Below are 72089 nucleotides of genomic sequence, written 5' to 3' on the forward strand. Positions count from 1 at the left end.
GCTACTATACAAGGATGGCCAACACAGCCATCGCTTCTTGAATTTGAAGATTTACTTGCAGGTCAAGAAGCTATGGCTAAGCAAATGGGAGGACTCTCACTAAAAGATGAAGAAGAAGCGCTCTACACTAACAAAAATAAAGGCTACTTCAAACGGCACACTGGTGGATCTAAAAAGGATGGCGACAAAGGAAAAAGGCTATCATGGGAATGGAGGCTCTCATCCAGGGGGAGCCTCGAAGAATTATGGTGTTCGTAAAAAATTTTCTGGCGAGTGCTACAATTGTGGGAAGGTGGGTCACATGGCAAAAGATTGTAGGTCCAAGAAAAGGTTCGTTCAAAGCAACACTGCTACTTCCAATTCTAAAGAGAATAGCGAAGATGATTGGGATGCTAAAGCTTTGATGGCTACGGAGGAAAAAGACTTGGCTCTCACAATAACGCCAGAACAGATTGACTACAAAAATGATTGGATCGTGGATTCAGGCTGCTCAAATCATATGACGAGTGATAAAGAAAAATTACAAAACTTATCTCAATACAAAGGAGCTCGTATGGTGGTTACAGCCGACAACTCAAGGTTACCAATAGCACATGTTGGTAAGACGGTAATTACGCCTCGATATAATTCTAACCAAGTTCCTCTTCAAGATGTCTATCATGTCCCAGGAATGAAGAAGAATTTACTGTCTGTGGCACAATTAACATCTTCAGGTCATTATGTTCTATTTGGTCCTGAAAATGTAAAGGTATATCGAAACCTCAAAATTTCAGAAACACCAACAATGGAGGGTCAACGATTAGAGTCGCTCTACGTGATGTCAGCAGAGTCTGCATATATAGACAAGACAAGAAAAAGTGAGACAGCAGTTATATGGCACATGCGGCTAGGTCATGTTAGCTATTCCAAATTAAACATGATGATGCAGAAGTCGATGCTCAAGGGACTTCCTCAACTAGACATACGAACAGACACAATATGTGCAGGATGTCAGTATGGTAAAGCACACCAATTACCATATCAGGAGTCAAACTTCAAAGCAAAGGAACTATTGGAGTTAGTTCACTCTGATGTATTCGGGCCTATTAAGCAGCCGTCAATTGGTGGTATGCGGTATATGGTGACATTCATTGATGATTTCTCAAGGTATGTGTGGATTTTATTTATGAAAGAAAAATCTGATACCTTCTCAATGTTCAAAGAGTTCAAGCAGTCAGTCGAAGGAGAATTGGGAAAAAAGATATGTTGCTTGCGCACAGATAATGGAGGAGAATATAGCTCAAGAGAGTTCTCTCAATACTTGAGAGAAAGTCGAGTATATCATCAATACACTTGTGCCAACACACCACAGCAGAATGGTGTAACAGAAAGAAAGAACCGACATCTTGCTGAAATTTGTCGAAGTATGCTGCATGAGAAGAATGTACCTGGACGTTTTTGGGCTAAAGCAATGAGGACTGCAGCTTTTATCATCAATAAACTTCCTCAACCAATGTTAGAATTTATTTCACCCTTTGAGAAGTTATGGAACAAAAAACCTACAGTTAGCTACTTTCGAGTATTTTGATGTGTATGTTATGTATTTGTTCCTAATCACTTACGAAGCAAGTTTGACAAGAAAGCTATTAGATGCATCTTTGTGGGATACGATAGCCAGAGAAAGGGGTGGAAATGCTGCGATCCAACAAGCGAAAGATGTTACACTTCACAAAATGTAGTGTTCGATGAAGCATCTTCTTGGTGGACCACAGAGAAGGAGGTCTTGCCAGAATCTAAAGACCTTGAAGATAAAGTACAACAAAAGATGAGGGAGCATATAGTTCAACTTCAATCAGGTTCAGATGAATCAGGAGGTCCAAATGATAATGATGCAGAGCAAAGAGTGGCTCAGAGTCCTTAGCAAATCGGCATATATCAACATCCAAATGAAGAAGAAAGGCCTAATGAAGTGAAAGAATTAACTCCACAATCTCAACTCCGAAGGTCAACAAGAACACGAAGGCCAAATCCAAAATATGCAAATGCAGCCATAGTTGAAGAAGCAGTAGAGCCTGAGACGTTTGAAAAAGCATCACAAAGTTCTGAGTGGATGACAGCCATGAAACAAGAGATTGACCGCACACAAAAAGGAATATTCCTTTGTCAACAAAAGTACTCCAAAGACTTGTTGAAAAGGTTCGAAATGCTCGACTGCAAACCAATCTCAACACCTATGGAATCAAATAGCAGAATGTGTGCACATGAAGGAAAAAGCTTAGAAGATACAACTATGTATCAAAAATTGGTAGGCAGTCTCATCTACTTAACCTTAACTCGACCTGATATTTCTTATGCAGTTAGTGTAATAAGTCGGTACATGCAAAATCCAATGAAGCCTCATTTGGAAGCAGTTCGACGAATACTAAGATATGTGAAGAGCACAATTGATTATGGTCTTGTGTATAAAAGAATTGGAGACTGCAAGTTAGTTGGTTACTGTGATGCTGACTATGCAGGAGATCATGACACCAGAAGGTCAACAACTGGTTACTTATTTAAGCTTGGTTCTGGAGCAATTTCTTGGTGCAGCAAGAGACAACCAACTGTATCATTATCAAGCACTGAAGCTGAGTATCGAGGAGCAGCAATGGTAGCTCAAGAAAGCACATGGTTGATTCAACTATTAAATAACCTACATCAACCAGTTGATTATGCAGTTCCAATATATTGTGACAATCAATCGGCAATTCGTTTGGCGGAAAATCCGATCTTTCATGCAAAAACTAAACATGTTGAAGTGCACTATCATTTTATCAGAGAAAAAGTTCTCCAAGAAGAAATTGAGATGAGACAAATCAGTACAGATGATCAAGTTGCAGATTTGTTCACAAAAGGCTTGAGCGCCAGCAAATTCAAAAGGTTTCGTGATCAACTCGGCATAGTACAAAGGGTTGGTGTTGAGGGGGAGTGTTAAATATCAACTCCAACCCAAATAAAGGATAAAACTTATCCAATAAAAGATAAGAGTTATAGATAAGATTTGCTATTTAATTATTTATTTTTCTAATAGATAAAGATGACGACTTGGTAAAAGATAAAATTAAATATGTGGTCAAGAGTATTTTTCTCATTTCATGGATAAGAATTAGAATTTCAATGGCTAGGATTTAATTTAATTGAACGGTCCAGATTGAATGAAGAGTACTATAAATACTCTACCTTGTATTTAGTTTGATTGATCAATCAAGTATCAATTTGTGAGTCAAAGTTTTTTGTTTTTCTTCTTTGTCTTAGAATTGTGAGTGATCCACAAAAAGGGTGTTGTAGTGTTGTTATTGTTAGTGTAAGACAAGTAATTTATTTACTTGTTTGTTGGTCCAATTTTCAACACCCCTCCCCCTGCTTTTCTTCAGTTGCTTGATCGCAGTCATGGTTGTGAACAGTGGGACGAAAGCGCTGGAGCTATTGGGAATGGTGAGTCAATATATTTCCATGTCCTTTTCCCTTGGATTCATCGATCGATAGATGGGATTCTGATTGGAAAAATTGAGAATTTTCTCTCTTCCATTATTCTAGCAGGAACCAAACGTGAACATGATCATTACTGATAACTGGATGCCAAAAATGACAGGATATGAACTACTCAAGAGAATCAAGGTGAGAACAAACCTTTTCTTGCAATTTCGAATGTCAAACCCTAAAAAAGCTTAATATTGTGATAGGAATCCTCCAAGACGAGGGAAATCCCTGTGATCATAATGTCAATTGAAAATGTTCCTAATCAAATAAATAGATATCTAAAAAAATCTATTATTTCAATAAAAACGATCATCTTTTTCCTGATTCGATGATGTTTTAGTAGATGTTTGGAAAAAGTGTTAGGATCGACGGTCGCGACTAGAGAGGGGGGTGTGAATAGCCGACCCCAAATCTTCGTTTCTTTCTACAAATCAAGGTTAGCGCAGCGGAAATAAAAATAATAGAAACGAAAGCGGAGAAATCAAACCTCAATACGCGTCGATGTAACGAGGTTCGGAGATATACTCCTACTCCTCGGCGTGTCCGTAAGGTGGACGAAGCCTATCAATCCGTCGGTGGATGAGTCCCCGGAGAACCGGCTAATATATATACTCCTTCTGGGTGGAGAAACCTCGCCACAATGTCTTGCAACAGCAAGATAAACAGGAGTACAAGAATACAGCAGGAAACTAAGTACAATACAAAAATGTAATAACCCTAGCTTGCCTTCTTGTCGACTGGATGAAGCAGCAACTTCACGGGAATCCAACCACAGCACCAACTGTCCAGTTGAAGTCCCAGCAGAGGGAAGCTCACGCGAAGCTTCAGCGAAGAAGAGCTCAACAAAGCTCAAGCAGAAATACTTCAGCAGTCAGTAGTAAGAAGAGGAAGAAGAAGAAAACAACATGTTCTGTAGTGCCTCTCGATCCTTTTATAACCTCTGATATCCTGAGCCAACCTGCGAACCTGCAAGGCAAAAAGGCCAGAACACAGAAGACCGAAATAGCCTAGCCGTTGAGTCACAACGGCTAGGCCTGGACCGATCAAGCTCCACCCTGATCGGTCCAGGGTGCTGTTGATCGGTCATGGGGACCGATCAGGCTCTATGCTGATCGGTCCCTAGACCGATCAGAATGCTTTACAGAGAGTTGCCCAACTCTCTGTGCGTACCCTGATCGGTCCCGGCGACCGATCAAGCTTCATGCTGATCGGTCCCCAGACCGATCAGTAAGCTCACAGAGGCACACTGATCGCTTTCTGATCGGTCTCCAGATCGATCAGGAAACCACAGTATCACTGGATCGGTCTGCCGACCGATCCAATGGCTAGGTTAGAGCTTCCCAGCTCTAAACCCTAACGCCTGGTCTAGAGAACGAGCTACCGAGCCCTCTCTGACCTAGTCCGGAGAACGAGCTACCGAGCCCTCTCCGACTTCCACGTCCGGTCCAGAGAACGAGCTACCGAGCCCTCTCTGACCTAGTCCGGAGAACGAGCTACCGAGCCCTCTCCGACTTCGTCCGGTCCAGAGAACGAGCTACCGAGCCCTCTCCGACTCCATCCGATCCAGAGAACGAGCTACCGATCCCTCTCTGATCACAGTCCGGAGAACGAGCTACCGAGCTCTCTCCGACTTCCCATGCCAAGTTTCCATACTTGGACTTCTCCGTGCCAAGTCTCCATACTTGGACTTTTCCCGTGCCAAGCTCTCTGCTTGGACTTTTCACCAGATGTCTGGTCAACCTTAACCCATCTGGATTTCCCTTGCCTGGTTTCACTCACCAGGACTTTCCAACTGCCTGGCTTCACTCACCAGGACTTTCACAACTGCCTGGCTTCACTCACCAGGACTTTCCCATTGCCTGGCTTCACTCACCAGGACTTTCACCAACTGCCTGGCTTCACTCACTAGGACTTTCCCACTGCCTGGCTTCACTCACCAGGACTTTCACCTGGCTTCACTCACCAGGACTTTCACCTGGCTTCACTCACCAGGATTTTCACCTGGCTTCACTCACCAGGATTTTCCATCTGCCTTCCTGATCTAGAGAACGAGCTACCGAGCCCTCTCTGACCTAGTCCGGAGAACGAGCTACCGAACCCTCTCCGTCTTTCACTTCCAGTCCAGAGAACGAGCTACCGAGCCCTCTCTGACCTAGTCCGGAGAACGAGCTACTGAGCCCTCTCCGACTTCCACTTGCCAAGTTCCCATACTTGGACTTCTCCGTGCCAAGTCTCCATACTTAGACTTTCTCCCGTGCCAAGCTCCCTGCTTGGACTTTTCCGTGCCAAGTCTCCATACTTGGACTTTACTCGTGCCAAGCTCCCTGCTTGGACTTTTCACCAGATGTCTGGTCAACTCGAGTCAGGTCAACCAGGTCAACCTTGACATAATGTTGCACCAACAATCTCCCATCAAAATACAACTCTTCTGTTCTCGTCAAACATCAAAATACATACAACTCGAGTCAGGTCAACTCGAGTCGGGTCAACTAGGTCAACCTTGACCTAAGGTTGCACCAACAATCTCCCCCTTTTTGATGTTTGACAATACCTTTAAGTTAGGCTAATCCAATAGCCTCAACTTTCTTCATGCCACTAGGTAATGAAACATAAGTTACAACCTTACATTCTCCTTCTAAGAAGGCAACCTCCTTCTTAGATAATGAAGACATAACTTAAACTCTTCATTCTCCCCCTATTGGCACACATCAACAAACTCTCCCCCTGAAGAGTAAGTTATCGTTGTTCACAACTTCACTCGTTGTGATCAACAAACTCTCCCACTAACTCCAATGTTCTTCCTTGAACATTCTCTAGACATTCTCCATTCTCCCCCTTTTTGACACACATCAAAAAGAGTGAATCAAGGTCAAGAGTTTCTTCCTAATGAAAGTCCCATACCTTTCATTGAAACCCTTAATTTCCCCCTTAATACTAATGTCAATAGTCAATTTAGTGATAATCCCATATCACTCATGACAACTCCCCCTAAAGGTCAACTCCCCTTGACCAATAGGTAAAACTCCCCCTAAAAGTCAACTCCCCCTTGACCATTGCACCAATAATATCTTGGAGAGTTTCAAACCTTTAGAAATCTAAACCACCAACTTCCATAGCTAAAATTTCAGTCAACAGTCGAAAAATCAGCATTTGGCACGCTCTGATCGGTCACCAGACCGATCAGCCTTCACTGGATCGGTCACCAGACCGATCCACACTCTCCTGGATCGGTCCTAGTGACCGATCCACACTTTCCTGGACCGATCAGAATCCTCTCTGATCGGTCCACAAGTTTGATATCAGAATTTCTGATTTTCCTCCCGAAATTCAGAAACTCCTAGAAAATTCCAAAAATTGTAAAACTTTGAGGATACATTCCTCATAACATATACTATCAAGAAAAAATAGTTTTCTATGAAAATAACTTCCATTTTCAAATCTTGATACAAAGTTCGAAAAGTTTTGAAATAGCTCAAAGTTTCAAAACTTTGTATCAACTTGCTCAATGATGAATGCTATCACTAGAAAAGCTTCATCAAGGTTTTTCAAATCACTTTTGAAATGATTTTAAACCATTTAATTTAGGACCACAATCTTAGGGCTAAATGTACATGACTTGTACACAAGCTTTCCCTATGATCCTCAATTTCGAATTAGGCTCATCTAGGTACAAGAACTATGCACCTTGATCCTAACTCATAATCCTAATATCTCACACACATTTAAGGTGTATCAAACACATCCAAGTCAATTTTGATGTGAGATATGGGTTTAGGTCATCTTAAGCTAAGTTCTCATGCATTTTCTAAACAACAATTTGATTTCCATATCAAATTGAGTTTTTTATCCTTAAATCAAATTAATTGATTTTAAATGCAAAAGATGATGACATGGCATATAATGATATCATAAGTAAAAACATGTGCCAATGTCATGATGTCATGTAATAAAGTATGAAACTTAAATAGAGCATGACATTTAACTAACCTAAGCATTATCATGACATTTCAAATAATAATAAATTAAGTATGATGTCATGACATGGCATATGGCAAACAATATATGGCAAATAACATGTAAAGGTATAGAAAATACCTAACTCTAGCCTTAGTTGCCATTTTTGATCATTTTGCCATAAAATCCATATTCCTAAGTGTATTAGACCTAAAATCATATACTAAGGATTTTTATATCACTATGTGCCAATTAGATTGACCCTAGAAAACTCTTCAATTGTGATTGGCACATCCTAAACACCTTAGGAATAATTTTTCATTTCATTTCCAAGGCTTGATTACACCTTGAAAATTCCTAAAGTGCCACCTTTTGCCATGATTAGGTTAACTACCTATTCAAGTAAGGTTGGCACACCCTAACTCATCTAGCGTGATGAAATCACGCTCCTAGGAACCCAATACCTATTGGAGCTCATTGGGTTCACTAAATATTCACTAGGGATGTCTTCCCTAGCAACCCTCCTAATGACCCTCCTAGGCTTTAAAGCCTTGGTCATTTGGGACTCATCAAGATCCACTCTAGAGGTGACTCCCCTTGTGACCTTGGTGATGGTCTTCCTAGCCCTAGATTTTGTTCCATAATCGAATGGAACATTATGATAAGTGGGCTTGACCACTTGGGACTTAGGTTTGTGACCCAAACCTTTCTTGTCCTTGGACATTGGTTTTTGACCCTTAAACCCTAGAGATGACTTCTCCAAGTTCTTAAGAGCCTTTTCCAAAGTATCAAGTCTTGACCTCAAGACTTGATTTTCCTTCTCTAATACCTCAATTTTTAATTTTTCATTTTTCTTTGAGATATTCCTAGGCATATGTCTAGATGATTTGGGATTTCTACCTAGATTTTCCTTAGCCTTAGATGGATTAATCCTAGGGTTGGTATTTCTAGTGTTGTCCTTACCTAGACTAACATGCTTGGTACCTAAGCACATGTATTGGTTTCTAGGGTTATCATGCTTGTTATTATCGACAAGTACAATAAAGCTACTAGCATGTTTCTTACTATAATTGCAAGAATGAGCTTTAAATGTTACCTTAGGGTTTGCCTTAGCTCCCCCTATACACGTGCTTTGTCTCTTTTCCTTGTGAGGCTGCCTCCCCCTTGGACATTGACTCCTATAGTGTCCCCTTTGATTGCATTGAAAACACACCACGTGCTCCTTGCCTTTACGTATCGGGACTCCGGCTTTCTTGACCTTTGGCGCCGATGGGGACTTTCTAATCCTCTTTGGACACTTACTCTTGTAATGCCCAAATTCCCTACACTCAAAGCACATTATGTGTAATTTATTTGAAATTAAATGGCTTGAGTTACCTAGGGTTGAGGATGGATGTGAGCTCTCTTCTTCATCCCTTCCGGATATAGAAGCTTCTTCTTCTTGCTCCGATCTTGAAGAGGAACTCTCCTCCTCTTCTTCCTTAGATGTTGAGTAGCCCTCAACCTCTAAATCCATGCCTCCATGATGTGAGCTACTTGGCTCACTTGACTCCTCTTCATGACTTGAAGTGGAGTTCTCCTCATGGAACTTTGCCAAGTTATTCCACAACTCCTTGGCATCGTTATATCCACCTATCCTACACAAAACATCATTAGGTAAAGAAAATTCAATGATTTTCGTTACCTCATCATTGATGGTTGATTGGTGGATTTGCTCCTTCGTCCACTTCTTCTTCTCCAAAAGTTCTCCTTCTTTATCCAATGGAGGAGTAAAACCTAATTGCACACACCTCCAATTTTCTAGGTTAGTCATAAGAAAGTACTTCATTCTTACCTTCCAAAACACGAAGTCATCGCGATTGTAGAAAGGTGGAATTGTGACGTCTTCTCCAAATAACTCCATTCTCTAGCTTGTGCTCCCTTGGGTGTTAATCCGTCGAAGAGCAACCTTGCTCTGATACCACTTGTTAGGATCGACGGTCGCGGCTAGAGAGGGGGGTGTGAATAGCCGACCCCAAATCTTCGTTTCTTTCTACAAATCAAGGTTAGCGCAGCGGAAATAAAAATAATAGAAACGAAAGCGGAGAAATCAAACCTCAATACGCGTCGATGTAACGAGGTTCGGAGATATACTCCTACTCCTCGGCGTGTCCGTAAGGTGGACGAAGCCTATCAATCCGTCGGTGGATGAGTCCCCGGAGAACCGGCTAATATATATACTCCTTCTGGGTGGAGAAACCTCGCCACAATGTCTTGCAACAGCAAGATAAACAGGAGTACAAGAATACAGCAGGAAACTAAGTACAATACAAAAATGTAATAACCCTAGCTTGCCTTCTTGTCGACTGGATGAAGCAGCAACTGTCCAGTTGAAGTCCCAGCCGAGGGAAGCTCACGCGAAGCTTCAGCGAAGAAGAGCTCAACAAAGCTCAAGCAGAAATACTTCAGCAGTCAGTAGTAAGAAGAGGAAGAAGAAGAAAACAACATGTTCTGTAGTGCCTCTCGATCCTTTTATAACCTCTGATATCCTGAGCCAACCTGCGAACCTGCAAGGCAAAAAGGCCAGAACACAGAAGCCCGAAATAGCCTAGCCGTTGAGTCACAACGGCTAGGCCTGGACCGATCAGGCTCCACCCTGATCGGTCCAGGGTGCTGCTGATCGGTCATGGGGACCGATCAGGCTCTATGCTGATCGGTACCTAGACCAATCAGAATGCTTTACAGAGAGTTGCCCAACTCTCTGTGCGTACCCTGATCGGTCTCGGCGACCGATCAGGCTTCATGCTGATCGGTCCCCAGACCGATCAGTAAGCTCACAGAGGCACACTGATCGGTCTCCGGACCGATCAGGAAACCACAGTATCAGTGGATCGGTCGCCGACCGATCCAATAGCGTAGCTAGGCTTCCCCTAACGCCTGGTCTAGAGAACGAGCTACCGAGCCCTCTCTGACCTAGTCCGGAGAACGAGCTACCGAGCCCTCTCTGACCTAGTCCGGAGAACGAGCTACCGAGCCCTCTCCGACTTTGTCCGGTCCAGAGAACGAGCTACCGAGCCCTCTCCGACTCCATCCGATCCAGAGAACGAGCTACCGAGCCCTCTCTGATCACAGTCCGGAGAACGAGCTACCGAGCTCTCTCCGACTTCCCATGCCAAGTTTCCATACTTGGACTTCTCCGTGCCAAGTCTCCATACTTGGACTTTTCCCGTGCCAAGCTCTCTGCTTGGATTTTTCACCAGATGTCTGGTCAACCTTGACCCATCTAGATTTCCCTTGCCTAGTTTCACTCACCAGGACTTTCCCACTGCCTGGCTTCACTCACCAGGACTTTCACAACTGCCTGGCTTCACTCACCATGAATTTCACCAACTGCCTGGCTTCACTCACCAGGATTTTCCATCTGCCTTCCTGATCTAGAGAACGAGCTACCGAGCCCTCTCTGACCTAGTCCGGAGAACGAGCTACCGAGCCCTCTCCGTCTTTCACTTCCGGTCCAGAGAACGAGCTACCGAGCCCTCTCTGACCTAGTCCGGAGAACGAGCTACTAAGCCCTCTCCGACTTCCACTTGCCAAGTTCCCATACTTGGACTTCTCCGTGCCAAGTCTCCATACTTGGACTTTCTCCCGTGCCAAGCTCCCTGCTTGGACTTTTCCGTGCCAAGTCTCCATACTTGGACTTTACTCGTGCCAAGCTCCCTGCTTGGACTTTTCACCAGATGTCTGGTCAACTCGAGTCAGGTCAACCAGGTCAACCTTGACCTAAGGTTGCACCAACAATCTCCCATCAAAATACAACTCTTCTATTCTCGTCAAACATCAAAATACAACTCGAGTCAGGTCAACTCGAGTCGGGTCAACCAGGTCAACCTTGACCTAAGGTTGCACCAACAAAAAGAAGCAGAAGATTTCTTGTTGAAGCTTGTGAGACCATCTGATGTATCTCGTTTGTCCAGCTAGATCAAATTGTAGCTGGAGAAGGCAGAGGAGGACGAAAGATGAATCTCCTATCCACACAATTTTCTTCGGCTTTGCTCTCGTCTAGAAATGAATTCATTTCATGAGCAAGGAATTGTGATCATGGAGACCTCATCATCTTCCATGGATCTCACCTTGTACTTTTTGATTTATATTCTAATTTGAGCGTGCTTCTTTACTTGCGAAAGTATAGGTTAATTTTTAGATTTTTCGGTAGGATTTTGTTTGATTATTTGTTTATTTTACTATAATCATTAATTTGATTTAGTTTTTGGATTTTGCACCTAACTGTTAGGATGTATACTATAAGCTTAGCTTTTGTATGAACATCTATTTTTGAAATATTTTGAAATGAGAACCACTTTGGTCAAATGTTTGTATTTTATATTATATATATGTTAATGCAGTTGTCCATTTAATTTATATTGTAGATAACATGGTGTGTGGTGCCGCACAGAAAATCATGTTATCGGTTCCTTATAACTTATAAATAGTAGCTCACAACCAAGATGGATTGGGACAAACCATTAGAATGGTTGTAGTGTAATTTGGTATTAATCTGTCTTGACTATAAAATTATACTAGTGCACTATGTGTGTATTGAGCAGGACCATTTGAGGTTGTTCGATTTATACTGACTACATAAAAGAATAGAACCTCTGTTATTATGAATGTGCATCCTCTTAATCCCTATATAATAACAAGCATGTATACTTCGTATTTATTTCTTTAACTTATCAATGGGTGAGATTTATTCGTTAAATCAATAGGCCCGATGAGTTGGGAGATAGTATTATTTATATGGTGTGTTGTTGATTATAGAAAGAATTTGTGCCTTAATTATTTAGGTTGATGATATCCCCTTGAAGAGCTCATAAGGATTATCATATAAACCCTGCAAGTGGACTTAGTCCGGCATGATAATAAAGTTGAGTGGTACTACTCTTGGAATCAAATGTTAATTAATTGAGTTATCAGTAACTCATTTAATTAACAGACATACTATATCTTAAACACGGAGAGATTAACGCACTCATGATAAGAAGGAGCTCATATTGTAATATGGGATTGGTACGGTAATTTAATAATAACTCTTTAGTGGTATGGGTTATTATTGATGGATTTGGGTTGGGCGTTCAAGCCCTACACAGGAAGCTCAAGCCCATCAGTAGGCCTAAACCAATTCCTCCACTAGGTTCCTATTGTAGTCTTTATATAAAGCCTCGCATCCACCCATCCATAACTTGGTTTGGTTTAATTAGGTTTGGTTTAACTTGATTTGGCTTAACTTGGTTTGGCTTAACTTAGTTTGGTTTAACTTGGTTATAGAAAGGGAGATTTTTTCTAAACAGAATTCTGTTATTTTTCTTTCTTTGTAACCGACGGTAAGCCTATAAAAAGGAGTAGGTGGTGGCTCCTAAAACCTAATTAATTTTTCTCTCTTCTCCTCCTTGTGGTCGGCGCCCCTCCCTTTCCTCCTCACCTAGGGTGAGCGCCCCTCCCTTTCCTCATCACCTAGGGTGAGCGCCCCTCCCCTTCTCCCTTCTCCCTTGCTAAGAGACGGCGGCCCCTCTCCTTGCTAGGGCCAGAGGCCCCTCTCCTTGCTAGGGCCGGCGGTCCCCTCATTGCTAAGGTCAGCGTCCCCCTCTTCTATTCCTTGGTGGGCGGCGACTTGAAGAAGAGGAAGAAGAAGAGAAAGTGCCCCATCCTAAGAGCTCCTTTTGTAACTGGCAGTTTGGAAATCGAGAAGAGAAGGAGGGTGGTGTTGTCTTGGTAGATTGTCGCTAACACGACGTCCAAGAAGAGGAGAGGAACATGGCAGAAGATCAAGAGGTCTTTAGCTACAAAGAAAAGGTACAACTAGTTCTTTAATTCCGCTGCATAATTAGTTAGTTTTCTTTGTATCATTTTTGGAATACCAACACAAGAGGCCAGCGATCTTGTACTTCGATCAAGGTGTGCTTTGATCCGTCAAGAACTTGCTTGACTGATCAAACACATGTCTGATCGAGCATGCGGGTTGCTAGGAAAAGTTCTGTACTTGTATAATTTTTATACAAGGAAATTTAAACAGAATGGAATTCCAGCGCCTTCACTAACTCCCTTGCGATGATATGTGTAGTTAAAGTGAAGCACAAGTTGTATTGCTATGGCTCTCATTGTCTGCATTCGTATTTATAAGCAATCAATTGTTTGTTTTTGATGTTCCATAGATTTTTGTCTCGTTTCTTGTTTTCACTATGTTTCTGACTGCATTTAGATTACCATTAGGTATTATTGTGAAGCAAGATTTTAGAATGTTACCATCTTATCACTTCTAATATCTTCTCCTTTTCATCCTTTCGTTTGGTTTTGTTGTAGGAATTTTTTGATTTCCTTGATGGATCAGTATGATTCTATGAATCACTCATCAGAACCTAGGCACGAACTTCTAAGAGATTGAGTTGAAGCAGAAGGATTGTAATTGTTTTGAAGTTGTTCCAATTCAAGGTTCATTATCATTTGAAAAGATCTTCTATGTTGTACTGCATGCATACCAGTTATTGGCATAAAGCAATGATGAAATTATTCTGGTTAGGGTGGTTGTGTAAAGAGAAGAATAGAGAGAGGAATAATTTTGAGAATAATTATAATAAAATTATTTGAATAATCCAAATACTAATATGATTTGATTTGATAATTTGATCCGGTCAATTTGGATAATTCTATTATATCTCTTTTAGGTTGGACCTCAACATCGTCAATATCTCTATGTTGGTGCTTGGATGCTTATGAATGGACTGCCATACAACATCAACAGTACCAATCTTGTAATCATTCATCTTCTACCAAATAATGACTTACTCGGCCCTTATTTTTATATTTCAAACTAAGCTATTGTGATTCCAAAGTCCTATTTTAAGAGAATTGTCACCTAAGGAAGTGACATCTAATATATATACAATGGTGGATGTCCTCCTTCATCAAATTTAAATCGAGCTGCAATGTGGACTTCCTTCATCAAATTTTTGCTTTTTTATTTGGACACTTGAGCTACTTCCATTGGATATTATAGTTCTTGCTCTTATTGATCAGGATGATGACCCTTATGCCCTACACATTGTGGTATGCTTTGTCGAACACTTTATTGATATTTTTCATTGTAGTATGCTTCTAATACATACTAATGAAGAAAAATCATAATAAGCTAGTTAAGTATGAGAGTGTGGCATCTTTAGTTTATCTCACATTAATAATATTCAACTCCTTAGAGTAACATGGTTCTTTATGTTTTTAATTTTGACCTTGCTCACTATTTTGTTATATTTGCATTTAATCCATGTTAGGCTTGTACAAGGCTAATTTCAACTAGCATTCATGTTCTTATTAAAACATAATGTGAAACATGATATTTAACTTTTATGTGGAAGATAGAAAAGGTAAGTATTGAATTGTCATGAGATTAACAAACAAGTTGTTCCATCTGATCTTATTTGTGTTCATAACAACTTTTTTGGCACAAAGTTCAAAATTGATCTTTACTTGAATCAAATTAATACCCAAGCTTTAGAAATAGATTGTAAAAGTAGTCAATGTTGATCATTTGTCATATGAAGAGAAAATAAAACAAATAACTTGTGCTAAAACTAAAAAAAATTCTTTGCTAAACATGCTTTATATGATTCCCCTCTCAAAAGTGGCACCAAAATATCCTATTGAGAAATTATACATTTTCAAGATAAAAGGAAATAATCATTCCGCAAAGTGATTATCCTAAAAGTAATCTTCAAAATAAATGAAGTATACTTTGAGGTGACATGAAAAAAAATCCAACCAAATACTAAAATATCATAAATTCATCAATTAGTTCAGCTAATAAATTATCAAGCATATACTCATAATTCTCATAACTTATTAGTATTGTAGGAATTAAAATTTGTCAGCATTTCTATTTGTTATATTGAACATTATCAATTGTATTTTCTTGAATTTTTTTTAATGCACGATGAATTTTTAATCACAGATAAATCTTCTCGACAAACCTAAATTCCAACAATGGATTAGAATGTACTGTATTGATCGTTCTCCTGAACATTGGGCCCACAATCAACTTTCAAAAAGAGTTGAATTGCAAAAAGACTCTTGGCAATCATCTCTCATGGAAGGATCGGTGAGGCTTATTGTAGATGATTTCTATTGTCATTCTATTTGTACATCAATGATTGATACTTCAATATACATATCAATCTTTGCCTCAAACTGTTTGTGCATATCTAAAATTTTTCATGAAGTTGTTATGCTTATCCTATCAACTGCTTCCGTGGACTAGTTCTTCTAGACTTGTAATAAAAGTAGAGAGAAATATATAACTACTAGCATGGGTGATGCAATGTATAGCTTATTCAATTAGGTTATCATAAATAGTATTTATCTCAAGGTTGCTAGCTAACTATCTGTACCTTTGTAAATAATGTGGACGTAGAGTACCTAGATATTTTATCTGATAATCTCTTCTAGAATATAATACACTAATTAAAATATTGAAATGTAGTTGGGTAGTTTGATTAGTGTAAAAGCAATGCACTTGCCCAAGTGCTTAAGCTCTGAAACAATGCTAGTTTAGCTCAATCAACTAAATCATGCACTGGAGAGCTTTAACCTAGTATCGCCTAAGCGACTCTCATATGAACCACTAGGACTCATCATGGCCCTTAGATTTTGACAAAGATGATAAAACTTACTAACATAGAACTACCTGCACAAGTGACACTAATGTCACTCGGATGACTATCAAACATGCTACAACATAGCTAAATAACTTATTATTACAATTCTCATACTAATGTTAAAAGTATATAATTAGTTCAAGAAATTATAAATGTTGGCATCATTCTATATTTTTGGGTATTGTAAAAGACAACGATTTTTGTGGTGTTATAAAACATAAAAGACAACGGTTTTATACTATCCATTATCTTTATTTCAAAACCTATATCATGTGTCACTTTCTCATAAACAGATAGTACATGCTTGACTCCAAAAGCATTTGTTTCATTGTATCTTAATGGCAGTGTTTAACATAAACACTTGCATCTTGAAATAAATTACCATGATATGAATATTATTTTTGAATAGGTTCAACCTGTGGAACTTGAGAAATTCTTGTCAAAAGGTGTATACATGCTTCTTTATGCTAGGTGAGTCAAAAAGAGTAGGTCTTATAGTGATTGATTGTATTTGTTTCCTTGATTTTTTTTTTTTTTTTGAATTTTTATGCAATATTCTTAACAGACACCTTTAGATTAGCTTAAATAGAATTTAATCTTTGAGAAGTTTAAACAAAATAAATATTTTTGGAACTGAGCATCCAATAGATGATGTCTTCTTATGAACATAAATCTTATTGCAGAGAAAAAAGTAGAATTATTTCTAAAAAAATTGATCTTGGGATGATTTAGAAAAAGAAATATTATGGTGAATATTTTTATACCTGAAGTAAAATATCCTGGAGGAAAGAAAAAAATATATTTTTCCATCACTTTGTAGTGAAAAAGAGGAGAAATAAGAATGTTCCATGCTTGAAGTGTAAGAGTACTCTGCGACAAATAATGCAGCAATACCTTTTTTAGATCCTAGAATCCCATGTAAACTCTTAAATTTTTTCCCCCACCTTATATTCTCGTTGTCAATTAGATAAGGAACACTTACTAATGCCTTTAGAAGCAACAAATAGTCTATTTTGCATATCACATTTGCTAAAAGGAATGAAGGTTGATAGACTTGTATTATTTACTATTCTCAGCTACAATGTTGACAAGCTGGCATCTACTGGTTACCTTTTGTTCTCTTCATGTTGCATTGTGGATGAAACTTGTTGAGCACAAACCTTTTGACCAAAAAGTGGTGATAGGTTTTCAGATACTGAATGGAATCTCAATTAGACTATTAAATTTAAGTCTAGGTTTCAACTATGTAGGTTTTATCAGGTACAATGGAATCTCAATTTTCCTGCCTGTATGCATATTAAAGATATTATATTATGTCTGAATGCATGCTGAAAATTAATTACTATTACTGTAATTATTTTTATTTTAATATTATTTCGACCTAATTATCTTAGTAGTCAATAAGGTATCGTAACTTTTCAGTAAATTTTATGCTTATGTTAGTAGCTCTAATTTAAGTATATGTAGTTCTAAAAGCTCTATTACTTCATTATTTAGTCATGTATTTATACGTATGAAGGAAATCTTAACTTTATTTGTAGTATCAAATATGGTTTTAGATCGGTGACCTTGTAGTCCTTATATATTTGGAAAAATAGTTGGACAAAATGAGTAAGGTGAAAAAAAATTCCATTTGCTAGAGACAAGGTATATTTTGTACTATTAACATTTTCAAATTTTTATTATACTCATCTTATGCTTAATTAAGCTTTTATATTTTGTTGTCTAACATAGCTTATCATTTATTCTCTAGGATTCTATTTGGATAGAGAAGGAAGCCATAATCTTCTTGCTGGGTTTCTTGATTCAATAATAGGGATCCAACAAAGTTAGACGAGGGCATTTCCACCTCAATTAGAAACATGGGATCAATACAATCTTAGAGATGCTCGTGCTCAATTTATAGTGAGTTCATGATATTAAAGCATAAAATGTAACATAGTTTCATAATTCAAATATTAGCCTATCTAGTTTCTAATTGACCTTAGTCCATAAAAAATTTTTGAGGCATATAGACAAATAAAATAGATGATCTGTTTTGTTACTATTGATGGGTGGCTCATATTTAGATTAAAGTCGATGCTAGAGATGTCATAAAAGAAAAATCTATTAAGATTTTTTGTAATAAAATTCTGTTACGATTTTATATAATAGAATTTTGTTACAGTTTTTCATAATAGAATTCTGTTACGATTTTTTCATAACAAAATTCTATTACGATTTTACTAGGTTCACAACAAGAAAATTATCATTTAACGACGGACTTAGAGACGGAAATATAATTCCGTCTCTAATTAGAGACGGAAGTATATTTCCGTCTCTAATTAGAGACGGAAATATACTTCCGTCTCTAATTTCGCCGTTTTAAAATTTTAAATGAGTGAATCCGTAAAAATTAGCGACAGGAATAAATTATCCGTCTCTAAATAGAGACGGATATTTTGATTCCGTCTCTAATTAGGGATGAAATATTTATTCCTTCGCTATTCAAACAGGGAATTAAGCCCCACCTAGGCGAATTAGAGACGGAACTATTAATTCCGTCTCTAACTAGAGACGGAACTATTAATTCCGTCTCTAACTAGAGACGGAACTATTAATTCCGTCGCTATGGTTGGGATTTAGGGCACGGGTTCTTCACTTCGGCCTCTCCATCTCCTGCATTTCCTCTCCTCCGGCGCTCGAATATTTGTCGGCGCTGGACTCCGACTCGAGCTCCGTCTCCTGCATTTCTCTCCGTCTCCTCCGGTGTCCTCTCCTCCAGCGTCCTCTCCTCAGACACTCGAACAGTTGTCGCTGCCAGACTCCGACTCGGCTCAACGCAGTCTTTTCGTCATCCTTGCCAACGAGCTTCTTCCTTGTAGAGTGTGCTCCGTCGCTGGTGATTTCTCTTTTCTCCTCAATCTCTGTTCCTTTCTTGACTTCCCCGTCCGGTCATCGAATCTCTGGCTGCTGTTCCAGTAGGAATAGTGGAAGCGCCACGAATCTCTGGTGATTTCTCTTTTCTCCTCAAATACATGCTTCATTTTACTGATTCTGCTGCTTGCAAACTCATGTATAGCTTCTCTTTTATAGAAAAAATCTAATTGTGAAATTCATGTTTCTTTTGAGAAGGTTGTTTGTTGCTTTGAATTTGGCTGCCCTTCTGATTGTCAACCAAAATGAAAGAAACCTGTGCATTTTAGTAGAGAAGTCCATTTGTAGGTTTATAATTAGTTCTCATCAACGATGCACAAATATCCTAAAATAGTTCCACCTTATCATCGATAGTGATTTGTCATGATTTTGACTAATGGAGAAGTTATCCCTCAATGAAAATGATTAAATACATGTAATTGTCTATTGCTTGTGCAGTCATTCATTTATAGATATTCAGTTGTTTGAAAATTAGAACATGAGTGTATTTGATTTTCATTCTTGTAAAGTTAGACTGAAATTTAAAAAAAAGATAATCAAAATACATATGAGAATATCATTGACTGAGACATAGATATAGACTTAACCTAACCAAAGATGATCAAAATGGCCTTGGTATAGGGATATGAATATAGAAAGTCAATGGAAGGATTTACATTTCATATTGTAGTAACTTCTAAAGCTTCCAGTAGCTAAAGCCAAAATAATATATTAAAGATAGATTAAAACTAGGCATACAAACAAATCTAATAATCCATGGATAAAAATCAAAAGGTAAGGACCAAGAGGAAATATGAAGAAATTTGAATAACTAAGAAAACAAGAAAGAGAAAGGATTGATGATGATTTAGAGACCAAAAAATAAAACACCATACGACTGCCACCTATTATGATATGATATTTTGATAACACTTATGAAATTGATTTAAAATTATCTAAATGTGTATTTTTTTTTTATTTTTTTTAATTTAAATGTCAACTTCTTAATTATATACTTAATATTTTGTATTCATGGTATGGTTTTTGAATATATTGAATTATATGTGTAGTACCTCTATTATATTAATTATATACTTACTAAGTAATCAATCTTATGTTTATTAGGATACAATGTACTTGAACAAAGATTGGATGTACAATCGATTAGAAAATGGATTTATCCGAGATGAATATTTTGCTGGAGTTGAAGAGTTTGTGAACTTTGCGAAGAGTCATCCAGAATGTATGGATGGTGTCACGTTACGTTGTCCGTGTAATTATTCCAAATGTAGAAATAAAGCTTTCCATGATGAGGATACTGTCAAAGTACATCTATGTAAAAAAGGATTTGTTCCAAATTACTACAACTGGTATTGTCATGGAGAGCCTTATTTGTCTCACCGTATTGGAACTTCGGTTGCTTCTTCATCAGACACAACTCATGTAGGGGAATCATCATCTAATGAGAATGCAATGCAATCAATGGTTTATGACGCTATAAACGCTGTTGATCATTCAAATATAGATGATGTACCAACACTTGAAGTTCAACAAATGTATGACATGTTAAAGGCTAGTGAAAGAGAAGTGTAGGAAGGGATTCCATCTGGTCATTCCCAATTATCAGCTACTGCAAGATTATTGAACATAAAGGCAGAGCATCATTTTTCAGAAAGATGTTACGATGACATCTGTCAATTGATGTCTGAGTTACTTCCTACTGATAACATAATGCCTGATAGCTTCTACACTACAAAAAAAATTGGTGAGAGGTTTAGGTTTGCCGGTAGAGAAGATTGATTGTTGCATTAATAACTGCATGATATTTTGGAAAGAAGACAGTGAACTGACTGAATGCAGAATATGTACTCACCCTCGTTATAAGCATAGTAGTCGAATACCAGGGAAGAAAAATAAAAAGATTGCATGGAAAGTTATGTATTATTTCCCGTTAATTGCTAGACTCCAACGCTTGTACGCATCTACTGCAACAGCAAGCTACATGAGGTGGCATCATGAGCATGTGCACGAAGAAGGTATAATGTGTCATCCTTGTGATTCGCCTGCTTGGAAACATCTTGATATAACATTTTCCTCATTTGCAATGGAACCACGTAATGTGAGACTTGGACTTTCTGCAGATGGATTTCAACCATTTGGTCAGTCTGGACAGCAATATTCATCTTGGCCAGTTATAATAACACCTTACAACTTACCGCCATGGATGTGTATGAAAGATGAATTCATGTTCCTTACTGTACTTATTCCAGGACCAACTAATCCAAAAGAAAAGATTGATATTTTCTTGCAACCTCTGATTGCCGAGTTGAATGAATTATGGAATGTAGGGTCAGTGACTTATGATGTTGCAAGCAAAACTAATTTTAGATTGCATGCTGCATTATTATGGACAATCAGTGATTTTCCAGCATACTCAATGTTGTCGGGATGGAGCACGGCTGGTAAATTAGCATGCCCATACTGCATGACAGAGTCTGATGCATTTTCATTACCCTGCAGTGGGAAGATATCTTGGTTTGATAATCATCGTAAATTTTTACCAGTTGATCACCCTTTCAGGCGGAATAAGAAAAATTTCATTAGGAATGTTGTAGTCAGAAAACTTCCTCCAACAGTCAAGTCAGGTGAAGAAATCCTTGACCAAATAGACAACTATGGTTTTCTACCAGTAGCTGAGACTAATTCTGATGAGATAAATAAATACATTGTTAGGCAGTGCAAGTGCGGTTGGAAGAAAAGGAGTATTTTTTGGGAGCTACCATATTGGAAGTATCTACTTATTCGACATAATTTAGATGTAATGCACGTTGAGAAAAATTTCTTTGATAATATTTTTAACACTGTGATGAATGTGCATGGAAAAACTAAAGACACTGCAAAATCACGTGAGGAATTAAAAGAACTAGTTAGCAGACCAGAGTTGCATCAGGATGAAACAACCAATAAATTCCCAAAGGCTTGTTATACATTGGACAAAGACAGTAAACAAGTTTTATGTAATTGGTTGAAAGAAATCAAATTCCCAGATGGGTATGCCTCGAATATGGCTCGATGCGTGGATATGAACAGGTTAAAGATGTTTGGAATGAAGAGTCATGACTGTCATGTATTCATGCAAAGACTTATTCCAATAGCTTTTCATGACTTACTTCCTCAAAATGTTTGGCAAGCACTCACAGAATTGAGTCTATATTTTAGAGATTTGACTGCGAGGTGTATTATGATCGATGATATGCTTCGTCTAGAAACAAACATTCCTCTCATACTATGTAAGCTTGAACGTATTTTTCCACCCAGTTTTTTTGATTCAATGGAACATCTACCAGTACATTTAGCGTACGAGGCATGAATAGTTGGTCCTGTCCAGTATAGATGGATGTATCCATTCGAACGGTTTTTAAGGAAATTAAAGAATAATTTTCGTAACAAAGCTAGAGTCGAGGGGTCAATCTGTAATGCTTATCTGGTTGAAGAAGCATCCTCATTTTGCTCCTATTATTTTTCTGATAATGTAAAAACCAGACATCGCAAGTGTCCTAGAAATTCAGATGATGCACAGCCTATAGACCCATCTATGCTTTCTATTTTTCAAGTTTCCTGGCAAGCCAATGGGAGCTTCTGTTTCTAGATGGTTAACTCCACAAGAATATCATGCTGCGAGGACATACATACTCTTAAACTGTGATAAAGTCAAACCCTACATAAAGTAAGTTGACTTCTTGAATCAAACATTTATCAAAAAATAAGTTGTTTCCCGATAGTGTATTTTTCTTAAAATTAACTTATTTTTCAGCTTGTATGAACAACAACTACAAGTACAAAATCCATCAATTCGTGCAAGTGAGATAGCTGAAAAGTTAGAGACGGAATTTGCATTATGGTTTCAAATCTATGTAAGTTAGAGCATAATTTTAATTTCTTACATCCATATTAAATTATCAGAGGCTTATTTTATATTCTACTATTGTTATAGGTGTCCGATCGGAGAATATCTAATGTGCAAGATTCCAGGATAATCAATCTTGCATCTGGACCTCTCCGTAAGATAATAGTGTACTCTAGCTACTATGTTAATGGTTTTAAATTTCACGTAACACAACGGGATTCACGCAGACTAACTTTCAATTCCGGTGTTTGTGTGAAAGGATCTATCAACAACAATAATTCTGAGTTTGATTATTATGGGAGACTTGAAGAAATCATAGAAGTTGAATATCTTGCTTTACCCATCAAAAGATATGTGTTATTTAAATGTTCTTGGTATGATCCGACTCCAAGAACAGGTACCAGAATGCATCCAAACTACAATTTAGTTGAGGTAAATGCAAACAAAAGCTTCAACAAGTATGAACCTTTCATTTTTGCGGTACAAGCGGGGCAGGTTTTCTATCTTGAATATCCCACGAAGAGGAGAAGAGCTAGTGAATGGTTAGCAGTTTGTCGAACAAAGCCACGCTCTACCATAGAAATGCCCAACGCTATCATGAACCAAAACCATGATGCATTTCAAGATGATACAATGGAGATATATTCAGTAGATTCTCAGATTCAATCAACATCTCAATTACTTGTAGATGTTAATGTACCTTATGAGGAGATAGATGATGGAGAAATATCCAGCAGCGAGGAACTTATTGAACTAACAGAGTCTAGTGAGGAGGATCTCCAAAATGTTAACGATTAAAATTGTTATATCTTCATGTTAAGCATTGTTAAGTTAAATTTTAGATCTAAATATTCATGGTTATATCACTTGTCTTACTCTATTAGTCATTATTATTTGTTTGATTAAACCTAGTGTGCATGCGTATGTGTTATAATGTAATTCTGCAGATATAGACATGTCTGATGCTGGTGGCCAGATTGTTCTACGGATTATCGGGGGTTGGTAAGAATTGGTGTTATTAGTCTTATTCGCTGCATCTATTTTTTTAACATATTTGGTTTATTTTATTTGTTAAATGTAGTTTTACCCCAGATGGTCATAGAGTAGCTGCATACATCACCTCGAAATTTAAAGAGCGATTTAGTCCTGCTGGTACTACATGGAAGCGGGTAGACCCGGATATGAAACAATTTTATTACGATGAGTTTTTGGTAAGCCAATTTAATTATCATGATTTTGTTATGCTTTTTATAATAATTTGTGAATGTATTATTGCAGAAAAGATATACTTGGGAGACAGAGCACGAGGTAGAATTTTATGCTACCTGGAACGCAGCTTGTGCCAAACTATACAAAGACATGCTATATAAAGTAAGACAAAAGGGAATAAAACCATCCTATGTACCTGAGAACATTTGGGATGCATGGCGAGCCATCTGGGCTACAGACAGATGGCAGGAAAATGCAATGAAAGCTCGAGCCAATAAAAAGAGTGAGCTAGCTAGCCCTAGTACCGGAGCGACAAAACATACAGCTGGATCTCAATCGATCGTCGAGCATGCCTTAGACTTGGTTAGTTTTCAATTTTAAAATTCTATAAGAGTTTTGTACCTAGACTATATCGATGGAATTATTTACATTCTTTAATATTCAGGAACATGATCTACAGTGACCCCCTACTTGTTGGGAGATATTTACCAAGGCACACAAGTCAAAAGATGGCAACTTTATAGATCGTCGATCATCGGCATTAGACGTAAGATTCTACACTTGAATATATTTAACTATTAATAATAATTATCTATCATTTTAGTAAATATCTGACAATACTTTTTTTTTAATGTAAATAGGAAGAAATTGCTGCTAGGGTTGCACAGGCGTCTCAGCCTAGTTTAGAGGGAGGTGAGGAGCAGACTCTATCCACTCACCAAATAAGTGAAATTTATTATGATGTGGTTGGTGGAAGGAAAAAGACCTCCACCCTATATGGTCTTGGGGCTCAGGCGAGAGTTGTATATGATCAGGTGATGGCTCCTAGGGCCAGGGGTCGTCCCAGCACATCATCGAGTGCATCCGAATCATCTGCTAGAGTAGACGTCTTAGAACAGGAAAACGCAGATTTGAAGACTCGACTCTCGACCTTGGAGGCTGAATTTCGAGCAAAGCGGCAATCCCGATTGGATCTTGAGAAAATTGGGCGGGATATGCAGGCCTTCTTGGATCAAATGAGTGCAACGCCGCATCGTTTTGCCTCTCAGGAGACTCAAGACCCTAATAATCCTCCTGATCCATAGATTGTGATAGGTATCTTGATGTTTAACTTTTAAAGTTTTTTTTTTCACTAATGAAACTATGTCTAACATTGTATTATATCTTTTCAGGAACGTTGATGTCTATACAACACCATCATCATATAACCAAACTAACTTTCAAGTATGTAAAATAAATTCATAATATTAAATTTTATATGTTACTCATAATTGTGAATTAGTTTATTCTTTGTTTTATTAGTAATCTATCGTATTAACATTTTTGCAGGATTGATTACTACTTGCTAGCTTAGGATTGGATTTTCTTTGCTAGATGGTGTTGTATTGTGCTTTTTAAATTTCAGATATTGTAGTACTATACAATCAGGTGTTTATGGTTGGAGATGTTTGGATATTTATCTATGTTTTTTGATTGGATATTTAGTTTAAGTTTTGTGCTTGGATTATTGTTTTGTGCTTGGATAAAGTTTTTTGTATGAATGTATTGTTATTTGGTGAGTTTTGTGTTGTTTGTATGTGATGGTTTAGATTATTATAAAATGTAAACAAGGATGACTGCAGGAACAAAAATGTGCTGCTGAAATCTCCAGGTATTAGAGACGGAATTTTAAAATTCCGTCTCTAATTTCTCCATGGAAAATACTGTTATAACGATATCTAGCGACGGAACTTTAATTTTCCGTCGCTGATTGTCCTGAAATTGTTTGAAATGTCGAAGCCTTGCGACGGAATTTAAATGTTCCGTCTCTAATTAGAGACGTAATTTTAATCAAATCAGAGAGAGGATTTTATTGTTAGCGACTGATGATTAAATTCCCGTCTCTAATATCTTAGAGACGGAATATATATTCCGTCGCTAAATTTAGAGACGGAATTTATATTCCGTCGCTAAATTTAGAGACGGAATATAAATTCCGTCTCTAATTAGCGACGGAATTTATATTCCGTCTCTAAATACAGCCAGCGACACAATTTGTATCGACGCAATGATTCCGTCGCTAATCAGTCGCTAAACTAGTTTAGCGACGGAATAGCGACGAAATTTTCCGTCTCTAATGCTGAATTTTTTTGTAGTGGTCTGGGGTTTATGCAATATTTATAGGAATTGTTGTAAACCTATTGCACAATCACAAGAATTATTGAATATAATTCAATTGTATAGAGAGAATTCTAATAAAGTTTCGATCGTTTTTGTAGAGTAGACACGCTGTCAAACCACGATAACTCTTCTCCTTCCTCGTGTTTGCTCTCCTTTTGTGTGTCTTTGTCTTGTTGCTCCGCACAATTCTTTCTCTCTTCCTCTTCTTCCACATTAGAGGTTGAGAGGTGTTGCCCCCTCTTTCCGCAACAAATAATATCAGAGTCATGGTTTAGATTAAATGTTATGTGGAGCAGCCTTAAATGAAAAAGTTGCGGGGAGGCCCAGAGCATGTCAGGGTGACTAGATGCGGATGTTCGTAGGGAGGCCTAGAGCAAGTTAGCGTGACCAGATGCTCACAGAGAGACATAAAGTAAGTCAAGGTGACCGGATGCTCGCGGGGAGACTCGGAGCAGGTCAGAGTAACTGGATGTTCACGGAGAGGCTCAGAACAGGTTAGGGTGACCGGATGCTCATGGGAAGGCCCAGAGCAAGTCAAGAGTAATCGGACACTGTACGGATGCTTACGAGGAGGCCTGGAACAGGTCAGGGTGGCCGGATACTCACAGCAAGGCCCGAAGCAAGTCAAAAGTCGTCGGATGCTCGTGGGGAGGCCCAGATCATGAGAGTAATTGTGGTCCTTCATTTGAGGGGAGGATTGTTGAGATTAAATCAAAGTCTCACATTGAAAAGATTTAGAAAATATCATGAGTTTAAAAGAATATAAGATATCTCTATTAGCATGAAACCTTTTCGGTAGAGTCAAGAGCAAAGCCATGAGGGTCTAGACCCAAAGAGACAATATCATGTCATTATGGAGATATGTATGTGGATATTCTTTTAAACCCATAATCTTTTCCAAATCTTTTCAATATAGAACTTTGATTGAATGTCAACATGTCCCAAACAATTTATCCATCATGCATGGCAACTTGAGATTATCGACTCAAGTCATCTCACATATAAATCTAAAACTTGAATTTTATACTTTAAAAATATATATCCCTCTTTAGATATCAAGCAAACAATTATCTCTAGTGTTGGCAAATCCAAATTCTCGTATCCGTCGATCAAGTTATAAGTGTCGTCCTCATGTGTCCAAAGAGTACTTTTGCATCTCTCGACTGAGATATAAGCATGGTCTCCACGCACTTAAAGACCTTCCAATCGGTAAATCAAGATTCTCGCGTCTTTCGACCGAGTTATAAGCGTGGTTCTCTCGTGCCTAAACTCAGTCATTTGCTCTCCGCCCACTCAACCGATCAGTCGGCACCCACTCAACCACTCACTCGGCACCTACTCAGCCACTTGCTTGACACTCACTTAGCCATCCACTGGGCACTCACTTAGTTGCTTGCTCAATACAAAAAAAAACTAATGTCGCTTATTCAATAATTTTCGCCCTGACTTTATAATCGGAAGCAATTCAACTCGGCGATGGGGTCCGAGAAGGAGGGAAACTAATTGCTTAGAGAAAGAGCAATTCAACCTAGAGATAGGCTCTAATAAAGAGGGAAACTAATTGTCTAGAGAAAGAGCAATTCAACCTGACTCCAGTCAAATCCTCTCAAGTATTAGACGCATGCAGTGAAGCTTGAAGAGAGAGAATTTGAAGAAATGCAAAACAGCAAAAGATGAAGAAAATAAACGAAGATGTGATTGGAGATTTTGTATTCTTTTTCCCAATTAATGAAGTGCGAGAAGAATCGAAGCAAAGTTTTTCTCCTTTTTCTTTTAGCTACCAAAAAAAAAACTGATATCGAACAAAATTAGAGAATAAAATAAACAATATCTTGGATGGCGATGTACCTCTATGTCGGCAGTGGAGAATATTTTTTGGAGTTAAAAAAAATTGATTCAAAAATATAAAAAAAATAAAGAAAATGAGGGGTTCTCAAGCTACCTTTATCACATTTGATGCCTAATTTAGTCATTATAAAACTACATACATTAGATAAGATTAAAGAATTGACAAAAAAAAAAATATTTCAAAAATACAAGCGAACTTGATAATTGCTTGCAACTTGAATACTAGAAAAATAGTCCAAACTTAATTAAAAATGATAAGAGTTACGTTTATCAAATCTTTCTAGTCTAAGCACACTTCATATATGAATTAATTATATGTTCATATTCCAGCATTAAACAAATCTATTATAAAAAATAATACCATTTGATATGGCAGAATTTTGCGGACCCTAAGTGTCCTGTATGGTCAAAAGTTAACTATCACTCAAAGTCAAAATGAGATAGACGTAACATGCAAAGGGTCAAACTCAACATAAGGAGATGCAGGTCTAATTGAGTTCGCTCAATACACTCCTCTCAAAGGTTTAAAGTTAGATCAACTATGGATCCCACCACCGACCACATCTCGGGCCAAGCTACCAACATCACCTATGTCTCAACCGACACCGGCCTCCCCTCTTAACCACAAATTCTGACATCATCATTTAGGTCTCGATCCATATTGTCGACACCTCGCCTCTCTGTCTCAGATCCTAGCATCATCATCCTAGTCTCGGGCCATGCCGCTGATACCTATCCTCTCAGTCTTAAATCCCAATACCATCATCTAGATAGGTCTCGACCTAGGTCACTAACACCTCCCCTCTCTGTCTCATTCGCAGACATCCCTTTCGACTCAGTCTCAGATCTAGGCAACTTAGTATCAACGATATCTCATCATTCCCCCTTATATCAGGCATCCTCTCTACAAGTCACAGACGCCCCACGGGCATAACTAAAGTGGTAAGTGGATCGGACTGACGGTGCGCTGGGGATTAGCGCTTCACACCCCCCCCCCCCCCTTCTCTCTCAATAAAAGTAGATAACGACTACGAATATTCTATGGCACGCGGCACTAAATGAATGTAGAGGTGGTTACGAGGTTGTCATCTCTGACCTCCTAGATATTCTCCTACAAACACATGTCACCTGATGAATGGAGAGGTAATAATGGTTGTTGGATATGATCTCATAGCGAGCTCATACAATGATAATGGAAGAAGTGTGTGACGTATGGAGCATCTAACGTAGAGATGCTCTCAGTTATATAAACCCTAGAGAGAGTTGTTGGATCAAGCCACATGTGAGAGGGGAGGTGAATCACATGATTATGAAAAACTTATCTTTTCGTCTTTTGAAGTCAAAGTACGCAACAGAAAGTTAAACGTGAAAAGCAAAAACAGTAAACTTAAAGACACAGTTCGGTTTACTTGGTTCGGAGCCTTCGACGACTCCTACTCCAAGACCCAGGTCCCGCGGACCTATCGACGGGTAATTTACTAAAACACCTCTTCCAGTACCCCCGAAAAAGGGAATCGAATACAGAGAAATATGGAACAAATGCAACACACTACACTTGTCCTTTTTGCAAGTAAGTACACAAATTACAAATTTGTTACAAGCACCTTTTGAAGATTGTCAGCTTAGGTTCGGTGTCAATCAGTTCCTCAGTAGTAGTCAGGTGCAACAACGTCATAGCAGAGTCACAGCAGAAAGTCGGAGCAGTCAAAACCTCAAATGGACACGTAGAAGCTCGTGTGGTAGTTATTGTATAAGCTTAGCTCAAGTCGAAGCAGTCAAAACCTCAAAGCAGAGTCAACTTGTTTTTTTTCAAATAAGATTGTTTTCAAGAAATATTTTCAAATATCCTCTCCTTGAACTTGATATAAAAATATTTATTTAGAATTTATTCTTAAATGTCTAATCGTTAATTACTAACTCACTATCAGAAGATAGCAATGTTCACTTAGTTAGTCAAGTTAAGTACTTATATCCAATTAGTATTTTAACTAAGATAGATTACTTAACCCGATCACTGTAATTTGGTATTTTTTATCCAGACTTGTGTTGATGCACAGATATAAGCATCTTAAGTCCAGGCAATGGGCCTACGCATCTCACGTCATTCTAAGTTTATGAATATACAATCAAGGTAGACCCAATGTGTTTATGAGATACTTAAGTCCTACATCTATAGGAACATGCTTACTATGGATTTGACCTAGACTAAGGTTAAAATCAATTTTAAAAGTCTAAGGAAATGAGAATTTGAAGAAAATAAAAGTAAAGATTTTTTCTTTAGAATTTTCAAACTATTTTAAAAACTATTTGAAAAGTAGTTGTCTTAATCTATGAAACACATTCCTAGATTAATCAAGCAACAGAGGTAAAGAGTGGCAAATAGTATATGCCCAAACATCACCGAATCCAAAATATGTATTGTATAATAAACAAAGTTAGGGATGATCATCATCAGCTGGAGGTGGTGGGGGTTGCTCAGGCGCTTACATAATCCGTAGAATCTGCTGAAAACCAGTGGTCATCTCCTCCCGGAGAGAGGAGAATCCTATAGTCATCTCTCCCTGAATGTCGCTAAATCTATCTAAGACTGACTGTTGGAGCTGTACGGAAGACTCCTTGAGTTGAGCCACTCGGTCCTCGATGAATAGCGAGGTCGAGGGTTGGGTCAGAGTCAAAGGGTGTCCGTAAAGCTCCTCGACCATAAAGGCTGGCAACTCCTCTCCCTCGTCGAAAATGATGGGTGGAAAATCGTCCTTGTCCTCTCCTGGTATATCTGGTTGTGGTCCCACTCCCTAAACTAGTCCCCCCTAAGTAGTGATATCTATATGCACTAATGAAAACTAACGTTGACCAATCTCGTCATATGCTCTAAGGGGAGTGGTCGTACCCTGTGTCATATCTACCCCTATGGTCAAGAATATGTATGTCAGAATGTGACAATACGACATATAGACATATAACCTAGTGACGAGACTGAATGCATGAATGATATTGTGGTATATGTGTAATGTAATGTCAATATCAAGGCGATGGCATAGTGCATACAGGAAGAAGGAATGAGATGGCCGCATTATCACAACATCGCAAGATGTGATCGGCAAAATATAGGTGGTCAAAACTTGATATAAAATATAGTCATGTACCCTAAGTGAGTGTGACCTAAAGTTAGTAACTGTAAGTAATCTCTCCTAAAAAAGTACAGGTAGATAATATCTAATGTAATATGAGAGTAGGGTTCGCGAAATGGTAAATCTCTACTAGGGTAGCACAAAAATGGATAAGCGGACCTCCTAAGTCCTAAGCTGTCATATAATAGTGTGGAGGAAAAATGAAAGTCCTTACCACCAACTCTAGTGGAATAAGTCAGGTCATCTATCTTAACTAGATTGTTATACAACTGGGCACAAAGGTCTAAATTTACTCAATTACTACAGTAAACTAATTTATCCAACTGGTAATAATTTATAATCTCTATAATAGGAACACAGTACTGGGTAAAGAAAGTCTTACTCAAGTATCTAGATTTTAATGCAACATATATATGCTTTAGACAATATAGCCTACGCTGCTCAGAGGGAAATCTAACATTAGTAGATGGGGCATTGTTAGAGCTAGGGTTAACATGTCGTCGTTTCCTAAAAGCATGTAAGCACAGATTGACAAAGGAAATACACAAGTAGCCAAATATTAACTAGATAAATTGAGTTAGAGTATACCTAGGAGGCATTTTTTAGGGTTAGAGATAAAAGATTTGAGAAGTTCCGTGAAAGAATCATTAGAAGGTGCCTTGCCGTAATAGAATTCGGGAATAGAGATGCCCTCTATTCGCTTGAAAAAGTTCGCATGAAGGCGCCTTCAACCTGATAGAAGACGCCTTCCATGTGTTTTGGAGGGCGTCTTCAACTGACTAAAGGCACCTTCAGTCGATTAGGGTAGGATTTTTTTGGCCCTTCCGAGGGTGCCTCCAATTACCACGAAGGCGCCTTCGGTAGCGCCTCTTTTTTTAAGTTTTATTTTTAATTTAATTTAATTTGTTTAATTATTTACTTAGTTTAATTTAAGTTAATTTAATGAATTTAATTTTTTTTAATTTAAATTAATTTAATTTAATTTATTTAAATACTTAATCATCTCACTCGATCTATATTTTCAATCAGGGAATCCTATAATTTTATGAGATGAGCTAGATTGGATTTCAGGGTTTAGTTTAGCTTTGTGTTATATTCAAGTTTAGCTTTGAGTTCAACAAATAACATTCTTTGGATAAACTTCAAAGTTGTGGTGAATCACCTAGACATCATTAGAGTGACCACACCTTCGAAAATTTTCAAATAATCCTATCCACTGGACTTAGTACAAAACTCTGGTCTAACCAGTTAGGATTTGTAAGGGGTAACTTTAGTTAGTTCCACTAAACCAAATGCACCAGGTCGAATTCATATCTTCCAAGACATGCATAGGTATAGTTTTCCTAACCTACTATCATCCAAAACTTCACCAGTACCATTTATCCAGTTAAACCGTTGTCCTTATTAGATTAGTTCTAATTACCCATCTAGGTAATTTTATTGATTTTGGATGTGCCAACTAGTTTGGAGTCTGCCCCTGAATTATTAGACTTTAGGTTTTAGGTTAGGTTTGTGCCAATTTATTTTATTGTAATGCCCCTAGTTTTTTTAAACAATTCATTTAACATAACTGCGGACGCCACTCGCACATATTACCATAGTGAGTTTTCAATTCAAAAATTACATAAATTATTCTTGAAACATAAAATAATGCGGAATTAAACTTGAAGGTCTTCAGATTGTACTACCATTGTTTTGAGCTGGCTTACTGGTCAACACCTCCTGTCTCATTTGTGCTATTGTCTGAAAAAGAAATGTTAAAGTCTGTGAGTTGAGAGACTTAGCATATTCAAAACCGTGTTATGCAATAGTTAGCGCTTATACTCTAGTACACTAAAGGAAACCACATTCTAGGTAACTTAGACCCTGATCACTGGCATATACAAGACAGGAACACAAGCATTGGGGGTCGATATAAGCATAAGAACATGAAATAAACATAGACATGAGCATGTACATAAGCATAGGCACAAACATACTTACATGGTATAACATACACATAAGAATAAACTTAATCATGAGCATATACATAGGCATACATGGACGTGGACATAGCATATCATGAACCTAACATATTCATAGCATATCATGGACCTGAACATAATTTGAGCATATTATTAGGGTGGCATAATTGCACATAGTTGTACCGTAACATAAGTTGTTGATCAACAACTACCTTAGCGCTAGGTTGGTAGGGATCCAAACTTAGAATCGGAGTCCCCCTTTATTCTGGTGCACTCATCGGGCGTAAGTCCCCGAATTATACTACCATCCCAGAACATAACTTGATTGTGTTGGAACCCCAAGGTTGTTTTGGTGTGATCAACAAGTTAAGTTAGGTCCTGTGTTGTTCTAACCTTGTGTCTAAGTGTGCAGGAGCTTAGGAACACAGGTAGTCGAGCGGAAGACGCAGCTAGAGAGAAGGACGGCAGTCCGAGGAACGAGGTGCTGCGGAAGAGTACACCAGCGGACGAGAAGGAAGCGCGTGGTGGTTCCGAGGGACGAAAGCCGGAGCGGAATATTGCTCGAGGAGCAAGAGACGTAGCTAGCGAGAAGGACGGCACGCGGTGCATCCGAGGGACGAAGACTGCGGATGAGTACGTCGACGGACGAGAAGGAAACACGCAGCGATTCCGAGGGACGAGAAGCCGAAGGAAAGCCCGCTCGAGAAGACTGGAAGTTGGGTTCGGGTGAGCCCTTTTCCGGATGGCAGAGATCACCCAACCGAGGCGAAAAAAGTCAACCGGAGTTGACTTAGGGTCCGGGGCGCCCGGAGCAGCCCGGGGCACCCGGACCTTGAAAATCGACCAGATCGCGTCAAACGCGATCTGAACATTGGGGATAAAGTTTTATCCCCCCAGGGCGCCCGGAACCCCTTTGGGGCTCCCCGACCAAGGCTATAAATATAGTCTTGGTTCAGAAGCTTTTCAATAATCACGAGCATTTCATTTCCAAACACTTGTATGCTTTAGTTGTAGTTAAGCTTTTGTTTCTGCGCCTCAACGTTGTAAGAGACTTCTCCGCCTGAAGGAGTTTCAGTACTCAATCTTCCTCGGATTAACAACTACATCGGTTGTAACCAAGTAAATACCGGTGCCTCTTTCTTTATGATTTTAATTTACTGCTTTGCTTTTATTATACAAGTGTTAGCTTAAAGAGTTCGAGAAGGGTTGTTTGTTTTTATATTTACAGGACTATCCAACAACCCCCTCCTAGCCGGCCGCAACGGTCCAACAAGTGGTATCAGAGCCGAGACGCCTCAGAAGGACTAACTGTCGTCTGAAGCAACAAAACAATGGCCGAAGCTAGCGACTACCCACCTGCATTCGAGGGGGATTTTTCCATCTGGAAATAAAAAAATGGAGGTATACCTTAATTCAGATTTTGGTATTTCTTTAATAATGAAATTTGGTTATGAAGAACCGAAGAACGCGTACGGAGAAGATATCGATAAACATCTCTGGACTCACAAGCAACGTGAGGAGTTTATAGCAAACGCACGAGCTAAATTTCACATTCTAACCGTAATACCAAAAGAAGATCTCGACAGAATCGGAGAATACAAGAACACAAAAGAACTTTGGGAAAAGTTCTTAAAGATTTACGAAGAACCAGCTGAAGCCGAATCCGACTCCTTGATGGACACCAAACCGCCGACAGAACAGTCCGAGAATGAGGAAACTGCCGAGATAGTCGATCTCCATCCCAAGGACACAGAAAGCTCATCTCAGGTGAGCATCAATGAAGGGGGAGAGATATTGGAAGAAAGCAACTCAACATGGGGAGAATCAACCGCTGACAAGATAAGTCAAGTATGGTCTCCACCTTCTGAGCAATTGGATAAATTTATTGAAAAGTTGCCTGAAAATGAAAAGTTGCTTGGAAATTTTTGCGATTTAAAAATCGAATCATTGAAAAAGTTTTTTGGTTTATCAATAACTTTGAAAGAATTCTGCAAGGTAAAAGTGTTGCCAAAAGATTGTTGCAAATTACAAAATATTTTAACAAGAGAATTTTGCAAGTTAGAAATTTTGTTGAAAGACTTTTGTAAATTTCAAAACATTTTTTCGAAGGAATTATGCATATTAGAAATGTTGTCGAAAACTTTCTTCGAATATTTTTTCGAATTACAAATTACTTTCTCGAAAGAGTTTTGCGAATTAAAAACTAAAAAATCATTAAATAATGAGTTGAAAGAATTTCGGACAATAGCTTGTCGATTAAAGATTCTCGACAAACTAATAGAAATTTACATGATACAACTTTCTGCATGTTTAATATTGTCTTCTTTAAATCTGAGAAATTATGATCTAAAAAATAATGAAAGATTAAAATGGAAATTTAGATATGTGGCAGTAACCTGAGAATGAATTCTGCTTAAATAAAATAAATAAATAAATAAATGCATAGAAAATTTTTTTATTGTCATCAATTTTCTTGCATAAAGTTTTGGGCTCAGAAAATTTTTTTTAAGGTGAAAACTTAAAAATTTTCCAAAAGTTATTCTTAACTTTGAAATTTTCAGAATAACTTAGAAATGTTTCTTGACTTAGAAATATTTTCCAGAAAATCATGTTGACTTAGAAATATTTTCTAGAAATATTTTCCAGAAAATCATGTTGACTTAGAAAGTGTCAACCCTTAGATTTTTTCTTGCAACCCCAATTTTTTATGTGATCAAAGGGGGAGAAGAAAAAGTATAAGTCTAAGGGGAGGTAGAAAATTGGAATGAAATTTAATTTTTTCTATCTTGTTGCATGTTATTGCAAAATATATTATTTCATTATTCATGTCTATTTTTGACCCTAGCTTAACTTGGGTCGATCACATCAAAAAGGGGGAGATTGTTGGAACCCCAAGGTTATTTTGGTGTGATCAACAAGTTAAGTTAGGTCCTATGTTGTTCTAACCTTGTGTCTAAGTGTGCAGAAGCTTAAGAACACAGGTAGTCAAGCGGAAGACGCAGCTAGCGAGAAAGACGGCAGTCCGAGGGACGAGGTGCTGCGGAAGAGTACACCGGTGGACGAGAAGGAAGTGTGTGGTGGTTCCGAGGGACGAAAGCCGGAGCAGAAGATTGCTCGAGAAGCAAAAGACACAGCTAGCGAGAAGGACGGCACGCGATGCGTTCAAGGGACGAAGACTGCGGATGAGTACGCCGACGGACGAGAAGGAAACACGCAGCGATTCCAAGGGACGAGAAGCCGAAGGGAAGCCCGCTCGAGAAGACTGGAAGTTGGGTTCGGGTGAGCCATTTTCCGGATGACAGAGATCACTCAACCGAGGCGAAAAAAGTCAACCGAAGTTGACTTAGAAAACATGGTACTCAATAGAAAATTTTAAAAATATTAAGTTGTATTTTCGATAAATTAGAGAAAATTTTCTAATCATAATTTTGACTTTACATGTAGTCCCCATATCTAAAATATTATGTTTCCACTCTTTGTAGGTAAAGTTTTATTTGCTCCCTCATGTAAATATAGTTACTATCTCTCAAATTTTTTTTAAGTACAAAGAGTTTAAAATAAATATAATTTTTTTAAAATTCAACACTTTAAATTAAAATTAGTATATTTTTTATTAAAATTATCCTTTATATATATATATATATATATAGTAAAAAATTCTAAAAATGATATAATTTTTATTAAATTTAGTATTTAAAATAAAATCAAATATATATTTTATTAAATTTAATATTAACTTTTTTACGGCTGAATATAATTTTTCCTAAACGTAATATCCATCTAATCAAAAGAGGATCAAAAACTGATGGATGCAATCTTTTCCCTATTCGTATTTGTCTCCTTTCTAAAAATGAAAACAAAATGTCGTCTTCAAACTTCCCTCGTCTTCTATCTCATCTTCAACTCGATCAATCAACTCGAGAATCGTTTATTGGAATCGATATATCCTTCTCTGTGCAGCTGTCACGCGTTTTTTATGCCTATGTTACTATGTACATCGATCATCCCTGCAACCGCTCCGCTCCGCTCATTCAAGATCACTCTGCATTAGCTCCTTCCTCGCTCGTGCAGAACGCTAATGGCTTCTTCCGCCTTCGGGTTTACTTCTCTGCTTGTCGTCCTCCTCCTCCTACCTCAAGCTTTCTCATCGAGCGCTGCCGCTTCCAGCGAGAATGATATCTCTGATTCTGCGGCGGCGAGTTCGCCGCCGTTCGTCCCCTCCGCCTCCTTCCGGTCCACTTTGCAGTCCACCCTCATTCAGATCAAGCGCGTGGCGTCGCTAATTTCTAGAATTCCAAGCGCCTTCGGCGACCGACGCCTCTCCGCCGCCATCACCGACTGCCTCGAGCTCCTCGACCTCTCCTCCGACGAGCTCTCCTGGACCCTCTCCTCCTCCACTTCTAGCCCCTCGTCCGTCCCCGGCGGTGGCATCGGCGACCGCCGATTCGACCTTCGCTCCTGGATGAGCGCCGCCCTCGGCAACCAGGATACCTGCAAGGAGGGCCTCAGCGGCAAGTTCCACGCCTCAGTCATCGACGACGGTCTGGATACCATCACCTCCCTCATCTCCAACTCCCTCAGAGAAGTCGCCGGCGCCTCAGGTGGCGCCGGCAGCAGGAGACTAATGGGGTTCCCGGAGTGGGTGTCTCCGGCCGACCGGAGGTTACTCCAGGTTTCCTCCCAACCGAAGTCGGCGGACGCCGTGGTGGCGCAGGACGGCACTGGGAATTACGATACGGTTTCGGACGCTGTGGCAGCTGCGCCGGACCATAGCGCGCGGCGATACGTGATATACGTGAAGAAGGGAGCGTACAAGGAGAACGTCGAGATTAACAAAAAGAAGTGGAACTTAATGATCATCGGCGACGGCGTCGGCCAAACTGTCATCTCCGGCGACCGCAGCTACATCGGCGGCTGGACCACATATCGCAGCGCAACCTTCGGTGAGTCCCATCACATCGGAAATAGTACTCCAACATCGATCACCAAACAAACCTTTTGACTGCCTTAAAAATACCTTTCCACCCATTTAATTAACATTTAAGGTTTTAAATTTTGATTTAAAAATAAATGAACGTAATTGGGGGCATTCCACGCCGGTCGCCTTAAGCAATCCAATTTGGCGTTCACATGCGCCGCGGTGACCTTGGCAGCCTTGCATGAATCGTACGTACTTTTGAGACACCAGAATTTCTCACATCATTATTTACCCGTTCTATTAATGGTGGGTCTTCGGAGAATTCCTTCCTGCCGTAGTAGCAATCTAAGTGCTGGGGAGATTTTCTTGGTGCCTGGACATTAAATTTTATGCAGTGGAACGGTTCGGTTTAAGCGAACCGGTAGGAAACATATTTCAATGACTTTAACACCCATGGTTGTGGTTCGATTTGCACAGCGGTGATGGGCAGCGGGTTCATCGCGCGCGACCTGACGATTGAGAACACGGCGGGGCCGGAAAATCACCAGGCGGTGGCGCTCCGCTCCAACTCCGACCTCTCCGTCTACTACCGCTGCGAGTTTACCGGGTATCAGGACACGGTCTACGCGCACTCCCTCCGCCAGTTCTACCGCGACTGCCGCATCTCCGGCACCATCGACTTCGTGTTCGGCGACGCCGCCGCCGTGTTCCAGAACTGCGAGCTCTCCGCGCGGCTGCCGCTGCCGAACCAGAAGAATGCCTTCACCGCGCAGGGGCGGAGGGACCCCAACCAGAACACCGGCTTCTCCTTCCAGTTCTGCAACGTCACCGGCGAGGCCGACCTCACCAACGCCACGCCGACGTACTTGGGGCGGCCGTGGAAAGAATACTCGCGGGTGGTGTTCATGCAGTCCTATCTCGGACCGATAATCCGGCCCGAGGGCTGGCTCGAGTGGGACCAGAACTTCGCGCTGGACACACTTTACTACGCGGAGTACATGAACTATGGGCCGGGTTCGGTTCTGGATAACAGAGTCAAATGGGCCGGGTACCACGTGCTGTCCGACTCAGCCATGGCGGCCAATTTCACTGTGGCTCAGTTCATAGATGGTGACTTGTGGTTGCCGGCCACCGGAGTTAAGTACACGGCGGGCTTGTCGGCGTAATTATCCGAATTAATGATAATTTGAGTTAAAACTTTTCAATTAATGGTTTAGATATTCCAAAGTTTCTAATGGAATTCGGAAATCTTACTGATCAACTTGCGAATCCAAACAATGCCGAACGATGTGTGTTTAAGTTATTGCCCATCATTTGTCGTTCATTTTTAGACTCTTCTACCACTTTACATTAAAATTATTGTTGATCGCACTTTTGAATTTATATAGGGGAAAGTCGCATACCTAAATTATTTTTTTTTTAAAAAAAAAAAACTCCGATGTTCATAGATCTGCCTTGATCTATGCATAGATCTGCCTTGATCTGTTGACTTCCAAAGAAAGTTGTCGTGAGTAGCGCAAGCTGGTTGGGTCGCAGGCTGGGCAATTTTGTTTACTATAAAAGGCGATTTATTGCGCGTGAATTTGTACCAGTTCGTAAAATTTCTTTTCCAGATTACTACAAGTAGTATGTGGACCATTTGGACCACCTGCGTACTATTTGACGGGTGGAAAATGCAAAGCGATACGTCAAGATAGAGAAATCCTACCTAATAGTTCATGGAATTTATGATCCTGTTTGACTGATCTAGCAAGCGGCTTCACAGGCACTGCAAGCGATAAAAATTTGGCAGTGAGGGATGCAAGAGACGGTTGTTGGGGATTGGTGGGCGATTTCTTCCCATTCGTCTGCTCCGCCTCACAGGAATGCTGATGGAGGGATTGGTGGGAACAGCTGGCTCAACAGCCCTCCGCCTCAACAGGAAAGCGATACGTCTGCTCCTCGATAGTGCGTGTTATTGCTGTTGTATGGATTAGATATTTAGGTTATTTCCTTTGATTAGGAGAGTGCCTCGAATGTCCATACATTAACAGATGAAGAGAATGGATAATGGCCGTACATGATTAGTTAAATTTTGTTTTATTTATTAATACCAGCTACTGAATACGCACATCCATGATGATTGATCCTTTCCATAAAGAAATTATGACATCCATTCCATATCGGAACCCTTCAATTCTCCAATATCAAATGCGGGAAGGGCGATACTTAAAGACTATTTATGAAAATTGTCTTCTCTATATAGTGTGGTGAGGAGCCTAATGAGAATTGACTGTCAAATTCTTCCTAAACTTCTCATAATAATTAACAGTCTACAATACATGTTATATTCAAATACCTCAGTTTAGGCTCTATTATTGTGGTTAACTGAAACTTTGGTTTACTAACCAAAGCAAGTTTCAAAGAATTCAGTGTCTACATATATTAGCAAGATCTTAGAATTCATTGAAATTTAAACAATTCAGAAAGGGGAGAACCAAAGTAACACCAAAATGTTGATGAATTTAGTCCTCTAAATTCGAACACCGTGTTACCATGGAAAGGTGGCATCAGGAAGGTAGTCCTCTTCATTGTAGTAGTAGTTCCACATACATTGCTCTAAGAAGCAAGGCTCCGTAGCATTTCCATTACTCAAACAAGATAGCATGTTGAACTCCTTATCGGACATATGTGAGCCAATTTTCTCTCCTCTTGCACCTTCACCAAAGCCATCGGACATATGTGAGCCAATTTTCTCTCCTCCTGCACCTTCACAAAAGCCATCGTCCATGTTTCTTAGGAACTTACTCCACCATCCTGATGCCACATGTTCATCTTGTCATTCCACTCCATGTCATGTTGTTCCCCAATCAAATGGATTTGTGCAATCTCATCAGCATCCATCCATGGATGGAATGCCCTTGATGCAGGGTCCAATGCATCACAAGAGGCACGGCAGGAACTCTTTGAGAGACAAGATGCCTGGAAACTTGGCATGATACTTTCCAGAGAGCTTGAAGTAGATGAAGTTGGCTGTGATGATGGCTGCATTGTCGATTTCCAGTAAAGCTTGTCGCCAAAGGTATTGTTCCTATTGTTGAAACTTTGAAGGTTTGGATGAAATCCCAATGGATTATTATGGTAAGTGATGTTGAGGTTCTCATGGACAGGTATTGGGGTAATCGGCAGATGCATCCAAGGGAAAGAATGGTATTCGCTGGGTAATAAGTTGGTATTCTGAAGGTGGTTAGAAAAGGTGTAGTTGAATGGATGTGTTGTAAAGTTGATCCTATTCTCGTTCAACTCCTTCTGTATCTCTCCCAACACTGCTGGAGATAGCTCTAAAGTTGGAGAAGGTGATGGATTTTGATGTTGCTGTTGCTGCTGCTGGAATTTTTGCAGCTCAGTTGCATGCTTCATGGTAGCTCTATGAAGTTTAAGGGCAGTAACAATCTCTCGCCTAGCCTCTGCCATGTTAAGTAGTCTTTCTTGATAAGGCTTACTTGTGTGGAGTCGCCGTCTGAGTTGCTTCTTTGGTATTGGAGAATTTACTGATGTTGACTTTGATTCTTGTTGAGATTCACTGAGAAATCTCCTATCCTTTGAATGATCTCGGGGAATTTTACAAAAACTTGCCTTGTCTCTAGATTTCGATTCCATGGGATCTTCAGGTCTTGAAGAATTCAGCTTCTTGGCAACACGATTGATGTAGACACTACAGAGTTGAGATTCATTTAACTTGTACGCCTCCACCTTCGTCTTCCGGCTGATATTCTTAGAACAGAAGTTTCTTGTCATCTCACTCTCCAGTGGGGCTTGATCAAATCATGCCAGGGAAATGGTAGATGAACTTGGATAATGATGGAATTTCAGGTCTCAGAGGAGGATGTGGGATGGTAGGTGAATTTAAAGAAGCATGATGGATTTTTCTGGTTTAGTAGGACAGAACCTATCTGCTCGGTATTGCACCTAGATACATACACGCATATACAAAGTACCGAACATTAAGGCTGTTTCTTATCCAGTATATATTTTAAATGTTTTTCGTAGTCGATCAAGTTAGAATCAAATAATCCTAATTACCGCTTAAAAAACACATGCATATGTAACTTGATCTGAATTGTAGTACTCATTATCGTTTCATTAGATTTTACTATGATTTGTGTTTTCACTGTATTCGAATAACAAGAGTCTTTACACCGTAAAGCAAGAACTCTCTCTTTTAATCTTTGTTGCTTTCTGTTTGGCATGAGATTTCTTCAGTAAATTTCTCTATGTATAAGTTTACAGAGTAATTAGGAGGCATCACTTCTACTGAGATCCTAGATGATACAATGAGATTTAACTCCATGAACAAAACCAAAAGAGACTAGATACTAAAAGGTGAGACAGAATGTGGTCCTTCGCCATTAGTTCTATCTACCGAGTCTCACTGAAACACCAAAGCATGTGGACCATCAACCAATGCATGGTTGTCATAGTTAGGCATTTAAAGCAACAACATTGTGCTCTTAAGCTAGGTCTCCCCTTCATGTGCTCGGGTGGTCCTACATTTACTTCTGCTGTCATCTAATACGGTCATTCCACCTGCTTCCTATCAGATTCAACCAACATATGGCAACACACTAACACAGGACGGGAGAAAGTGAAGGTAACAATTTGGAAGATTCCTAGTGAAAGCACCTCGACTTAACTTAGCCAACCAGAACCAGCTTCTCAACTCGGCACCGCTGAAGAACAGAGAGCTCAAGGTGTGGTTCTTGTGACCTAAGATCTAGTCTATCAGAGCTTCTCATTTACTTGAGGTCACAGTCCTTTCTTAATTATATAGTCCAATGCAGCATGGTCCCTCTATACACGCATAAGATGGTTGTGGAAGTGAACGTTGGACCATGCCATAGTAACACAATTTCCTTTTTACTACCAAAACCAAACTCGTTAGTATGCATGAAAGGGCATGAGCGAAGGCCGACTACCGAGTACCATTTGATCTTTCTGTGGCTCGACATTTACTACCAAAACTAAAATTTGTTGCTCGTGTGACACAATCCGAAACCACTTGAGGGAGTAGATAGGGAACTGAGGATCAATGTAAAGTGTTTTAGCAAGTTAGATAGTTTTTGACCATGATACTGAACTGAGTGAGCCCAAACATTGAATGTTGTTCAAGTTCAAGATGGTTGAATTTACACAAATTCAAGAAAAAACAATTATTTATTGATCAAAACAAGAAACAACTATGTAGGTGTGATTAATTGTCTAAAGCTAATTAGTTGATTAATTCTAGTTTATAATATTAAAAAGGGAAGGTTATCTCTAATAAGGCACAACTAAAAGGATTCAAAATAAGTTATTAAATACTCTAGATGGAAAAATATGCTCTATATCATAATAAAATAAGTCAAAAAGCAATCAATCTCCAAACCCAAATAAATAAAAAAATTAATTTGCTATTATCTCTTGATTAGTAGTAGTAATAATGATCTTTCTCACCCAGTGATCTTAATGGTATAAAAGAAAATGTCTTCAAAGTTTAAAAATGTCCTACAAAGTCTCAAAATTATTTTTCATTCATTAACACAGTTAAAATACTTAAACAAATAAGCATGTAATATAGGGTTTAAATCTATCTTCTTTCAATGTTTTATAAATTTTGACATGTAAAATATTTTTTTTTCAAAAGAAAACATTAATCATTTAAGGTTGTATATTAATTTAAGTTAAAGTTGGAAGAAAAAGTGATTTGAACCATTGGTATTTAATATACATATTGGATTGATCTGGGCCCCAACTTATTTGAGCTAAGCCCAATATTTTCATAATATATTCAAATTGGGCTTAAATTCAACTCCAATCAAATGATAAAAAAAATGGTTGAAACAATAAAATGATAAAAATGTATTATGACATATTTAAATACGATCCATCACACTATAGTTAAGTGAGTCAAATTAAAATTAAAAGCGCGAGCTTAATTAACATAGTTAGGAGAGCTTTAAATGATATTGATTATTGTTAATATTGTCTTATCTATTGATTAGATCAATATAGTTCTCACAAAAGTAAAACATATAATTCATGATCGATATGATTGTTCACTTCACCTAATTAAGTTGGTCGGTAAACAAAATATAAATTTATATATTGTCATGGTTGTTGTTTATCTGCCACTATAGTTGGTGAGATTTATAAAATTGGTTAGTAAATAGGATGTCCTTCACGAAGCTTCAAGAAATAAGTTAAGTAGTTAAGAATAATTAACTCTAGAGATTAACATAAGTAATAGACATATTTCTTACTTTTAATCGAAACGTTCTTCAAACTTGTTCAAACAACTAGTAAAATTTTAAATTACCATTTCATATATATAAAAAATAAACTCATTGTTCATTTTTTTCTTGATTGAATACAGGATTCTATATACTTGTCACATGGAATTAATCATAAATTATTTTTTACGGCATTATAATTTATAACTCACGTGCCAAAGCATGCACAAGCCCATGGAATTTCTCTTGCAATTATTAATAAATTAAGATCGCAGGGCGGTCAAAACCACTTCCAGTCCAATGTTTTACATTTTTCTTTTTCAAAAATAGTGACCATGTTATTTAGTCCGTGCTAATATTAATAACTTATATGACAAATATACACAAGAAAATTATATTCTCAATTTAATAGGGAAAAGTGCAAATTTTAATTTCTGCATTTACTTTACCGAATCCGTAAATTAGATTTTGTCCACGCTGGCAATTGCGAGATCTCGCCGCACAATTACGACGTGTGACCTGCTGCTTGAATAATTGCAACGCTTCTCCGTGCAATTCCAGTCACATGCGGGGTCGACGTATCACTGATCTCTCCTCGTTTACTTCGAAACTCCGCAAGGACCGTCAAGAGCAAATATCTATTTTGGAACTCTCCTAATTAAGAATTCCGAATTCAGCCCCCGTTGTTCCGAATCCAATAATTAATACTAAACAGTCAGATTAAAAATAATTTGGATAATGATTTTATATGTATCAAAGTATAGTTGGCCCTCACTAATTAATCTCTTTATCAAAAATTATATAATGTTATGCCAAATTAGTTGGTTTCTTACGTCACAAGCTTACATTTTATACCATTTTTTTATTATTATATAATATTTTAGGGTTAAATTGTATCTTATTTGTTTCTTACAATCTTAATAATTTGAAACACACACGAACAAAAATCCTCTATAAATTAAAAAAAAAACATATTAACTATTATTTATCATCCATTGTCTTTAATAAAGATAAAATCCTCCTCCACTAACTTGAGAAATATTGTGTTTATCACAAAACATACTACACGTCATAATGCACTCCTATTAGTCTATTTCTATAATTAATCCAACTAAATATGTAGAAAAAATTATTTAAAGATGTTACCCTTTAGCATCAATTATTGATTGATTCCTTCTCAACTACTCCACGGACAAAATCATGCTAGACAAATAAGCATTGGGGCCCACATCCACAATATCATATTCATATCACAAATGCCCATATGATTTTGAATTAATTTCTTTCCTTTTTTTTTTTTTGACTAATGAATGATTATTGTGAGTCATTTACTTATAACAATGGAATATTATAGAGAGAGAGAAGAAGTATTACTTATATGGTGACTTCATGATCTAATAAGCACGCTTAAGGTTCTTATTTATTAGGCTTATCAATCCAACTAGAATTAGTTTATGTGCAACTAATATATTTAAAAGTCTTTATTATAATCTATTGATTAAGAATTTATGAGAAGTAATGAAAAAGTTCGGGCAAAAATTCAAAGAGCACATTAAATTATGCAAATTGTAAAAGGGCATTTTTTTTTTAAAAAAAAAAAAGGCATTTCTTCAAATATTTTTATCTTAAAAATAGCTTTTATTTTAATATTACTGTAGCAGTTATAGTATTATTATAGTATTATGGTAACTACTTACTAGTTTTTATAATTAGGTAGCAATTGCCTAAATAATTATTATAGCTGTTTTAAGGTGATTATCACTAAATTAACTTGAAATTTATAAAATTTAAATAATTTTTACTAAGTCAATAAAAAATATTTTGATATAATAATATTAATAATAATTTTAAAAGCTACTAAATAGTTGTTATAAAACTATAATATTATTATTGATATGGTATGTTATGAGCGGATCCAAATATGACGTAACAGTCAAAATTAAGATGAGATGATAGTTAAAGTTAAGATAAGGTGGTAGCCAGAGCGTTACTCTTAATGGGGTTTAACTCCTCACCAGCGCTAAGGTTTTCGGTACAAGGACGATCAATCCAAGAAATGGTCAGACTTAAGGGATTTATCGCTCCACTTGTGACCAGATATCCAGTTTATAGTCGGGATGCCTAAAGGATTATCATATTTATGGGACCTAGCTCCCTATTCCCGAAGCACGACTCTCAGTATAGAACCGATTGACTAATAAACCGATCGGACTCGAGAGACTAATTGTTTTGCTAAAGGCCAAGATATACAAATTAAGCTTGAACAACCTCAAAGCTAGTCGAGTATATAGGATCCAGCTCCTCATTGCCACATCTCTTAGTGTCATTACTACAATCTCTAAGTATATAATTGGTCGGCCCAATAATCGGTTGGACTTCCAAGACTACGATCGGTGGATCACAGTGCCAGTCGGGTTTTTAAAGCTCAACGCCCCATCTCTTATATATATATATATATATATATATATATATATATATGAAAAATATATCAGACAATTCTTAGTATAAATCCGGTCAAACTCCCATATTAACAATTCAAGGGCAAGTCTTATAACATATAGCTTATCGGTCCAAAGTGTCAATCAAATCTTCTGAGGCCTGGCTCCCTGCTCTTCAAAGACAAGTATCACCGTATACAAATGGTCAGCTAAGGTTCAATCGGATCACCTTCAGGGGAATATATTATCAAAGAATCACAACAACCATTCAAAAAATAATAACTACTTGTCAAAGAATATTATGCTACTATAACATATATATGCAATAGAATTTTCCTTGAAAGGTAGCTATATACCTTCCATCGTCTGACATATCTTGATAGCTTATTCGCATATTCTCTTAAACCGTCTCATTGATGGTGAAGGTTACAAGAAGCAATTCATATACCGGTAACAAAAGATTTCTCAGAGGATGACTATGTATCTTCCAGGCTATACATCTTTCATCATCCGATATATTTTGATATCAAATATTTTTTGTCACCTCATTATTACGGAGGTTATGAAAAATGATATTAAGTGGGAGTTCCCTCCGTAGATGAGGCATGCTTATATTTTTAATGACGCAATATGTTTTATTACATCTTTTACTACACACGTATCTACTGACTATATTTCTCTAACTTTTACTCGACCATCTTATTTACTTAAGCGTCGAAATACTTACGCTAGGAACTCCCTCTTTGACTCTCGCTCTAACGTACTGTTTGCTCTCTCTAATGTGCACAGAGATGAAGACCCAATTTATATTTTTTTTCTTCTACGTGAAATCTTCTCTCCAGTAACAACAGATTTATCTATCCAATACAACATCTCATCCCCTTTCAGGATCAATTGTATTAAGTATTATATGTTTTAGCAGATATAGAGGTAATTTTTATATGTTATGACAATCGTTTAAAAATAAGAAACAACTATGCAGTAGGTATTTGATAATTTTTATACGTTGTAATATCTATCTCTAATAATACTAGAAATAAGAGTATTTTCAGGATAAGATACATGATGGGATACTTTTTGATTTTTTTTTTAAAAGGTCCTTCGACGATTTATATAATTTAGAGCATCATTTTAATTTTGACCAAAAATTTTGATGGATGGAGGAGAATGTAAATGTAGCATTTTCCAAGTCTAAAATATAAATTCTTCCTTGATATTCCTTAAGTAATTTGATTTAATAATTTATATATAATATGAGATAGTCAGTGGGCCCCGCCCTTCGTTAATCTTATCCAGTTGGTACTCATTAAATTATCCGCCACGCGTGATTTATGCTTTCACGGTCTCACGTGCTGCGCCTGTGACCCTGCTGCAAATCCCTCAATTATTTTTCTTCCTTGAGTTTTAAAATTATTTTCTTTTTTTCCCACTGAAAAGAAAAATAAAATAAAATTCAAAAATAAATTTAATTATAATTACTCAGTAATTATATTATTTAATCTAAAAGTTAAAGGGTATTTTAAGACTCTTTATGATGATAAATAAATAAATAAAATGTGTGATTAACGTTTAAGAAAAATAAGGACAGTCTTTTGTTTCTTTTTTAATTAATCGTGAAGCTCGAGAAACCCAACATAGGAATATTCTACTTAAAAGGCATCTAATTGGTATCTTAACCAGCAATTTTTATTTATTTTTAAATACCAAAAATGCTCAAAGTCAGTGCTTTTATAGCTACCGTAAGAAAAATTTACGGTGGGAGGGAGAAGAAAAACCAGGCCAACGCAGCGCATTGACGGCAGAGCGGTTTGGTTGAAGAAATCGAGAACAGCGAGGCGACACCCAACATTTTTTTCTTCTATTAAACAAAGGCAATGGTGGGCCTCGATCCGACTATAAAATGGGCACCAGAGGTGAGCGCTCCTCACCCATCCATCCCAGCTCCGTTCAGTCCGTTTTCTTGACTGCGTTGCGTTTTTTCCTTTTGTTTTCCCCTGTTTTCTTTGGTTCCTCCGTCGCTCATTTGGTCTTTTCCAGTTTTGAGCTTTCGAGCTCAGCAGGAACAAGGTAAAGCCCTCACCTTGCACGTCCGAAGCATAGATCTGGTTGTTGCTGCAGAATGCGGCGGCGATGCTGCGTGAACGTTTTATTGCATAAAGTTCTAACTTTGGACTTAATTTCTGGCCGCAAAATCCAATTTTTATAATACCCAACTCACCTGTGTGGAGAGTTCTCTTGGTTGCCATTTGTTTTAAAAAAATTTTGGGTAGATCTTGCTGGGAGTTACAAGCATCATAATAGAAAAGTGGGTTTAGGTAGGGTTTTAAGTTTTGATTTGCTATAGCGGTAGTTCGTATGGAAGTGAGTAATATTTCAGGTAAAGTCTCTGCTTTTCTTCTCATGCTCGAGTTGGATCTGCTGTGCTGTTTGGCAACATCCTGGCAGAATTCCCTAAAAATTTTCAAACATTAGGAGAACTTTTTCATTCAACTTCGCTACTATCTTGCAGATCCAGTAGCAGGGCTTCTTACTTCCTAGTTATGTTTTTTATTTGAGAATTTTATCTGCACCACAAACATAACAAGAGGCAAGATCCTCCCACTTCATCATTTGTGTTTGTAATATTCTTTAGATTTTACTTTATAGATGCTTCTGGGTGTCTGTCTGTGGGAGATCTATGTGATTACCTAGCCATGCATTTGATCAGTTGAACTCACACTTCGTACTTCAGATATCTGTTATTTTATTTTATCGTCTTAAATTATCTTATCCAACCTTTCAGATATTTTCTGTGTCTGATAATAGATCTAGTTTGGTAGTTTGCTAATTCTTGGATTCAGAAACTAGTAATTGTTGAGAGTAATGGATGGTAAAATGTAACTTTCCTTTTACAACAAAAGTAAAACTCTATCGTTGTACTTTGATAGATCTCTTGTTTTAAGCTGATCTGATCTCCTTGTTATCTTTCTTAGATCCTTCCTTTTTGGGGCAAGTATTTCCTAGAGCCTCTTTGTCTAATGCAGTGACCTGATAGATGTTCCCGGATTTCCTTGTTTTTGTTGCTGTATAGGCTCTTTGAAACTTGAAAGAGAGCATCCATAGCAATGGCTGAACGCAGCTTGACCCGGGCTCACAGTGTTAGGGAGCGCATTGGGGGCTCCCTTTCTTCCCAGCCCAATGAACTGGTGGCTCTTTTCTCAAGGTTCATAACCATCTAACTTCTATTCTCTTGTTCCTTGAAAAATATGAACTGAAATATCAAATATGTATGTCAAACTTTGTTTTTACTGTTTCATGGTTTCTCAACATGAGAATATCCTGTTCCACTCAGTGCTTTTGTTCAGGACTATTTCCAATATCTGATTACGATTTCATCTGCTAGGTTTATTAACCAAGGTAAGGGTATGCTGCAACCTCACCAGTTGTTGGCTGAGTATGAAGCTACCTTTTCTGAGGCAGATAAAGAGAAGCTGAAGGATGGAGCCTTTGAGGATGTTATCAAGGCGGCACAGGTACAAGTTAAAACATCAAGTTTCTTGCCATCCAGGTTCTCATGACAGCATGTTGCCTCTAACGCAGGAAGCCATTGTCATTCCTCCATGGGTTGCTTTGGCAATTCGACCAAGGCCTGGAGTCTGGGAATATGTTCGGGTCAATATCACTGAACTCGCTGTGGAAGAGTTGACAGTTCCTGAGTACCTGCATTTCAAGGAGGAGCTTGCTGAGGGAAGGTGGGTGAATCTGAGATTGATTTCAGTTTCCCTCTTTGAGAAACTGATTTGAATTTTGTTCCTTTTCAGCCCACAGAACAACAACTTCACGCTGGAGTTGGACTTTGAGCCCTTCAACGCCTCGTTTCCCCGTCCCTCGCTATCAAAATCCATTGGTAATGGAGTGCAGTTCCTCAACCGGCATCTCTCTTCAAAGTTGTTCCAAGACAAAGAAAGCTTGTACCCCTTGCTTAATTTCCTCAGGAAGCATAACTACAAGGGCATGGTAAGTACTTGATTCTCTAGATCAATAATGATTATACATGTGTAGAATTTTTCCTCAAGTAATTGTAGAATGAATTTTTACCATTGTCGAAGATCTGTTGCATAAACATAAATATTTTTATTGCAACCTTGTGCTTTTAGATGCATTAATCAAGAAGCTTAGTTAAGATGGCTATATTTATCTACTGTAAGATTAGTTTCTTTGTGTGTTTGACTATGTCGCATGAAGTATAGTATCCTCTTCTGCTGCATCATTTTACTAGTCTTTTTTATATTAATTCTTGCCATGTAGTCTATGATGCTCAACGATCGGATCCAGAGCCTTAGTGCCCTTCGAGCATCATTGAGGAAGGCCGAGCAACATTTGCTGAGTATTCCATCAGACACACCCTACTCTGAGTTTCACCACAGGTGAATGATAAGAATATATATTGGCTATCAAAATATGTAGTGTAGATACTATGCTATGAAATTCAAAGACCAATATTAGAATTCCATTTGATCCATTGTTTCTTAATTCACTCTTTTAGATTTCAAGAGCTTGGGTTGGAAAAAGGTTGGGGTGACACTGCTCAGCGTGTATATGAGACCATTCACCTTCTACTTGATCTTCTCGAGGCCCCTGATCCAACCACTTTGGAAACTTTCCTGGGAACAATTCCGATGATGTTCAACGTCGTGATTCTTTCTCCACATGGTTACTTTGCCCAGGCTAATGTTTTGGGCTACCCCGACACTGGTGGTCAGGTATTGATTTAATCCCGGACAATATATATATTCGCATCAAGTTAAATTTGTTTCTTACGGTAGTGACAATTGCAGGTTGTCTACATTTTGGATCAAGTTCGTGCTTTAGAAAATGAGATGCTTCTCAGAATCAAGCGTCAGGGCCTAGATATCACACCTCGAATTCTAATTGTAAGAACTGGAATGAATGAAATGGGCAAACTCTCGTGCCATAGAGCCTGCCTTACAATTATGTCATTGGGATAATACAGGTTAGCAGATTGCTTCCGGATGCAGTGGGCACAACTTGTGGGCAGAGGCTGGAAAAGGTCCTCGGAACCGAGCATACTCATATTCTTCGTGTACCATTCAGAACTGAGAACGGAATAGTCCGCAAATGGATCTCCCGCTTTGAAGTATGGCCTTACCTTGAAACATATACTGAGGTAAGCTTAATTGCATTACCTTTGTTCATGGGGTCTTCTTTGCTAAATTTGTTTGGAAGGTTTATATATCTTTTTTATTTCTTGTAGGATGTTGCAAATGAGTTGGCTGGAGAGCTGCAAGCCACCCCGGATCTAATCATCGGAAACTACAGTGATGGAAATCTAGTTTCCACTTTGCTTGCACATAAATTGGGAGTAACCCAGGTGAACTTTTCTTCATCGGCATCTGCATAGCTAGTGGTTCATCAATAAGCTAATGCCTTAGTAATGCTCATTCTTTTCTCATGCAGTGCACTATCGCCCATGCTTTGGAGAAAACGAAGTACCCAAACTCGGACATCTATTGGAAGAAGTTTGAGGATCAGTATCATTTCTCTTGCCAATTCACTGCTGATTTGATCGCTATGAATCATGCTGACTTTATCATCACTAGCACCTTCCAGGAAATTGCTGGAAGGTAATACTCAGGCTGATCAACATTCTGATTATACCTTTCTTTATGCGATCTTAATCAAATTCTGTACTGTTATCTGATTTCAGCAAGGATACTGTGGGGCAATATGAGTCTCACACTGCATTTACTCTCCCAGGACTCTACCGAGTTGTTCATGGAATCGATGTATTCGATCCAAAGTTCAACATTGTCTCTCCCGGTGCCGATTTGTCCATTTACTTCCCATACACTGAGAAGCACAAGAGACTCACTTCCCTGCACCCTGAAATTGAGGAGTTGCTGTTCAATCCAGTAGATAACACGGAGCACAAGTAATCATTTCTTCCTTCCTGTATGTTTTCCTTTATCGTTTGATTGGCTTGGTGATTTCCTTGAGAAATTTGCAGAGGTGTGCTGAAGGACACCAAGAAGCCGATTATCTTCTCCATGGCACGGTTGGATAGGGTGAAGAACTTAACAGGTCTGGTTGAATTCTATGGCCGGAGCGAGCGTTTGAAGGAGCTGGCAAACCTTGTAGTGGTTTGTGGAGACCATGGAAAGGAATCAAAGGATCTTGAAGAACAAGCAGAATTCAAGAAAATGTACAGCTTCATTGAGAAGTACAATCTGACGGGACATTTCAGATGGATCTCTGCCCAGATGAATCGGGTTCGCAATGGCGAGCTCTACCGTTACATTGCCGATACTGGAGGAGTTTTTGTTCAAGTACTTGTCTTCATTGCCTATCAATGCCCAATCTTTTTGTTTGTTAGAGAAATTTTACTAACGTGTTACCTTTTGTTTTGCTATTACGTAGCCTGCCTTCTATGAAGCCTTTGGGCTCACTGTCGTTGAGTCAATGACCTGTGGTTTGCCGACATTCGCAACTGTGCATGGAGGACCCGGAGAAATTATAGTAGATGGGGTTTCTGGCTTCCACATTGATCCTTATCAGGGTGACAAAGCTGCTGAAATTGTTGTGAACTTTTTCGATAAGTGTAAGGAAGACCCAACCTACTGGGATAAAATCTCTGTTGGGGGGCTGAAGAGAATTGAAGAGAAGTAAGAACCCTTTCTCTTTGTGATGCTTCCTTGTCATGATTTGATACGGAAAAAGGGGTTTGTGACTGTTATCTAACACACTTGAATAAAATAGGTATACCTGGAAGCTTTACTCTGAGAGGTTGATGACACTCACTGGAGTTTATGGTTTCTGGAAGTACGTCTCTAATCTGGAAAGGCGCGAGACTCGCCGTTACCTGGAGATGTTCTATGCCCTCAAATATCGCCAACTGGTAAATTCAAACCACAATTACACTTGTTCTACTACATCCATTTTGTAATCTCTACTTATATTTGCACTCTCTGTCGCCATTTTCAGGCTGATTCTGTTCCTCTAGCAGTAGAAGGAGAAGCTTCTGTTAATGGTGCCAAGTAGATGGAGATTCAGCAGGAAGCTTGATTGGTGCAATGACCTGTTTCTTTTGCGAATGATATTTCAGAGGAAGAGGCGTTTGTCAGTGTTCTTATTTCAATTTATGAGAGCTGCTTATCGATTCAAAAATTTGGTGTGCTTGATATGTAGTGTTTGCTGTGTTCTGTAACCTTGACGTTCCATGTTATTCTGCAATAAGATCAGAAGCTTCCTTTTCCTTGAAATCTATATCATTCCATAAACAAGAACATGCAGCCAACTAAGCTCTTTAGTTAGACATGGATTGATCCTGAACTTGTGTCAGTGATCTTTTCTGAAACTGGTTTAATTATCATTGCATATTGACTAACAATTTTATTTTGTGAATGGTGGAGAGTGAATTGCAGCATTAGCCATTGACTATTCCATAATAAAAGTAAAGCCTTGTTCGGCCAGTTCTGACTAGACTGCTAAAAGCCAAGATGTGTATTCATGCAGATGTGACATGCCAATAATCCCTTTAGTGAAGAGAAAAAAAAAAATCCTCCTTGAGATATGAAATATTATCATATAAGATTTTAGAATTAAAATTAGACACATCAAAAATTTGTATTAATGGTTAATAGTCATTCCTTAATTACTTTTTTTTTTTTTTATGTTGACCTAGTCAAATAGTTGAAGTGCTGATGGTGAACGAATCCTCTTTTATCCCATGTGGCCTGGTCTGGAGCTCACTCACATGCTTTCTTTATTCTGTACCAGAGTCCTCAGGATCTTTTCCATTTGTGGCAGCAAAACCAGTGTAGATTGTGCACGATTAAAATAGCTAAAGTGCAGATCAGTGTGCAGACGAAAGCATAATTGTTAGCCAGTAGTACCTGGAAAAAGCCAACTACAAAGGCAGACATTCAACATTTTAAATATTCTCTCTCATGGCCTCCAGAGGTCAGGTGGCCGACAAGGTAGCGTACAAGTCAAGAACAGATAAAGAAGCAAAGAGAGATTTGGAGTCAGATAAGGTTAAAATGGTTTCAAGATCCACCTCGCTTGACTTTGAGAAGAGATGAAACTATACTAATTATTGTGTAACACTATTAAAGATGATAGCATAAAAGATTACAAGCAACATCACAGCGAACAGACAAGAAATAAATAACAGTGACGCTGACAGAGTAGGAACTATTGCGACTATCTCGGCTAAGATTCATATTGATGCCGGATTCCCCACAAGGTGTGATGGGCTACATTGCGGGGTGGTTTTTTTTCTCTTGTCTGTACTCCTCTGAGGTAGCTTTACTATTTATCAGCACTAGCTTTAGGCACGCTTGCATTGCCAACATGTGAATTGAATGTAGTCAGAGTTTTACAAGGAAATGTGATGTAGATCTCTGAAGCAATTCCAATTGCATGTTCGTGTATTTTCAGACGATGTGGATGCCAATGCCAAGCCGGTGGAAGATCGATCCCAGTATCAGCAGATTTTACATTAAGCCAAGTGTTAGTTTAAGTAACTGTAAATAAAGTAGTTAATATTAATACTGAAATTTTTTTCTCATGTGTCAAATATAGTAGTTGTTTATTATGGACCGTGTTCTAAGGTGAATTCAAGAGTTAACTTATTTTGTTTAAATAAAGTTACATATTTTACTCATCGCCCTAAACCCCCAAGTTTAATTTACACCATTAAATTCTATTTTTTTCATTAAAAGTTTAAAAAGTATATTATGAAACTTGTAGCTACAGGTTACACAAATAAAAGAATAAACAAATAAAAGAATAAAAGTCCAATGCGTAGACTGTACTCGGTCACAGGGAACGATAGGAATAATCAATTCAACATATGGAACAGCATGTTTTTAAGAGAAATAATCTTGAAGAACAATCAGCATGCAAAACTAAAGGATCGCTAACTCTTGGTATATCGATTCAACAAAACACGAAGACTACAAAATTTGTTGTTTCAACAACTTCACAATGTATATATTAGTTCCTATGGCTTCAATATGCTTGAAGTAAAAACAGCTGTAATAACTTGCTCAAATGATAAGTTTTAGAGGTAGAGTTGAATCAGCTCATCACTAACCACGGATGGAGTAAGAACACCAAGGTCAGTGAACAGCAGCGTGAGGAACTGAGGTGGTGTGTAATCCCTTGCTGATGTTTCAACTTCAACATCAGGTGGAACAGGAACGCCAAAGTCTATCGGTCGAAGTGCAGTTTCAAGATCTTTTTGGTCCAATGGATACAAACGTGCAAACTGCAAAACGATTCTTATCTAAGAAATAGCAAAATTGCAATAGCAAATGATGCCAAAATCCTTACTTTGGTGCCAATCTCCAGTTTGATATCTAACGGAATGAGATCAAAGAAAGAGGTGATCCATATAAGAGTACCTTGTAACTTTCGGCAGCCACATAAACAGGCTTGTTCATGCTGTGAGCCACAAGTGCAGTTTGATATGTCCCCATCATGTTAATTATGCCTCCACTTTCAACCACCCCATCAGCTCCAACAAAAACCATGTCAACCTCATCCATTGTGTATGCCACTGCAGAATCAAGCAGAAGCTTTACTGGAATGTCCAGCGCTGCAAGTTCCTTCGACAACCTTAGTCCTGTCCTATCAGGTCTTCCCTCTAAAACAGAAAGAAAATGTCAACATTCTTTTGCTGAAGACCATGCTTCCAAAGAAAGAACAGTCGGAAAGCTTTATTCATGATAAAAACCTGTGCAAAAGACTTTGAATAGTTTTTTATTTGATGCTGCAAGCTTAAGCACTTCCAATACTACTCTTGAAAAACCATGAACCAAAATTGTGCAACCATCAAATATAAATTCCTGAGCAAGCATTGCAATTGTGCGGCGAGCCTGGAAAAAATCCATGTCAGTAATTGTTTACATGGTGCAAGAGTAAGAACATGAACCACAGAACAGTTGTGTACTTTCATGGAGATCTCTCCAAACTTTTCTCCACGCTCAATCAACCGAAGCTTTGCAGCATAAAAGTTCTCATATTCTAGAGCAGAAGTTCGAGTTACATAGCGCATGAACAGATCACAACCAGCTGACAATGATATAGAAGTTGTGTCCCATGACTGAAAAAGAAATGTGAATGTTTAAATTAAGAACAAAGATAGGCCAATTTACCAAATAAACAATAATAAAATCAATTTTTCACCAAGCAGATCTAAGGATCTTAATTTTCTAGATGCTATGAGAAAAGGATAAGGTTACAAGATCATGTTCAAAGACAACATATAAATTTTGTAGCTAGCTGATTTGCTCAGTTAGAAATGGAACTGTAAGCCATAAACGGCTATCCAAAAATATTGTAAACAATATGATTCTACATGGAGCTTAATGCAGATATAATCCAACTATCCTAAACATCAGTGTTCTAAAAATCGACCAAAGCGGCAACCAACCGCACCAAAAACATGCTAGTCAGCCAGCTTAGGCGGCCTTCGCCTAGGCAAGATTAGACTATCCTAGGCACCGACTAAGAGTCGTCTAGGCACGGTGGAAATAGTGCAGGGTTTTCATAATTTTTTTTAGTTTGGGCTTTTAAATTTAAAGCCTAAATAAAAAAAAAACAGAAATGCAACATTTGTTTTTGTATTGGCCTTAAGTTTTATAAGCCTAAATAAGAAAATTGATTTGTTGGCTAGCCCTAGCGGTTAGCACCAAACTTCATCTTCATCGTACTAAGTAACCAGAGCTGGAGAAATTAGAGCAAATGAAGAAGCCCACATTGATGAAAAATCAAAGAGTTAAAAAGCGGGAGAAATCGATTTAAAGAAAAATTTGTTGTTTGATCTTTCCTCAACTGAGCACTTGGAAGCGATTGAATTGAAGGTTGGTCAAAGCCTCATCCTTTGGAAACATCATTTCATCATCCAACTCCGAAGAAGCTCTAGAGTGAGAGAGCTTCACGAGGATAATTTTACATTCGACGAAGAAGAGAAGGATCACAATGATGATATTAAGTTTGTGTTTGATGAAGAATAAGTTGTTGAAAATTTTGGAGAAGTAGAATAAATTTATGATGAAGGGGAGCCTTGGCGCAACGGTAAAGTTGTTGCCATGTGACCAAAAGGTCACGAGTTCGAATCCTGGAAACAGCCTCTTGTAAAAAGTAGGATAAGGTTGTGTACAATGGATCCTTTCCCGGGACCCCGCATGGCGGGAGCTTCGTGCACCGGGTTGCCCTTTTTTTTTAAGAATAAATTTGTGATATTTTATTAGTTGTGCAATTTTGAATTTATTTTAAATTTGATGTTATTGTGCTAAGTTATAGAATGTGATTTATTATGTAATTTATGTTAATATTGTGGAATCCGCCTAGCAGCGCCTAGTCCCCGCCTAAGCGGCCTAGGCGCTAGGCACTGGTTTGATGCCAAACTAGAGCCTAGCGAATTTTAGAACCTTGCTAAACATTTAGGGCAGACAACTAGTTGTTGTTCTATTACCAAAATAATTTCATGAGCACTATAAAAAACAAGCACATATACGTGTAGTAATTGATAAGCTTCTGACTTTTGGTCATCCAAGATTTATAAATACATACATAAAAAGTGTTCTGGACAGATGACACCATCATGAAGGATTTCACATCTCGTCTTTAACCAAAATAATTCCTATAACTCATTAAATTCAGGAAATGGACATTTGGTACAGGTGAAAATAAGGTGGATTAACAATTAATTCACGGGAACATAATATTATTGTGATTTTGCAGTTCAGCCATACTGTTGATTCAAAAGCAGCATGTTTTATTTGGTTAACATAATCACACATGTGGTGAAAATTTCTAGGTAAACAAAATGTTTGATCATATAAGCTCCTTACATACACCACATCTGTGTCTGGAAGTTTACAAGGTCACAAGGAAGAAATTTACACAATCAAGACTAGGAAATGAAAAGAATGACTGAAACAATAAAGGAAAAAAAGAGTACTAGAGTTTTGTCCTTCTTCAAAAAGCTTTATTACTTTCCTTCAATAAAACAATTAATCTATCCTTGTTAAATGGAAAAAGGAAACTATAATCACCAAACCCGAAGGACATAACTGCTAAATGGGACCTTGCTGTGTGTTATTAACTGATAAAGTATGAAGCATACTAGCAACACGATGCTGCTATTTGCTAGTGTGACTCTTGAAGATCCATGCTTTATGATCACTTTGTAAAAGATATAATTACTATACTGAGGCAAAATTAAAAATTGGGTTGTTTGCATGATAACTTACAAAGCAAAGAAACACATATAATGTTGTTAAACGAGTCAACAATTAGACAATTAGAACAGGTCATGTTAGCACCACAAAATAATATCAGGTTATTAGTCGTCTAAGTGGACACCTGAACCAAACAAATTATCAGGATCAAATGGACCAGACCATCTTTATATTTGTAGGCCTTATAAACAGATTTTATTGATTAAGTTGATCGAGTGATAGATGCACAAAAGCCCAAGAAAAGAGGAATAACAAAGCTACTGATAGGGTAGCAGAAATCTCTGATCTGACAAAAGATTTCCAAACTAGTAGCAACCACAACTTCATAAATAGTACTGAACAAAATATGGGTATCAGCAAGATAACAAGTGAAGTAACATGCAGCAAGTATCGAAAAAGTAGGATCTTCAAGAAATATAATGACCCCACCGATCATATTTGGCAAATGCTTCAAAGAATTTTTTACCGCGAAACCCTAAATCGAGTTACAAAGAATTGAGCGACGCTTTCGTACAAACCAACAAAAGATAAGCCACATATTTGAAAAGAGCAAACCTTCAACGTGTCGGAGGCCTTATTGAGTTCAATCTCCAGCTCCATCATGGTCGTAGCCTCGCTGGAGCGGATGACAGCGGAGAGGGCCATGATGGCGGCGACGGCTTCCGCCAGGTCCGGCTTCTTCCGCCAGTGGTTGAATTCGTCAATGACGCTGAAAGGAATGGAGGAGGAGGAGGATGAGGCAGGTGGCCTGCCCGACGAGAGGAACGCATCGCGGTCGACAGCAGCCTCGGCCTGGGCCAGCCAGTCGCTGCTGACGACGGCGTGGTGGTCCGCCCGCGTCTGGTAGTAGGCGGAGACGCCGCTGCCACCCGAACTAGGGTTAGGGTTGGCGTCCGTGGTGGCGGTGGCGGTGGCGGTGGCGGAGTCGGGGTAGAAGCGTTGGCGCTCCTCAAGAAGGAAGGAAGCCGATCGCCCCCACATTATTTCTCTCTCGCCCGACCAATGACGTTATCTACTTATATAGATTTGATAATACACAGAAATTTTTTTTACTCCAAAAATCACATTTAATTAAATACTCTAATTGAGAAAAAAATTATTAAATCAAATATTAATTTTTTTTTATAAATATTAAATTATAACTCCGGCCACAAACAAGACCATATGTATATATTTTTTTTCTGGGCTTCCATTTGCATAGCACAGCCGTGGAGACGTGTAATGGATATAAATTGAGCGTTGCAGTTCGATCATAGAAATGTTTGGCGTTGAATTTTATGGAAAAATTTAAGCAGGGGACGGTGGACCCAAATATACTTGGGCCGTGAATTTATTTTCACATTATTCCTATGACTGAAAAATTTTTATGGAGTTGAACCCGTTTTCAAAATTAAGGACACCCGAGTTAAAAAAAAAAAACACTCTGTTTTTCCTTTCCTCCTGTCATTGTCAAATCAAATTCACGATTAAAAAAAAGAATCTTCAATTTGGTCCAAACAAACAATAAAATTTCATAATTATTATAATCGATTCAACAACTTAAAGTCTGAATGTCCTAAATATTTTATTTAACCATAAACAACAACAGATTTACTATTAAATTTACATCACCAATTCTCCTCAACAACAAACACCAATCACACAAATACTAAGATTACACACTCGAACACGCAGTAAGCAACAAGGAGAAAGAACCTGATTCACAGTCACAGAGAAGGCAAGAGGCTAAGGAGTTGACGGAGGAGGAACCAATCCACCTCTAGGGTTGGTATTAGCTCCCGGCTCCTGGTAATCCATGCTCGTCTCCACCAGTTCCCTTCCCTTCCACAACCCTAACTCCTGTCACGCACGCAGACAAAGAAACCAGTCAATTCACTCACAGTGAATGAAAACATGCAAGAGCAGGAACACAAGAACAGCACGTAACTCACCTCATTTTCAGGTGCAGATCTCACAGCATCAACTCTTCCTCCATCTACTTCAAACAGGCACAAACTGAATCAGTCAGCAAAGAATTTCAATCAGCAAAAGAAAGGATTTCTGTTAAAAAAAAAACAAAGAAAGAAAGAGAAGGCCATGGAGCTGTGCCTTGTGAGATGGAGAGGAAGAGCAGCGCTGAGAAGACGAGCAGCGTGAAGAACCTGGACCTGGACTCCATGGCCGACCTCTGCTTGAGCTGATCTATACTTATGTAGAAAAGCTGCGTTCCTAATTAATGATAGGGACACGCGAATAAAAAGTTAAATGATCTTGAGCAGGAATCATGCTCAGTTTGGCAGCATTGAGAGGTGGGGGCTCCTGGTTTCTGAAGATTGTAATGGTTTCTCTTTCTTTTCTGTGGGCACTTTCTGCCATAGCCGGAGGCAGTAAGTATTTCGCATTGGATGTTCTGCCACAAGTTGAGAAATTGACATTATATGTCGACTAAATTATTTAGGATTGACTTTATGTGAATTTCTTTTTGGAGTGAGCTTTTTGACTTGTTGCTGAGTGTGAAGAGGAAAAACAGCTATTATTAGGCTAAGCTTAACAGGTAGGGCTTTGTTTTGACTTCAGTTTTAGTTTTATAGAAGTAGGCCAAATATACGAATCAGAAGTTAACCTTTCTAAATTATTTAGGATTGACTTTATGTGAATTTTTTAGGGAGCTTTTTGACTTATTGCTGAATGTGAAGAGAAAAAACAGCTATTATCAGGCTGAGGATGCACATGTTGGGTTTGGTTTGACTTCAGTTTTAGTTTTATTTTGATGTCGAAGTAGGTCAAATTCCATTGAAACAAAACGTAGGTTTAATATGCGAGACAAGTTTTAACCTACCTTCTCCCTCTGTATTATATTAAAAGAAATATAAGTCCCTCCTATATTTATTTTTGCGATATATTATAAGAGATTATTTTTGTAATTCATTCAAATATGACGACGATTTTAGGGTTATGCAAGCTTCATTTTAGGGATGACAATTTCTCCCAATTAAATAATTGTGTATTCGGATATGAGTATTTTCAGATTTAGATATGGAGACAAATATGGTAAAATTCTACTTATATCCTACTCATACCATTCTCTTCTCCGAAAAAATTTAGTTTATCTACTTATCTAGTCACCAACACATATTTCATCTACTGTTTCAATAGAAATTTTCACCCAATCAAAGTGCGAGAGTATCAGAATTTAATAATTTAATAAATATTCATAAATTTATTGAAATAATTTATTTATTTATTTAAAAAAAAGAATGACATGTAGTAAGGGATGAAGATGAAAGTTAAGGTGGCGTTTGGTTCTTTTTTAGAAATTAGAATGAGAATGAAAATCATAGTATTGTGGAATGGGAATGGATAAACATCAATATCAATCTTAAAAATAATATTTGATTAGTTGAATATTTTCTATCAGAATAAACTAAAATTTCCTTTTTCACCCTTAGAGAAAAAAATTAAATGTGAGAAAGTTGAATGTAAAAGAAAAATACGATGAGAGAAAAAATGTGATGAGAATGAATGAAGAGAGGGAAAGTGTGATGAGAAAAAATGAGGAAAGTGTTGGTGTAACAGACCTCTATGGTTTCGATGTTTGACAATGTACCTAAGTTTAGTCAGTTTGACCAAGGGTTGATCCAAACAGGATTTGATGTTTGGAAGAGAGAAGTCTAGTCAGGATTAGATGACTAGCAATGATAAGTCCTAACTGAACGTTAGACAAGAGAAGTCCTGGTGAGTGAAGTCATGCCCTTGTGAGTGAAGCTAGGTAGTGGAAGTCCTTGTGAGTGAAGCTAGGTAGTGGAAGTCCTAGCGAATGAAGTCAGGCCTTAGTGAGTGAAGTTAAGTAGTGGAAGTCCTGGTGAATGAAGTAAGGCCCTAGTGAGTGAAGTTAGGTAGTGGAAGTCCTGGTGTGTGAAGTCAAGCCCTAGTGAGTGAAGGTAGGTAGTGGAAGTCCTGGTGGGTGAAGTCAAACAATGGAAATTCTAGTGAGTGAAGCTAAGCAACCCTAGGGGGAGGTAACCTTAGGTAATATATGATCGCGGTTGACCAGACCAGTGAATTATTAATAATGCTAACATTGTTTTTCTTTACCATTTTATATCTATTGTGCTAACTCAATGTTGCAGGCAAGTCTTAGTAGATCAACTTGGTCAGATACTAAGTGTAGGACCCTTGGCGGCCGGCAAGAGAGGGGTCAACTGCCCTGCAAAATAAGAATGTAAACTCTTCTCAAGCTTTACAACGTAAATAAAATTAACACTTACATAAACGGAATTAAGAAACTAATTAAGAAAAGGAGGCACCGAATTTACTTGGTTTGTAATCAGGGGATTGTAAATCCAAGACCTTGAAAAAACACTAAGATTCTCCTCTAGGTGGAGTAGCCTCTTACAACATTGAAGCACACAATTACAAAGCTAAACAAGAAAGGAATTGATCACAAGTGTTGTTCTGAACCATTGGGACCAGAGCTATACTTATAGCCCTGGTCGGGGCGCCTGGAAGGGTTCCAAGCATCTCTAGGATGATAAAACTTTATCCCCGTCGCAACAGATCGTGTCAAACTCGATCCTGATAAAATTCATGGTTCGGGCACCCAGACTAAGTCCAGGAGCCCCAACCTAAGTTAAGTTTATGTTAACTGTTTGGTCCGGGTTCTTGCTCCGACTCCACTCACTTGGGTCTTGGTCTTCCATTCTGGCTATGGCTCTGCTTGCTTGGGTGATTTCGGCCATCCGGAATAGAGCTCACTCGAACCCATTTTTCATCCTTCAAGCAATCTTTCGCTCCGGCTTCTCGTCCCTCGGAAACACCGCGTGCCTCCTTCTCGTTCGCCCGCGTACTCTTCCGTAGCACCTCGTCCCTCGGACGCACCGAGCCCGTCGACTCTCTCCCGTGTTGTCCTTCTCGCTAGTTACGTCTTTCACTCGACTTCTTGTGCTCCTAAGTTCCTACACACTTAGACACAAGGGTTAAATACCAACATGACCTAACTTGACTTGGTTGATCACATCAAAACCATCACAGGGTACTTACAATCTCCTCTTTTTTGATGTGAGCAAACTCAAGTAAAATTAGGGTAAACTACAAAAATAGCAGTTATAAAATAAAATTTTTACAAGTACAAAAATTAACAAAAATTAAAAATTGTACTACCCTCCCCATAGACTTAATCTTTACTACTCCCCCTTTTGATCTCATTAAAAATGGGGTACTTTAAAAAATTCTACTTAACAACAATAAAAAGTCTAAGGGATAATTAAAAAAACATTAAAATTTAAGCTTAAAAAAAAATTAACATATTTAAGGTAGAAAAAAAATTTCATATAAATTTGAAATTATCGTTAAACAAAATTTTCTAAAAAATTTAACATTTAAAATTTTTCTTACAGTTAAGTGATGAAGTTATTGGAAAAATTAACTTTAAAATAATTTCTAATAAAATTTTTGAAAAACATTTGAAAGCATTTTTATAAAAACTAATTGCTTAACAATTAGTTAATTATATACTTATTTTAGTAATTGACTTCTAGACTGTGGCGAGACACTAGGCCTTCTTGGATATTGGAGTAATAACCTGTTGGTCCCTTGGCGACCGGCTAGAGGAAGGGTGAATAATCCACACAATAAAATGAAAAGACCTTCCTCGACTTATAGCTTTATCAAAATAAATACTTGCATAAAAAGTATTAAAAGACTAAAAAAGGAAGAGGCCCAGAAAGAGTTACTTGGTTACAACCGGGGAGGTTGTTAATCTAAGAAAGATGAAAAACTAAGTAAAAATCTTCTCTGGGCAGAGAAGCCTCTTACAACAATTAAATCTCATAACTAGAAGCTAAACTCAAAAGGAATCAATTACAAGTGTTGTCTTTTGGCTTCTAGGACCAGAGCTGTATTTATAGTCCTGGTCGGGATGCCTGGAGGGAGATAAAACTTTATCTCCATCGCAACGAATCGTGTTTGGCGTGTTCCAGATAAAAATCCTGGTCTAGGCACGCCCGGAAGGGTTCCGGGCACCGAGAGTCCAGCGAGTTCGGGCACCCAGACCAAGAAAGTCAACATCTTGTTGACTTTCGGTCTTAGTCTTCCGCTCTGGTTCCGCTCGCCTTAGTCCAGGTCTTCTGCTTCGGCTCCACTCGCTGAGATGATCTCAGTCATTCGGAATAAGGCTCACCTGAACTCAACTTCCGGCCTTCGAGTAATTTTCCGCTCTGGCTTCTTATCCCTTGGAAATGTCGCGTGCCTCCTTTTTGTCCGCCCGCATACTCTTCCGTAGCACTTTATTCCTCAGATGCACCAAGTCCGTTGGCTCTCTTCCGTGTCATCCTTCTCGCTAGCTACGTCTTTTGCTCGACTTCCTATGCTCCTAAATTCCTGCACACTTAGACACAAGGATTAAAAACCAATAGGACTTAACCTAACTTGGTTGATCACATCAAAACTACCTTGGGTACTGACAATCTCCTGCTTTTTGATATGATCAAACCCAAGTTAAGTTAGGGCAAACAAACATAAAAATGAAATAATAAGGTAATAAATTTACAACTCAATAATGTGCAAAAAATTAAATTACCCTCCTCCTAGACTTAATCTTCTCTTTTCCCCCTTTGATCACATTAAATAGGGTACTTGAAAATAACTTTGGAAAAAATCTAAATTTAAAGTTTAAAGGAAAACAAAAAAAGTATGAAAGGTTAAGTTTTTTTAAAATAAACGATGGCTTTTAAAAAAAATGCTTTTAATTGTTGAAAAATTTAACAAGCGTTGAACAGGCAAACAAAAATTTTCACAAAAAGTTGAATTTTAAGCAAAATTTAAAAAAAAACATTTGCATTTTGATAGAAAAATTTCTAATGGAAAGAGTTTCAAAAAATTGTTTAGATAAAGTTTCATAGAAAAATTTACTAAAATAACTCTAACAAATATAATTTTTGCTAAATAAATTTTAATGATCAGAATTTTTCTATCATAAATTTGACAAAAAAAAAAATTAAAGCATTAGTCAAATATTTCACAGTAAGTCAATTAAACATTTATTTCAATAATTAGCGTCTAGGCTGTGGCGAGGCATTGGACCTTCTTGGTTATTGGATCAACAACCACTTTCTAGACAAAGTCTTTTAAAGAAATTAAATATTTAATTTTCTCTCTGAAAGCCCTAAGTCTAAAAAAAATCAATCTAAATATGATTTGGAATCCAATATAAATTCCTTCCTATAGGATTAATCAAGAATTTCATAAGAATATATTTCTATGATATTTTTCTAATTTGACCCTTATAATTTTTGAGATACCAGTTAAGTCCTGAATAATTTCTAAAATTAGAAGGAATAAGCTTTGAGCGTGCACGACTTTTCAAATTTTTTATTTCCTTTTTTAATTTTTCATTTTCTAATTTTACTTTGCCGAAATCTTCTAATCGACATTAACCAGCTAAGATTGATTTTAAATCTTTATTTTCTTTCTCTAATTTATAGCAATTTTTTGATAATAGTTTTATAAATTCAAACATTTTATCCGGAGGTAGAGATCGTACCTGACTTACCTTGTCGATTCTGTAGTCTGAAACTCCTTCTAAAGTAGGGGTGTAAACGAATCGAATTAAGCTGAATATGCAGAAAAATTTAAGGCTCGAATTCGGCTCGAAATAGGTATATTCGAGTTTGAGCTAGATTCGAAGCTCGAAAAATACAAAATGTTTGGTTCGAGTTCGGTTCGAATTAGGGCTCGGGTTCCAGTTTGGCTCGAAATATTCAAACATGTTCGCGAACTATTCAAACTATTGCTCGAAAAGAAGTTCGAAAGGCTCAAAATTTATTTATTTAATATATATTTAATTTATATTAATAAATATTAAGGCTCACGAGCGGCTCGAACAATATAATTTGGGCTTGAGTTCGGCTTGAAAAAAAGTTCGAACATGTTCGAGTTTGGCTCGAATTTGATAAATTTGAATACAAATCGAATATTTTTTGAGCTGACTCAAAAAGCTCATGAGCCGGCTCGATTCATTTGCAACCCTACTCTAAAGTACTACTTTCTTCCGATGTCGCTCCTCCTTCATTGATGCTCTCGATACTCATTTCGGATGAGCTTGCTTCGTCTTCATCTTCTTGGTGACTTGCTACTAGCGCAATTCCGGCGAGGGGCTTCTATCTCCGATTCAGATGACGTGTCATCCCACGTCACCTTTAGATTATACTTGGATCAGATTGGCTTCTTGTTATTTTCCTTGTCCTTGTACTTGCTCTTCAACTTTAGGCAGTTATCTTTGACATGCCTTTCTTCATTGCAGTGGTAGCATCTTACTTTCCTTTTTCTTTTTATACCCTGCACTTGATTAAATTTATTAGATTTAAATAATTTTTTAAATTTTCTTACCGTGAACATTGTTCATCGTCATCAAGAGACTATCATAATCTCGTTCATCCATCTTTGTCTTCAAGATAATGTTGTGCTTTGGCTCCTTCTTTAGATCTGCACATCTTATTTCATGGACTTCAAATATTGAAAATAATTATTCTAAATTAGTTAATTCTAGATCCTTAGATATATAATAAGCATCTACTAATGATGCTCATTCAGTATTTCTATGAAATGTGTTAAGCGTGTACCTTAGTAAATCTCGATTGCTTACCTTTTCTCCAAGATTCGTAAGTCCGGTGATGAGCTCCTTGATCCTTGAGTGAAGGTATGCAACAGTTTCGCCTTCTTCTAGTTTGATGTTGCTAATATGTTTTTGAGCAGATTTCATCTCGCGAGTTTTGCCTCTGAGGTTTCTTCGTGTTGTTTCAGGAATTTCTCCTAGAGTTCTTTGGTAGACTCGTAGGCTCCGATCCAACTAACTTCTTGTGGCAGTAAGATACTTAGCAGATGAAACTCTGCTTTGCCGTTTGCCATGAAATCGGCTTGCTCTTTATTAGTCCATTGGTATTTTTCTTTACCTTCAGGTGTTACAAAACCAAATTCCATTATTAAGAGTAAATCAAAATATGTCTTAAAGAATACCTCCATCCTTTTCTTCCAGCTCATGAATTTCCCCTCAAACTTTAGTGGGAAGATACTCAGTCTGACCATCTCGAGTGCTTCGTTCAGCGGTTAGTTCTCCTAAAGTTGTTGGGCTCTGATACCACTTATTGGTCCCTTGCCGATCGGTTAGAGAGAGGGTGAATAGTCTGCACAATAAAACGAAAAGACCTTCCTTGACTTATAGTTTTATCAAAATAAACACTTGCATAAAAAGTATTAAAAGACTAAAAAAGGAAGAGGCTCAGAAAGAGTTACTTGATTACAACCGGGAAGGTTGTTAATCCAAAGAAGATGAAAAACTCAATAAAAATCTCCTCTGAGCAGAGAAGCCTTTTACAACAATTAAATCTCACAACTAGAAAGCTAAATTCAAAAGGAATTTATTACAAGTGTTGTCTTTTGGCTTATGGGACCAGGGTTGTATTTATATCCTTGGTCGGGGCGCCTGGAAGGGTTCCAGGTGCCTGGACGGGGATAAACTTTATCCCCGTCACAACAAATCACATTTGATGCATTTCGGATAAAAATTCTAGTCTGGGCGCCCGTAAGGGTTCCGGGCGCCCAGAGTCCAGCGAGTCCGGGCACTCGGACAAAGAAAGTCAACATCCTATTGACTTTTAGTCCCGGTCTTCAGCTCTGGTTCCGCTCGCCTTAGTCTGGGTCTTCCACTCCGGCTCCGCTCGCTTAGGTGATCTCAACCATCCGAAATTGAGCTCACTCGAACTTAACTTCCGACCTTCGAGCAATCTTCCGCTCCAGCTTCTTATCCCTTGGAAACACCGCGCGCCTCCTTCTCGTCCGCCCATGTACTCTTCCACAGCACCTCATCCCTCAGACGCACCGAGACCGTCGACTTTCTTCTGTGTCGTCCTTTTCGCTAGCTACGTCTTTTTCTCGACTTCCTGTGGTCCTAAGTTCCTACACATTTAGACACATGGGTTAAAAACTAATAGGACCTAACCTGACTTGGTTGATCACATCAAAACTATCTTGGGGTACTAACACAACCACTTTCTAGACAAAGTCTTTTAAAGAAATTAAATATTTAACTTTCTGTCTGAAAAACAACAAAAATATTAATCTAAATATGATTTTGAAACTCAAAATAAGTTCCTTCCTACAGGATTAATCAAAAATTTCTTAGGAACATATTTCTGTGATATTTTTCTAATTTAGCGCTTATAAAATATATAATACCAGTTTAATCCTTTATAGTTTCTAAAATTTGAAATAGAAAAATTTGAACATGCAGAATTTTTTAAGTTTTTTTTTTCTATTTGTTCCTTTAAATTAGTATTTTCAATTTATCAAGCTCCTCTATTAAGCATGACTTTGCTGAGATTGTTTTTATTTCTAAATTATCCTTTTTCAAATTATCATAATTACTTTTTAATTTATACATTGATTTAGTTATACACTTAATACCAAAATAGAGTTGATCAGGAGGTAAGAGAGACTTACCTCACTTACCATGTCAAATCTGAAGCTTGATTCTCCCCCTGCTTCACTGCTTTCGTCTGATGTCACTCCCCCTTCATCGATGCTAGCTTCTGAGGTGCTTTGATCTTCATGGTTAGCCATCAGTGCTAGTCCAACGTATGCTTCTATTTCTGACTCGAATGATGAGCTTTCGTCCCAAGTAGCCTTGAGATTCTTGTGTTTGTTTGGCTTGGGCCCCTTGTCTTTTTTCCTTTTTGAGCTCCAGACAGTCCTCCTTTATGTGTCCTTCCTTTTGACACCAGTAGCATCGAACTTTTCTTCTATTTCTTGGAGTTTTTCTGTTATGCATTTCTTTAAATTTATTATATCTAAAAAATTTCCTAAACTTCCTTGCCATATAAGCTTCTTAGTCTCCTTCCAGATCTGAGTTTGACTCGGGTTCATCCTTCTTGGTGGCTCTCAGTGCTAGGTTCTGGCTTGACTCTTTACTTGATCATGCACATCTAGATTCATGTAATTCTAAAGTTGAAAATAATTCTTCTAGTTACTTACCTATAAGTCCTTCGAGATGTAGTAGGCGTTGATTATTGAGGTCCATTCTAGAGTCCTGGGAAAGGCGTTGAGCGCGTAGCGCATCGAGTCCTGATTGGTTACTGTTTAGCTGAGGTTGACCAGTCCAGTGATCAGTTCCTTGATCTTCACGTGTAGTTGGTCTACCTTCTCACCTTTTTCCAGACGTACATTTGTTAGTTGATTTTGAATAAGGTCTTATCATGCGAGCTTCATTTCGGATGTGCCTTCGTGGAGTTCTAGGAATTTCTCCCAGAGTTTTTTTGGCCGACGAGTAGCTTCCGATGCGATTGACTTCTTGAGGCGACAACACACTCAGCAGGTGATATTCTGCTCCGCTGTTGGTGACGAAATCACTTTGTTCCTTCTTCGTCCAAAGATACTCATTTTTTTCTATGCCTTGTTGATCTTCTGGAACTATAAAATTGTATTTAAAAATTAAAAAAAATTCAAAATTGGTTTTTAGAAATACATCCATTCGGCGTTTCCAGTGCGTGAACTCCCCCTTAAACTTTGGTGGGACAAGGCTTGGTCCGACCATTGATTTTGCTTCGATCGACGGTTAGTCTTTCTGAAGCGAACCTTGCTCTGATACTAATTATAAGAGGGGGGTCAACTGTCCTGTAAAACAAGAACGTAAACCCTTCTCGAGCTTTACAACATAAGTAAAATTAACACTTGCATAAACAGAATTAAGAAACTAATTAAAAAAGGAGGCACCGAATTTACTTAGTTTGCAATTAGGGGATTGCAAATCCAAGACCTTGAAAAGAACACTAAGATTCTCCTCTGGGCGGAGTAGTCTCTTACGACGTTGAAGCACATAATTATAAAGATAAACAAGAAAGGAATTGATCACAAGTGTTGTTCTGAACCATTGGGACCAGAGCTATATTTATAGCCTTGGTCAGGGTGCCTGGAAGGGTTCCAAGTGCCTCTAGAGGGATAAAACTTTATCTACATCGCAACGGATTACGTCAAACTTGATTTGGATAAAATTCATGGTCTAAGCGCTCGGACCTAAGTTAACTTTGTGTTAACTGTTTGGTCTGGGTTCTTGCTCTGGCTCCGCTCGCTTGGGTCTGGGTCTTCCGCTCTGGCTACGGTTATGCTTGCTTGGGTGATTTTGGTCATCTAGAATATGGCCCACCTGAACCCATTTTTCGGCCTTCGAGCAATCTTTTGCTCCGGCTTCTCGTCCCTCGGAAATGCCACGTGTCTCCTTCTCATTCGCCCACGTACTCTTCCGCAACATCTCGTCCCTCGGACGCATCGAGCCTGTCGGCTCTCTCCCGTGCCATCCTTCTCGCTAGCTGCGTCTTTCGCTCGACTTCCTGTGCTTCTAAGTTACTGCACACTTAGACACATAGATTAAATACCAACAAAACCTAACTTGACTTGGTTGATCACATTAAAACCACCATCACTAAGCAAAGCCAGAGAAAGTCTAAACAGGTCTGAATGATCAGATGTTTAGCAGGTAAGTGGAGGTAAGTTACTAAAGGAGAGTGACTCAGTGAAGATGCTTCCCGATTGAGGGAACAGTAGGCGTCAGTCTAACTTAGATCCATTTGCGAAATCTAAGTTGAGACCTTGACTAAATCCTGGTCTCGGGGATATAGGATCTAATTACTGCTACTATCTTACTATATTATGCTAATTCTATTTTGTAGGATAAACATATTTTTGTTGCCTACACTAACTCATTTTTATAGGGAAGAAGCTGCTGAAAAAGGGTGTTCAGTTGCTCGAACTCCAAGCGCCTGGACGGCTGGACCAGCTTCGCCCGGGCGGCCTGGCCAGGCACCCGGGCGGTCTAAGCGCTCGGAGTTGGTCCTAGCTCCCGAACCAAAAAAATCATCCAAAAGTTGAGTTGACGCACAATGACTGGCTGAATCCATGTCAATGGTTTAGGCGCCAAGCACCTAGAGGTGGATAAACTTGACAGATCAAGTTTTGACAAGAGAT

At 38.3% G+C, this 72089-nt stretch overlaps 4 protein-coding genes across 4 annotated transcripts; 3 read left to right on the forward strand and 1 right to left on the reverse strand.

Annotated features, from left to right (window-relative positions):
- Positions 1 to 3408: 3408 nt before the first annotated feature.
- LOC121979998 (two-component response regulator ORR11-like) lies at positions 3409 to 11409 on the forward strand. Its single transcript, XM_042531968.1, has 4 exons — positions 3409 to 3453; positions 3559 to 3636; positions 3702 to 3787; positions 11349 to 11409. Exons 1-4 carry the CDS (start codon positions 3409 to 3411, stop codon positions 11407 to 11409), a joined length of 270 nt encoding a protein of 89 aa, XP_042387902.1.
- A 25760-nt stretch (positions 11410 to 37169) lies between these two features.
- LOC121981701 (pectinesterase/pectinesterase inhibitor PPE8B-like) lies at positions 37170 to 39423 on the forward strand. Its single transcript, XM_042534358.1, has 2 exons — positions 37170 to 38187; positions 38640 to 39423. Exons 1-2 carry the CDS (start codon positions 37323 to 37325, stop codon positions 39326 to 39328), a joined length of 1554 nt encoding a protein of 517 aa, XP_042390292.1. The 5' UTR covers positions 37170 to 37322; the 3' UTR covers positions 39329 to 39423.
- Positions 39424 to 48758: 9335 nt separating this feature from the next.
- LOC121981702 (sucrose synthase 2-like) lies at positions 48759 to 54107 on the forward strand. The gene is made up of 16 exons (XM_042534359.1): positions 48759 to 48915; positions 49919 to 50050; positions 50231 to 50360; positions 50428 to 50579; positions 50649 to 50844; positions 51136 to 51254; positions 51374 to 51590; positions 51666 to 51761; positions 51842 to 52015; positions 52103 to 52219; positions 52306 to 52472; positions 52556 to 52780; positions 52856 to 53174; positions 53266 to 53510; positions 53605 to 53743; positions 53830 to 54107. Exons 2-16 carry the CDS (start codon positions 49953 to 49955, stop codon positions 53884 to 53886), a joined length of 2451 nt encoding a protein of 816 aa, XP_042390293.1. The 5' UTR covers positions 48759 to 48915; positions 49919 to 49952; the 3' UTR covers positions 53887 to 54107.
- Positions 54108 to 55754: 1647 nt separating this feature from the next.
- On the reverse strand, positions 55755 to 60123 carry LOC121981705 (translation initiation factor eIF-2B subunit alpha-like). The gene is made up of 5 exons (XM_042534360.1): positions 59655 to 60123; positions 56804 to 56956; positions 56588 to 56729; positions 56256 to 56497; positions 55755 to 56119 (listed from the first exon to the last, which is right to left on the reverse strand). The coding sequence occupies exons 1-5, from the start codon at positions 60078 to 60080 to the stop codon at positions 55913 to 55915; spliced, it is 1170 nt and encodes a 389-aa protein (XP_042390294.1). The 5' UTR covers positions 60081 to 60123; the 3' UTR covers positions 55755 to 55912.
- Positions 60124 to 72089: the final 11966 nt, after the last annotated feature.

The sequence above is a fragment of the Zingiber officinale genome, chromosome 5A (genome assembly GCF_018446385.1).
Source record: "Zingiber officinale cultivar Zhangliang chromosome 5A, Zo_v1.1, whole genome shotgun sequence".
Taxonomy (NCBI): Eukaryota; Viridiplantae; Streptophyta; class Magnoliopsida; order Zingiberales; family Zingiberaceae; genus Zingiber; species Zingiber officinale.

Coding starts and splice junctions, on each gene's coding strand:
- LOC121981702 (XM_042534359.1), top strand. CDS start 49,953: ATGGCTGAACGCAGCTTGACCCGGGCTCACAGTGTTAGGGAGCGCATT. Junction 52,016..52,102: donor ACCTTGAAACATATACTGAG/GTAAGCTTAATT, acceptor TATTTCTTGTAG/GATGTTGCAAATGAGTTGGC. Junction 53,744..53,829: donor CCCTCAAATATCGCCAACTG/GTAAATTCAAAC, acceptor CGCCATTTTCAG/GCTGATTCTGTTCCTCTAGC.
- LOC121981705 (XM_042534360.1), bottom strand. CDS start 60,080: ATGTGGGGGCGATCGGCTTCCTTCCTTCTTGAGGAGCGCCAACGCTTC. Junction 56,730..56,803: donor TTGGAGAGATCTCCATGAAA/GTACACAACTGT, acceptor GATTTTTTCCAG/GCTCGCCGCACAATTGCAAT. Junction 56,120..56,255: donor TGGCTGCCGAAAGTTACAAG/GTACTCTTATAT, acceptor ATCGTTTTGCAG/TTTGCACGTTTGTATCCATT.
- LOC121981701 (XM_042534358.1), top strand. CDS start 37,323: ATGGCTTCTTCCGCCTTCGGGTTTACTTCTCTGCTTGTCGTCCTCCTC. Junction 38,188..38,639: donor ATATCGCAGCGCAACCTTCG/GTGAGTCCCATC, acceptor CGATTTGCACAG/CGGTGATGGGCAGCGGGTTC.
- LOC121979998 (XM_042531968.1), top strand. CDS start 3,409: ATGGTTGTGAACAGTGGGACGAAAGCGCTGGAGCTATTGGGAATG. Junction 3,637..3,701: donor AACTACTCAAGAGAATCAAG/GTGAGAACAAAC, acceptor ATATTGTGATAG/GAATCCTCCAAGACGAGGGA. Junction 3,788..11,348: donor AATAGATATCTAAAAAAATC/TATTATTTCAAT, acceptor CCAACAAAAAGA/AGCAGAAGATTTCTTGTTGA.